Below are 72089 nucleotides of genomic sequence, written 5' to 3' on the forward strand. Positions count from 1 at the left end.
CCAATACTTGGAAGAGTTTATGGGGAGCGTGGTGTTGAGATGTGTACATGTCTGGCGCCAGGCACGGCGTTTCTTTGCAACAAGCAGGTTGCGGATGTGTCGTTGTAATTGCCGGTGGCGGGTAAGTGTATCCCGGTCACGAGTGCGAAGAAAAGAGCGGTAGAGGCGGTGGGACTCTCGAAGGAGAAGGACGGCCTGTGGAGGCAGGGCGGGGCAGTGAGGGTCGATGGCTTTGGTGGGGATATGGGTGGCGACGGCGTCAGACAAGGTCTGGTGCAGGAAGGCAGCAGTACGAGAGATGTCATCAGGAGAATAGAGGGTAAGGTCATGGCCGGCAACCTGGGTGTGAATGGAGTCCTGGTAAGCATCCCAGTTGGCACGGGAGTAATCATGGACAAGTTTAGGAGGGACGTCAGGGCGAGGAGCATTGCAGGGATGACGACCATTAGAGATGGTGAGGAGAACAGGAGCATGGTCACTGCCAATGAGGTCAAGGACATCTGCGGTGATGCGCCCAAGGAAGTTGGGAGAGGCAAGGACCACATCAGGAGTGGTGTTGGATTCAGGTCGGGTGTGCTGAGGCAGGGGAACCAGGTCTCCCTGGAGAGTGGTGAGAAACTGATGCCACCGCTGGAGGTCGGCAGGATCACGGCTGTGGATATTGAGGTCAGCGGCAATCACGTAGGTGGAGAAGGTGCAGTCAATGTGGGCCAGGAAATCGTACGGGATGGGGGTGCGAGGGCGGACATAAATGGTGGCACAGGTGATGGTAAGGGTGGGGAAGAAGAGGCTGAGGGTGAGATGCTCGGCAGGATTGTTAAGGAGAGGTTGGGGCCGGACAGGGAGGTGCTTGAGGTGGCCTATAGCAACTCCGCCATGCGCCAGAGGGTACGGATTATTGGTGCGGTGTAGGGTGTAAGGAGCCGTGGAGATGGAGATATGGGGTTGAAGGAAGGTTTCATTTAGGACGAAGGCATCCACGTGGTGCTGACGGAGGGTGTGGAGGAAGAGGAGTTTGTGGGTGGGCAGGGAGCGAATGTTGTGGTACAGGATACGGTAGGGTTGTTGTACCATGGGAGGGGAGAGTTAGACGAGGGTGGTGAGGGGGGTGAAGGTGAAGTGGGCCTGGTTGTGGGAGTATGTGGCATAGGTGGTAAGATGGAAGATGGAACGGGCAGCGAAGGCGACTTGGGAAAGAGTGTGTGAGCACTGGAAGGGGTGGATGATTTGGAGCACAATGGTGGTGAAACGGATGATGTCCTCGGCAGTAGGGGGAGGGTGGAGCGAGTTGTTGGGGTGGATGGGGTCATCAACAGGACGGACGGGGATGGTGAGCTCAGGGGTGACTGGTGGAGGTTTCGCCTAACACTTCGAGGAGTTGGTAGGATGTTGTTCGTTGCAAGTGTTGCAGGAGGGGGGAGAGGTGAGGTTGGGGCAATTCCTGAGGAAGTGTGAGGCTTTGCAATGGGGACAAGTAGGGGGGTTCTTGCAGGCAGAGGTAACGTGGTCATTGTAGGTGAGACAGCGTTGGCAGTGGTAGGATTGGACTGGGGAACGAGAGGGGTCCACCTTATGGCGCTGATTGTAGATGAGGGCTCCCTCGGTGAGGAGGCAGTCAATGGAGGAGGAGGATTCGGTGAATATCTGCATGAGAAAAGTCGGCCCGGCATCATTGAAGATGCGACGGGCTGAGCGGATTTCAATGTCGGGCCGCGAGTTGAGTTCCGCCAACACCTCAGCCTCCGTGATCACGGGGCTAAGCTTCGTGATCACAGTGGTGAAGGTTGGCAGACATCGGGGAGGTTGAGGCTGATGGGGAGAGGACGGGGTGTGGTAGGGGGTGAGGGCTGCACGTTGGCCAAATTGGATACGGGGGATGCGGGAGAGGAGATCAGTGTGGAAGGAAGCACTGGGGGATTTTATGAGGACTGAGTCCTTGCGAGGAATCAGTTGGGAGATGGGGGCATTGGGGTAGTATTTCCGGATGGCGAGGGTGAGGGAGCGGGCATCAAGGAATTGAGGGTCAGGATTGGAGAGGACAAAGGTGTGGGTGGCAGGCGTGGCAGGGGCGGGGGTCGGGGCCGCGTCCATGGGGGTGGGTGGGTCACGGGGATTGGGGTTTTTTTTGGAGGAGACTTCGGGGGAAGGGTCAACATTCGGGCGCTTTGAAGGTTTCGTGGGCACGACCGGGTGGAGAGGGGGCAGGGGTATGGGTTGCAGGGGGAGATGGCGGGGGGCAGGACCACCCTGAGCAGCGGATGACGCAGACGAAGGGGGCGTGGGTGTCACAGAGACTGTGGAACGTCGAGCAGAGATCCGTGCTGGCTTGGAGCTCGTCGGAGGTGGTGCAGGGAGCGGCGGAAAGTCAGTAGCTGTCGATGGGGCGACAGTGATAGGGGAGGAGGAGTTGGGGGTGGCTACAGCCGAAAGTGGCGCAGGGGCGGGGTGGACAGGGAGAGAAGGAAGGACGGGAAGTGGGGTGGAGGATGAGCTTCATGTGATGGTGGTTGGAGCAGCGGAGGGAGAGGTGAAAATGATAGTGGTGGTGGGTTGGGACATGGCGGCGGCGCGCGTGAAGGGCGGCGGCGGCGACCAGATGGCGGCGGCGGCGAGGACCGGCAGGCGGCGGCGGCGGCGGCGGCGAGCACCGGCAGCCGGCGGCGACGACCGAAAGGCGTTGGCGGCGAGCACCAGCAGGCGGCGGCGACGATGACCAGGCGGCGGCGGCGGCGGCGGCGGCGGCGGCGGCGGCGACCAGGCGGCGGCGGCGGCGGCGAGCACCGGCAGGCGGCGGCGGCGGCGGCGGTGGCGGTGGCGGCGGTCGGCGACGAACAGACGGACGGACAGCAGGCAGCAGCGGTGGCGGCGGTGGTGACAGCGACGGCGACGGCGACGGACAGCAAGCAGGCAGGCGGACGGACGAACAGCTACAGCAGTAAGCGGCAGGCGGGCAGACAGACAGACAGACAGACAGACACAATCATCGAAGACGGAGATTCCAACCTGAGAGTAGCCCAGGCTTTGCAATCTGACGCTTTCGAATGAGGGGATCCAACCCTCTGATCGCCTTCCTTCTTCCCTATGGGTCGGTTAATATACATCATCTATGCTGAAATAGAGAAGAGAGTAACTTCTACACATTTCTAAAATCTGACATAATCTCTATTTTTAAAAAAAGAAATAAAGATTTAATACACGGGGTGGCTATACTCGTAATTAAACTTTCCCTATTTAACATGTTATAAAACGGAAACTAATTACCGTATGAGTACCAGACGTGGCACCATTAATGCCCAGAGTACGGGGTGCTTGATTTCCATGCGCCACAGCGCCACCGTCTAATTCCCACTACGGTCACCAGATACCGTGATTTAGTCATTGTGTCTGCCGGCCGCGGTGGTCTAGCGGTTCTAGGAGCTCAGTCCGGAGCCGCGCGACTGCTACGGTCGCAGGTTCGAATCCTGCCTCGGGCATGGATGTGTGTGATGTCTTTAGGTTAGTTAGGTTTAAGTAGTTCTAAGTTCTAGGGGAGTGATGACCATAGATGTTAAGTCCCATAGTGCTCAGAGCCATTTGAACCATTTTTTTTTAGTCATTGTGACTCCATAATCTCACACACCTGCCCAGTCGCAGTACACTTGTTGACGTGTCAACATGAGCTTCGACAAAAGGAGCACTGCATTATTGGTGAAGTTCTGTTATCAAAACAACAGTAATTCTGCGGCTGCACTTCGAAAATATCACCGGCTGAAAGGATTACGCAAGGTTCCTCTTTCTCCACCTGCTGTGCGGAGCGTGATGGAGAAGTTCGAATCAACTGGAGAACTGGGGGTCGCTCCGGGAAGAAGCCGACGACCGGTTGCACCACAGGTAGTTGATGAAATCGCTGTTGCTATGGCAGATAACGCTGCGCGCAATTCCTCATCGTCAAGCCGTGCGCGTGCTGTGTCACGACAGTCGAACATCCCGTGGTCCATTGTACGGAAGCTGCTTCGATTCATTCTCAAATGGTATCCGTACAATATATATATATATATATATATATATATATATATATATATATATATATATATAGAGCCGAGTATATGGATCTTCACCTCCAGTCACTGTGCATAAAGTTCACCGTATTGTGTGGCATCACAGCTTCGTTCATCATTGGCCCATTCTTTTTTGAACAAGTTGGCACTTAATGACGAAAGACGTACAGTGATACTGGCCAGCGTTACTGCGATTTGCTTCGCCAGCATCTCACACCCGCCCTACAGGACGGAGATGCACTGAACTCAACAGTTTTCGTGCAAGATGGGGCCCTGCCGCACATCGCTCGCGAAGTTCACCTGCTTCGAAATACATTTGGAAAATGTCGAATTATCAGCTGATCGTTCCCAGATACTTGGCCGGCACGATCACGTGATTTCTGGTTGTGGGCTGCCTGAAGGACAGGGTTTACCACGGTAAGATTCACAGATGTGCTGATCCGAAGCGTAGCATATCAAGAGAGGTAGCTAGCATACCCATGGACATGCTTCACTCTGCTGTGTAGAATGCAATCCTGCGCTTTCAGACCCTTCTAGACACTGATGGGCCCCATAGCCCCTTTTGAAGCAGTAATGGTACCGGTATCTAATAGTATGATGTACCATAGCAGAACATTAAAAGTGTTTCGATTGAATTGATTCTGCATTATCTCTCTTCCCCATGTACTTGAAATTAATGCTACCAAGGTTGGTACTCGTACGGTTATTAGTTTCCGTGTTATAACGTATTAAATAGGGAAAGATTAATTATAACCACGAGGTGTGTATAGAAGCCGTGAACCATCGCATTTCATGCTGTGTTAAGATACAAAAAAAACCATTAAAACAATTTATAATGCTCTTGAATGCTGTATCCAAACAGTTGGATTAGAAAGGCATTACATGAAAAGCAGTACATCCCAACACTGCTGACACCCAACTGCGAATATGTTCCAAAAACCCAAGCGCGAAAATACGACTTTTAGAGGATCTTATGTCCAGTTCTAGCGATTAAGAGATAGAGAGTAGAGTGTTTTGGATAGCCCTAGGCTCGGTGACGATTTGCATACCCACCGGAAGAATAGGCACACTGTAACCATCCTTCAGTACAGGATCAAAATTTAAATGGTTCAAATGGCTCTGAACACTATGGGACTTAGATTATGAGGTCATCAGTCCCCTAGAACTTAGAACTACTTAAACCTAAGGACATCACACACACCCATGCCCGAGGCAGGATTCGAACCTGCGACCATAGCGGTTCCAGACTGAAGCGCCTACAACCGTTCGGCCACTCCGGCCAGCAAAATTTAAATATACACACTTCCTCCAGCCCATGTAAACTGAACAAATCGGTTCGATGTTTTGCATTAGGCATGGTCTAGGGTGGACCTTACGCGTCTTATAAAATCACCGCGTATTCATGGTCGGTTCCTGAGAAATCCCCGAAAAACCATGATTGTAGGGTGCGAAAAGTATTAGTTGTACTATGTTCGCGTGACGAAATTTTCACTGAGGAAGGCGGAATGAGGTTATGGGTAGCTGGTTCCCCACTTCTCTGTCAGAGTCTTTTAAACAGAAGTATATTCGCCTGTTTTGTTCTCCGACGGGAGCATTTTTTCACTGGTATGTTATGACACAATTCTGGATACATCATCGAAAATTCAGAAGGCTTACAATAAGCCTGGAAGCATGAAATACAAATATAGGGCCATGTGAATAAAACGCTAAGAAAGTTAGTAGCATAAAGAGCGAATTAAAATTGTACGGATCTGAATGTAGAAGTAGGTGAAGCAGTGCAAGTAACGTCAGCAGTCGGATGTTCTGAAGCCGGCAGTGGGCGACTGTAGCGGCAGACCGGACTGCGGCACGGGCAGTCCATGGGACAGCGTTGACATCGGGGAGCCGCGAGGATGTTATTGTGCGTGAAGCACAGTTCCTACAATGAACATGGAGGCAGCTGTGTTGAGCTCTCGTGTTCCTAGACGGTACTCTATCACAGCAGGTCTCTAATGATGTCATAATACCTTCTGTGAAGGAACTCGCATTGTCCATTTATGGACTTTCTTTGGATACTTTCTAGGTTGCCATAGATTTCAGTTTCTTCCAATAAACTGAGTATTTTGTTCTCGATGTAGAATTTTTAAATCGAATTGTATGTCACCCATAATGTACTCAGTGACGCTGACGTGTGCGCCATGTGCTCTTTTATTACTTTGGTTACATGTGTGTTCTTGATGTCGTGTGAAGATTTTTCCATCCGTTCGACCAATGTATTCTGTATCGCAACTTCCGCACTTCAGGTTCTACATTCCCGAGCTCAAATATTTGCTATTTTCATCACTTGCTATACTAAGCTATAAGCTGTCTCCCGCGCTGTTCGGAGATTATATTTATGCAACCATCATGTTGTTTTATTTGATATTCGTTCCTTGCATTGGTTTTTATAATCCAATCCGTACAAACCTCAACGGCCTCCTCCGCAGACCCGGACGACCTCATTTCGCGATGTTTTTATATGATTGAATATATAATTGACGAGGGGGCACTTCTGTCTTAGACAGAACATTCCTGTTCTTTGTCTAACTTCGTCAACATGTGAAAAGCAATAAAGCACAATTTACGCCCTAGTTAATTTCATTGTTTTGTTTCTGCTAATATTTTTAACAGTACCTTGTTTGCTCTCTTTTAGTAGAAACCCATACTGTTGTGCTCCGTGCTGCGTCGTTGTTGTTTTGTGAAGTTTGTCCTCCGCCTTCAGAGCCAACTGGTGATTCCGCTTCCCCCTCGGCGCTTCAGCGGTGCGCGCATGCTGCGACCCGCCCGACTCTTCGTTTAAAAGTCTTCTCAGCGGGCGCGCCGAAATCAAAATGTATGACTTTAACCTGATGTTTGAGCGTTATTACGAGTCTGTATATGGCGGCGTCGGCGTCGGTAGCGGAGATCGGTAAATTGTAATTAGGCTCGCAATTACAGCGCGGCTTTGGCCGCGACGCGCTAGGCCGCCCCTAACGACTTCCTCGGAACGTGACGCTCATCTGTTTCGCATTACGCACTTGTTTGAGAATAATTGAATGGTTCCTCGGCGGCTCCCAGGCGGGGGTAGAGGCGGAGGCGGAGCCTGACCTTGTTACCGGCGTAATGTCGCCATGTATTACGTCAGATAACGCGGCGCGTAATGTCCGGTCCGGCGGGTTGAGGGGGTGGCGGCGGCGGCGGCGGCGTGGGGTGGCGGTGTCGCTCTCTCGGGCATGAACTGGCGGCCGGCGTCGATCCCGAGCTGACTACCCACACAGGTTAATACGACTTGTATACTACAGAGCAGCAGGCTATACTAGAAGGCGAATGTTCTACAGAAAAGAAAATGATATCGGGTGTGCTCCTCGGGTGTGCACCTCTAATGTGCTCAAATACATATCGGGTTTCTCGGATAAGATCAGCAGCACTATAAAATGTTTCACTGACGATACTGCTGTGTACAATGAAGTGTCGCCGTAGGATGCTCGTAAGAGAATGCAGGAAGGTATGAACTAGATTTCTACTTAGCGTGATGATTGTAGATAATATTATGTAATCTGAAGGGGTGGTGGAGAAAGGGAGGGGAAGGAGCTAATGATATCAGCTGGATCGCGACTTTATGCGGAATCAGCGGCGACGAATGAAAATGTGTGACCGACAAAGACTCACACGTGAGCTCTCTTGCTTACTAGGCAGCTACGATAACAATTGCGCCACCTGGACACACTGTTTATCGCAAATCCACGGCCTATGTAGATACGCTCGCCAGCCGACTCACATTCCCACCTAGCGCCAACTATCGGCAGTTCCTGTCATGTCCTCCATGCTCGCTAATTTTAGATTCCCACTGGAGGTCGAACGTAAATGTTCATCTGTACTGAAGGTTGTGGATTCATTACCCATCGAGGCGAGTGTATTATAGGAATGCGGGCTGTTTGTTCTTTCGGATATGTTCGAAAGAATAGACACCACACATTCACTTATAAATGCCTATAACAAAAAGATGGAACACGAGAGTACCAGATTATAAGATAAGTGTTGATCATCTTCATGTTCTACATCGTACGAGTATTTACAGGTGACACCGAGGAGTGATATAAAATATTGCGATCAGTATCAGGGAGATGAATAGATGTGGTGAATTGGTAAAGGAAATTGCGTACGACACGCTATTATAACCAATTGTAGAATATGGTTCTGGTATATACAATCCTTATCAGCCAGGCGTAATAACAAACGTGGAATGAATTTACATGTACGTTCATATTCCGCAGGCCACCATGTATTGCATGGTGGAAGATCTATGTTTTTTTTCTAGTCACTTGATACGTCAGTGTAATTTTTCCAACGTCTTTCCACTGGGTAGATTTCACCCCCAAAGTCTGATTTTGGAAGATCTGTAAGATACCAGTCTACAGTTATATACCCCCCTTTTGGGTCAGTGTGCTTCTCAGACGCAATGAATCACAGGTAGTAGTAAGTCATGGGTGTCTAATATACTGAAAAGAATATGTAATGGTTTTAGGAGTAGTGGTATTGGGGTCGAGATGTGTACGCAACAATTTGGTCATAACATTTCTTTATTTCCTTAAAGCAGTCTTAAACACTAGTTCTCTACCAGGAGGAACGGCCACCTGATTGACCTTGTATTTGTTATTAATCAAGGGACCAACAAGCCAGAACCATTAAAATGGTATCAAAGAAATCTTTTAAAGTTGGCCAACCATGACATAGGCATTTAAAGAACTTTCTGATAACAAAAAATAATAATTTTACCCTAATTCATTGTATTAAAATTAAATGACCTTTAGCACTGGGGCTGTAGAATATTAACTGAACACAGTCAAACAAGAAATGAACTGAGGAAACAGGGTGTTGTAGCAAGTGATGATACGCGAAAACACCAAGAGATCCATTAAAGAACAAATGAAGTTATGCAGAATGTATACGCCCTTGCTCAACATTCCTCTTCTCCGGTTCTGAATTGCCCGTTTGAGTTTTTTCAGAGTCTCACAGTACCTGTCAGCGTTAACTGTGGTCCCAGTGGGCATAAAGTAGACCAACAATACCCCTTCCCGATCCAAAAAAACGGTTGTCATGACTTTACCGGCAGGCTGTATTTGTTTGAATTTCCCCGGCGTTGGCGAAGAAGGATGCCGTCACTGGTGTGATTGTTGCTTGGTCTCAGGTGTAAAGTGGTACGCCCAGGTTTCGTCACCCGTGACAATTGATTCCAGGAACTTGTCCTGTTCGGCTGAAAGGCGATGAAGAAATGCGCAGGAAGCATCAACTCGTTGCCACATGTGGTCCTCAGTCAGCATGCGTGGCACCCATCTTGCGCACACCTTCCGGTAGCTCAGTGTTTCCGTTAAAATTCTGTGAGCGGTGCTTCGGGAAACCTCAGGAACCAACGTGCAGAGATCATCCAGGCTGATCCGCCGATCGTCACGCATCCTTTGCTCAAGCTTCAACACTGTCTCCTCAAAAATTGACGGTCTCCCGCTCCTTTGTTCGTTGTGAATCTCGGTTCGACCAGCTGCAAACTCTCTACACCACTTACGAACATTTTTGACATCCGTGCACTTCTCACTATACACTTCCGTCAATTGGCGATGGATTTCAATCGGCGCAGTGTCTTTGCGTTCCAAAACCGAGTAACTGCGCGCAATTCGCACTTGGCGGTAACATCCAACGGGAGCTCCATTCTCAACAGCTGCCAATCCAAGACTGAGCGCCTCAGCGCGGCGTGCGCATGTTTACACACAGCGCGTGAAGCACTCTTCATAACAGTGTGACCAACTGCCACACAAACAAAGTTCTGTACTTATAAAAAAATAGACCTTACTTTTTGGATTACCCTCGTAGTAGCTTCTCAATACCAAGAGTCCTGTGCACTCAGTACAGGGGTCCAATCGCCCATCGGAACCCGACGTAGAACAGGTCTGGCCGCTCGAGCGTTCCGGCGAAGTTGATCGTCCAGGAAAAATTCTTCTGCCGCTGGGTGTGCAGTGCCGGTCGTCCAGTCCGCGAAGCGCCCTCGCTACACTTGCGGTCGCACTGTGCGTGTACCACAGCAGCGCGCGCGTCGCGCTGTACTCTCTGAGCGGGGATTCAAATCCGCGAGCTGAGTCTGCACAGGAGACCGTAAGCGGTAGACGGGCATTCGGCAGGGCACGCGTGGGGAGAGCGGTAGTGGTGGGGGTTTCGCGCTGACGCTGTAGGGGAAATGACGAGCGCTGGAAGGGATGTGCCGTTCTAAGCTGAAGCCTATGCTCGCATTTTTAGTAACCATTAAATGGAGCCTCTCCACGCCCACACTTGCGTGGTGACCATTCAGAAAGATCTACTATCACCTCTGCTTGGTTAGTATCTAAAAGGAATTCCGCTGAAAATGCAAGCATATTTATTTCCACTTGGCTTGTTAACTATTTGTAACTTTCAGAAATGCGTCATGAGTGACGAATTTTGAGTGAAACCTTCACATTTTTCTTGTTCTCATTTGCTTCTTTTGCTAAAACACAGATGAGATTACACAGTGTCATCTTACTAACATGTTGTGCAGAAGCAATTGCGAGAGAGTCTGAAACAGTGGTGTGGAAGTGAGGAAACGTAAGGTCAGTAGCTTACGAAAAGCATATCCTCAGTACAAAGTAAAGGTGTAATATCTTCGTTCATCTTCTTTTAAAACCCACAGCCCCTAAAAATTAAAATCTTTCATCGATAAGATCTGTAGTTACTGCAATAGCACGGTAAATAACGAAGTTTTGAATAATAACCCATATGGCAAAATACTCTCCTCGTTTTGTGCTATCACTTACCAAAATCTCATTTCGATATCGCAAACCGTTTATGATATATGAAGAATGTTATCAATATTTCACGCTGGCTTTATCGCTGGCGCTGTGCGAAAGCAAATGAGTGTGCTTCAACAGATAATTTTTCTTGAGATTGGTGACAGATAGAGACCTCCACACAAGTATAAAGAAAAATTCAGTGTGTTAGTTAAATTTTATATGTAGCAACATATTTTGTAATATTCACCAAACGCAAAATCATAGCGATCCCTACCTATTACTGCAAACTTTTTCGAATTTCGCGCAGTGTGTTACTTCCACATAAATTTCATAATAACTATGACCACAAACGAAATGATGGTCGCATCATCATGAGCCTGACATATAAAGTTGTAAGTAACGCAAAAATTATTTTTTCCTACCAAATAGTTTCTGTAAAACTGTAAGAGAAAGAATTCGAGGGCGTAGGCTTCGATTTTGTTGTCGCCCATCGCCGACCAGCCGAAATGTGTCAAAACAGTAAGCCTCCTCTCCCGAACAGCCTAATGAACTTGCCCAGCGCTTTGGACAAAAATTGGTCACTTCACATCGGCCACCTTGTCCTGGGTGGACTCTACTGGTGACAGAAATGAACCGTTACAGAAGATATTTTTCAACAATTTATGCTTCATATCCCATCAAGTTTCCTTTTGCCAAAACACTCTCTAGGTAGGTGGATTGTTTTGTTGAAATACACTAAAGAGACAAAGAAACTGGTACAACTGCCTAATATCGTGTAGGGTCCCCGCGTGAGCGCCGAAGTGCCGCAACACGATGTAGCAGGGAATCAACTAATCTCTGAAGTAGTGCTGGAGGGAACTGACACCATGAATCCTGCACCGCTATCCATAAATCTATAAGAGTATGAGGCAGTGAGGATCTTTCTGAACAGCACGTTGCAAGACATCACAGATATGCTCAATAATGTTCATGTCTAGGGAGTTTGGTGACCAGAGGAAGTGTTGAAACTCATAATACTGTTCCTGGAGCCACTCTGTAACAATTCTGGACGTCTGACATGTCGCATCGTCCTGCTGGAATTGCCCAAGACCGTCGGAATGCACAATGGACATGAATGGGTGCAGGTGATAAGATGGGATGCTTATGTACGCGTCACCTGACAAAGTCGTATGTAAACGTATCAGGGATCCCATATCACTCACTCCAACTGACATGCCTCACACCATTACAAAACCTCCAAACGTTTGAACGGTCCCCTGCTGACATTCGGGATCCATGAATTCATGAGATTGTCTTCATACCCATACATGTCAGTAGTAGGGAGATGGGGCCACGACTCCACTTTTGATATCAAACTGATATGCAAATCAATTAAATTGATCAATTAATGACCCAGCTCCCGCCCACTCCCGACCACCCACGCCCACCCCGCCCCCAGCGACACCTAACCCCACCCCTGGATGATGTCACGTGTTTTTCTCAGCCTGCTAGTGTGCCCCAGCTCCCTTCCCCTCACACACCCCTTCCCCTCCACCAACCTACCCTATTGGCGGGAATTTCGAATTTTGGTGGGAATTTCGAATTTTGGCGGGAATTTCTTTGTCCCAGGGCTGTGCTGACATCCCACTCCACCCCCCACCAGGGAACTGATGGGAAATTAAAATTGGCAATACCCTCTCTGGGACTCGAACCCCGGTCCTCCTGAGCAGAAAACCCAAGTGTACCCCGCTAACGCAATTAAACCACCAGAGGCACTTGGAATTAATGGGAAATTAAAAGTGCATGTGCCCTTTCAGGGACTCGAACCCAGATTATACTGGATGGAAAGCCAAAGTCAGGAAACTGACACAAATATCAATCTTAATTAAGTACTTAATCACAAAGGCAAGGCCTAATTACACAACTATATGCATAAAATCGCAACACAAATCAAAAACTGACGATGCCATACAACTGGTGTTATCACGCTGGGAAAAAATTTCGCAATATCACTCGAAAACCAGTGACACACACTCAAACTCTACCCTTCACCTACAAGCTGGCGGGAAAAAGTGTGGGGTGTAGTTTAGTATTACCTGTAAGCACACAGTATCTATCACTGTTTGACATCAGAGATCACTACAGATGCCTGCTCAAAAATCACCCTGCAGCCCAGGTAACCGATGCCAATACACGCTACCACACCTGATGGAAAATATACTTTGAAATTGTCGTGAAAAAACCAGCACTCGTAATGAACAGGTCATAATGCAACACATGTACTGGGGAAAATCGTCGTCCTAATAGACTGCAGAGGGGGCAGTAGTTGAACATGCATTATCCTCGATTTGCAGTACCTGTCGAGGTGACCTGACACAGACTAGGCAGACCCATAATACCTCCCAAAGGCCTCTCATTCCGCAATGGAAAACACTTTTATTTAATGTCAACAACTCTTTCTTGCAATCTATTAAAAGTATTTCTCGAAAAGGCTGGAGCTCTCTGGATCAACAATGAAATTCCAGAGAGCGGCGCATATGGCTTGCATCACTTGGCAGATGACTCATATCACTAGGTTTTCCATCATCTGGTGCTGTCTTAAGGCGACACTCCTACGCCAACACAATAAAGTGCAACTTGTTCATCTAAAACATAGTGACAGAGCCCCCACTCACTGCCCCCTAGACAGAAAGCGGCTGTGTCCAGTGGAACATTCACAGCAGTCGCGCCCCTTCTGCCACTCCTTTTGCGCCACTAGCAATATGCGGCATGCTTTCAGGCGACAGTCCTAGACAACACAAAAGGGAAATTAAGTAGCATAACACTGTCCATCCTGAGAACGCTCCAGATAGCTATTTCAAAAGTCAACTGCTTGCGAAAGAGGAAGCTTATGCCACCTATAGCGTGCGCAGCCGTATGCCGACACCCTCAGAACCATGATAAATGACTGCTATCCTGAACGAGGATGAGCCACGGCCTTGCAGGGAACTCGCCCGCAGTTCTGCGCTGGACAATTTAACATCCACTAGACTCCTATAATAAAGAAAGTGTTAAAAAAAGAAAAGCACAGTCATTTTACATTAGACAACAACAAGCTATAATTCATGACAATATAGCTGTTTTAAACTCTATCACAAGTCCCCTTTTACCAGTGCGATGCAGTATCATTTACGAAACAATTCATGAGAGCCTGTCTCGACCTCTGTAGGTGGGAGAATGAAATTTCGTTAAAAGAAATTTCCGCAACGAAGAAAAAGAAACGCTTGTCAAGGATCATTCTGTGGCACCCTAGCCATCTCTTCCACACACCAGGTGGCACGTCATTGATATTAGTTTGATAGGCTAAGTAATTAAATTGATCATGAGAGACAGTAACATGGCAAGTTGTTTTTTAATTTAATTTAATTTTATTTTATTTATTTATTTTTTCTTTCACCTGGTAGGACCACTGGGAATCCGTGGAGGGAAGACAATGTTCCTTTCGAGCTACACTATTGAGAACTGACATTTGAAGATAACCACAGAGGCATTCTACAGCCCACAACATATATTTCGCATAAGAACTGCGCTATTAAAAACACGATCATAATGCCTATGTTACCGTCACCCTGCATAAAAAGCGGTATGGAGTCTACAGGCACACACACAAGTCGCTGATAGTGTTAGGCTTTCAGGTACAAATGCTGTCTGCGATTTGGAATCAAGTTTATCCATTCTACCTCGTACTTGCATTGTATCTTGTGGAGACGTCTTTTAATGGTTACAGCCATTGGTGAGTCATATTCATGCCACTCTCGTATCACGAAACGAGGCACCTTTTTTCAAACGTATTTGCTAAGGATCCCATACACCAAGAACTCCAGCGATGTTTTTTAGGTAGTTCCTCTGCATCTTGTAACTCCTAAGTCTCTGCTCTGCCCTCCCTGCATCTTCGTCTATGTGATAGTCCTAATTTATGTCTGAAAATGGTTCAAATGGCTCTGAGCACTATGGGAATCAACATCTGAGGTCATCAGTCCCCTAGAACTTAGAACTACTTAAACCTAACTAACCTAAGGACATCACACACATCCGTGCCCGAGGCAGGATTCGAACCTGCGGCCGTAGCGGTCGCGCGGCTCCAGACTGAAGCGCCTAGAACCACTCGGCCACTCCGGCCGGCTCTAAGTCTGACCTGTAGGGAAGTGAGAGAGCGCTTTATCTGAGACTTTCTGCATCCTGTAGGGAAACAGGACGAGTTGAGTTAATGCGACAGGAGCGCGTGTTAACCACTTGGTGGAAATGGGAACGTGGCTTCATAGCTCTGCCAACTGTGTACGTTGTGTAAGGCCAGCGCCAAACAAAGTTTTCTACTGCAACACGAGGTAGTAGAGGAGATAATACGAGCAGTTACGGTGGTGCTTCTTGTTGGGAAAATTAGGAAGACTACACATCAAAGTTGGCATGGGGGAAGAACGAAGATTTTGCTACTGCATTGCGACACATCTCCTGAAAACATATAGGCAGGGCAAAGGAGATCAGTGTCTCTCAGGGTGAATTCATGTCTATCACCCAAACATATGTGGCGATCCTATTAAATTTACAGGTATTGGTTCATTGTAGCAGGTGGTTTGTGATCGAAGTTGCTTCCACAGACCGGTGTAAAGTTTCATCACCTGTACTGTAGGGGGATCATATCCATAAGCAATTTAATACGTTTTTTTTTTTCGATTGTAACATACCCAATCACGGTACACCGCCATACACTTTGTTTTTTCTACCATGACTTAGAGATCAGTGTCAGCTGCTCCAAAACCGACATTAACACGTTTCTGTCCTCTGGCTCTCCCAGAAAGCTGAACATCGCATGGCATAAACTATGTAGCTACTGCAACACAGACTGGCAGAAATAAAACACAGAGGCGATGTTTCTCATTGACAAAAATATGGAAGACATCGCAGCAGTTCCAACAGCTATCCGAAAGTGATAACCGATACAGTTTAGCTCATCTTCGACAGTGGTGGGGTAGTAGTTGCCTGGTGTTACACCAACACCCCCTCGAACTACTGTTGTAAAACACAAGTGTCTGACACAACATGATATGGACACCGAAGACAACGCGCACCGTATTTCCAGTCAAATGCTGTAACTACCATCGCACAGAGAGTAGCTCTCAATCGGAACACTATAACTGGCATTCAGATCAGACGAATTCGATGGTTAAGGAGTGTTCATCAAACGAAAGTCAATCACGTGGTTAATGATCAGTGTGTGTGTGTTTATGGGTATCTAAAATGTACTGAAAAGCGCTAAAGCATTGTTCACTAACTTCGACTGGAACGAGCACGCTCATGTACTACTCCGGCCTGACTCAATTCATTACATCAATATGACACCACTCCTGGTGAAATAGGAGGGCCGGCCGAAGTGGCCGTGCGGTTAAAGGCGCTCCAGTCTGGAGCCGCAAGACCGCTACGGTCGCAGGTTCGAATCCTGCCTCGGGCATGGATGTTTGTGATGTCCTTAGGTTAGTTAGGTTTAACTAGTTCTAAGTTCTAGGGGACTAATGACCTCAGCAGTTGAGTCCCATAGTGCTCAGAGCCATTTGAACCATTTGAAATAGGAGGAGTGACATTTTTCAATGTAAGGATGGTGTCATCCTCTGAGCTGTATGGGAGCCAAAAGAAATCAAACTGAATGACAGATGAGTCTTCCGCAACGGAATCCGATGGGTGCTATACTTTCAGTTACTTTAGAGAGGGTAAATATGCAGTTAAATTCTCTCTCTGATCTCAACACCGATCAGCTGGTGAAGGCACTCTTATTACATCCCAAGTACATATTATTACAGAGAGGCGGATATTGCTGGTGTCATGGAGATCAGCTAGTGGCATCGAAATTATAGTATAAATTGAGGATATATAGTGAGGTACAGGGCTGAGCATAACTGAAATAGATTGAACGTAAATGTGCGGTAGACTGATATAAATAGCAAAGGCTGTTGGCAGTTTAAGTACAACGCATTCTATCTCTGCATCTGCGACTTTGGCCGCAACAGTGCTAGTGTTCAGTTATGCAGCGAAGTACGCAACGAATATTATGTGTATTAGCAGATCCTTTCATAGATGCCTGGATATTTCGAGTTCTCGTAACTGCAAGGAGCACTAAACAATACCACTTATAAGCTGTATATTTAGGATTCAAGTACAGTCGACATACATGTAAAACAAGGATGATGTATAATTTGACTGATATTTGCTGTCTGTAAGCTCCCCCCAGGACTTCCCATTTGAGTTCCCGAAGCATTTCCGTAACACTTACGTGTTGTAGAGGTAAACAATCTAGGAGGCCTCCTCTGAATTGCTTCGATGTCGCCTTTCAATCCGATCTTGTACGGATCCTAAACACTCGAGCAGTACTCAAGAATAGGTAGCACCTGCATCAGGTATGCGATGTCCTATACAGGTGAACTGCTCTTCCCTAAAATTCACCCAATAAACCGAAATCGACCATTTGCCTCTCCTACCCCAGTTTTCACAAGATCGTTCCACCTCATATCGTTTTGCAACGTTATACCTGGATATTTAAACGACTTGACTGTATCAACTGCCGGCCGCGGTGGTCTAGCGGTTCTAGGCGCGCAGTCCGGAACCGCACGACTGCTACGGTCGCAAGTTCGAATCCTGCCTCGGGCATGGATGTGTGTGATGTCCTTAGGTTAGTTAGGTTTAAGTAGTTCTAAGTTCTAGGGGACTGATGACCACAGATGTTAAGTCCCATAGTGCTCAGAGCCATTTGAACCATTTGAACTGTATCAACTGGACACTAGTAATATTGTATCCGAACATTACAGGTTTATTCTTCCTTCTCATCCGCATTAACCTACATATTTTCCACATTTAGGGCTAGATCCCATTCATCACATCAACTGGAAACTTTGTCTAAGTCGTCTTGTATCTTCCTACAGTTAGTCAACTTCGACCCCTGACCGTACACTACACCGTCATCAGCAAACAGCAGCAGCAGACTGCCGTCAGCCAAATCATTTATGTATAAAGAGAACAGAATCGGCACTATCGCACTACTGACAATACAATTGTCTCTGATTAACACTCGCCGTCGAGGACAACATATTGGATATAGCCATTCACGTATCTCTGAACTTATTCTACATGTTCGTGCCTTCGTTAACAGCATGCGATAGGACACCGTGTCAAATGCTTTCCGGAAATCTAGAAATATGGATACTACTTATTACCGTTCGTTCGTAGTTCTCAATTTATCATGTGATATAAGGGCGTGCCGAGTTTCGTACGAGTGATACTTTCTAAAACCATGCTGATTCGCGAACATGAACAGCAATAGCCTCAAGAAATTTTATTATATTCGAACTGGGAATGCCTACAAAGATTCTGCAGCAAACCGAAGTTAGGGATATTGATCTGTAATTTTGCGGGTCCGTTCCTTCACCTTTCTTGTATACTGCAGTCACACCCGCGCTTTTTTTTCAATCGTTTGGGTGTTTGTGTTGGACGAGAGAGAGAGAGAGAGAGAGAGAGAGAGAGATTCATGATAAATGCGGACTATATAACGGACCAATGTCCTAGAGTACTATTTGTAAAATCGAACAGGTATACAATCTGGATCAGATGATTTGTTTGTTTTTCAAATCTATAAGTTGATTCCCCATGTCAGGTACACTTATTTGCATGTCATCCATACGGGGGTATGTCAGAGACTGCATGTTTGTACTGTTTTTGAAACCTGATAGTCAAGAGGAGGCAGGATTCGGTTACGATTATGGACGGGGCCGTAATCAGTTACTATTGGTTGCCTTTTACAGTTACACACGTTTATTTTTAAAACAGTGACTCCAGACTCAACAATAAGTAAAAAATACCACAAGTTATTAATGAAGAAATAAGCAACTGTGTAAATAATAGTGTTTTCAATGTGTTACAATTTAGCAAATCACCATAAAATACAGATACAGATTATGTTTAAGAAACAAGCTACTGTGATCAGGGCTGAAGGCCTTACACGCCAAGAATGGCAATAAATTAAGAATGTTTAAGAACTCGCTGCAATTACATCTTACAGGTATTGAAAAATTAAAAAGTAAGTGGCCACAAACACAGCAGACGGTATCAGACGCCAGAAATGGCAGTAAATAAGGTTTTAAGGCTTCCTGCTAAAATACAAATATCGAAATTTTTTTCAAAGAAAATGACCACAATCACGCCTGAAGGCCTTACACGCCAGGAACTGCAATTATATAAAAAAAATTAGAAACCTGCTGTAAAACGGCAAATACAAGCAAAAGTTAATTTAAAAAAACAAGCAGCTGATCCAGACGATGCTCCAGGAATTGACCTCTCGAAAGGTCCGGCAACAAACACTTTTGCGACCGATGCGATAGGCAGCCAAGAGTTGCATTCACTTCACAAGATGGTAACTCAGACTAGTGGCAGTGTAACGAATGACTAATGATAATATTGCTGAAGCTACCTGATGTCCAATAAACCAACTGCAAGAATGAAACAAGACGCCAAAGCCGGAACCGGTGGACTGCACTACGCCTCCAGAATACTGTGCCTAGAGCACCTGGAACGAGAAAGGAATCACTACCACTAGAGTATAAGAATCACAAATGGCTTACAATCAAGAAAGCTGTCAAAACTACACGTCTTACCGAACAGCAGCGAGAAGGCGAGGAAAGGCAGGAAAAATACGGCTGGCTGAAGTTAACAAATTGTAAAAAGCTGAACACAGTAAATAGTAATAAGAAGTCGAGGAAAGCTAATCAGATCCGCTTTCCCCAAGCACTCCACTCGTGGCTCTTCGCCTCGGCGACACTACCAGCAGCAACATGAACCCAAGTCACTGGAGAATCGCGAGATGTCACAATAGTGGAGGTTTCTCTACTTGAACTGAAATGCACTCATCTTAAAGCCTGCAGGATCAGGTTTACGACGAGGTCGTGCACTCTCGTGACCACAGCCTTTCCATCCGGCAGTCCATGCGTGCCACCAGTGTTCCCGGCGTGTTCTCGCACTGGACGGACCTGGCTCCTGAGTCCCCAACCGAACTGGCCGACTCACACGACACGGAAAAACAACAGCGTCGCCCCAAAGATAGGGCAACAGTTACTACATATCGATAACAGCCGCTGCTGCCACTAGCGGACAGGCAACGCTTGCGAAACGAGTGGCGCCAGTCAAGACAAGAAGAAGACAAACAACCGCAACCATACCAACTAAACGATACGGCATGGCCTGCAACAGAGGGCGGAACCCTACAAATAGCACCAACGCGAGCCGCAGCACTGCTCAGTTTTCATGCGTGAATGAGGTCTTAAATGTGAAACTGAAAACAAAGGTTTTCGTCATGCTATCTTCAACTGCCGCAGAAGACTGGTCAACAAGGGACTGAATGGAATCCTTAGACTCGCTTACCTATTTTACATACAGCCTGAATTTTCTCGGCCCCAACCAAATCGTTTGCTAAGGTGTGAAGGTGGCAGTTAAGTGCTTCGCGAATTAACATTTTGCTAGCAGTCTAATGGCTTACGAGACCTCGAGTCAATCTGTTAAAAGTGCTTGATTCGATCATTCTTTTCCCTACAGCCTACAGACAGCAAACATCAGTCAAATAATACATCATCGTCGCCTCCCATTTATGTCGACGGTAACTGATTTCTAAATACATAGCTTACACGTGGTACTGTTTAGTGCTCCTTGCAGTTACGAGTACCAATAACTAAAAGCGAGGTTCATTACAAAAGCGATGTTGTCTGAGTCGAAATGGCCAGGTCTGGTAATACACAAAAAATTCTTGGTGGATTTTGGTGCATAATTGACGCGGTGTCTGTGTGATGTATAGAACTAATTTCATTTTATTTTCATGTTATTTGTTAACCGATTTTTGTTTGAGAAGCTATACCCGACTGCCCAGCGTCACCATCACCACCACCACCACCACCACAAACGCGGTACTTACTCCCAGAAGAATACGAAAAAGAATGTCATGATGATGATGATGATGATGATGATGTAACACTTGTGTATGAAGTAATAAATATCGAGTAAAAGGACTATATATATATATACCTCTCTCCTAATGTCCACCATCTTATACAAGAACACTCCGTTACAACAGAGTATAACACCACTGCACATGTGTGTTTAATGATTTAGAAATACGCAATGTGATGAATCTATAGCTGCTAATTTCATCGTAGCATGCACTGTGAGTAAATGATACACTAGCACTGCTGCGACCGAAGACGCAAATTCAGAGATAGAATGTGTTCTACTTAAACTGTCAACAGCCTTTGATGTTTACATCAGTCAACCGCACATCTACGTTCAATCTATTTCAGTTATGCCCAGCCCTGTACCTCACTATATGTCCTCAATTTACACTATAACTTTAATGCCACTAGATGGTCTCCATGACATCAGCAATATCCCCCTCTCTATCATACTATGTACTTGGGATGTAATAAGAGTATCTTCACCAGTTGATCGGTGTTGTAATCAGAGAGAGAATTTAACTGCATATTTACCGTCTCAAAAGTAACCGAAAGTATAGCACCCGTCGATTCCGTTTCAGAAGACTCATCCGTCATTCAGTTTGATTTCGGTTGGCTCCCATACAGCTCATGAGATGACACCATCCTTAGGTTGAATAAGTTCGCTCCTCCTATTTCACTAGGTGTGGTGTCATGTTGATGTAATGAATTGAGTCAGGCCGGTATAGTACATGAGCGTCCTGGTTCCAGTCGAAGTTAGTAAACAATGCTTTAGTGCTTTTCAATACATTTTAGATATCCATCAACCCACACAGTGAGCATTAACCATGCAATTGGCTTTCGTTTGATGAACACTCCTTAACCATCGAATTCGTCTGATCTGAATGCAAGTTATACTGTTCTGGCTGGGAGTTACTTTCTGTGTAATGGTAGTTACAGCATTTGACTGGCAATACGGTGCACGTTGTGTTCAGTCTCCAAATCATGTAGTGTCAAGACACTTGTGTTTTACAACAGTAGTTTGAGGGCTCTTGGTGTAACACCAGACAACTACTACACCATCGCTGTGGAAGATGAGAATAACTGTACAGATCATCACTTTCTAATAGTTGTTCGAACCGCTGCGATGTCTTCCACATTTTTGTCAATGAGAAATATCACCTCTACGTTTTATTTCTTCCAGTTGCGGTAGATGCATAGTTTATGCCATGCTATGTTCAGCTTTCTGGGAGAGCCAGAGGACAGAAATGTGTTAATGTCAGTTTAGCAGCAGCTGACACAGATCTCTAAGTCATGGTAGAAAAAATAATGTGTATGGCGGTGTAATGTGATTGGGTGTGTTACAAATGAAAAAATGAAAAAACAATGCATTAAATTGCTTATTAAGGAACAATACAAGTACCCTCTCGTGTGATTGATAGTCTGTTGGAAATGATCCTCCTACAGTACAGGTGACGAAACTTCACACTGGTCTGTGGAGGCAACGTCGGTCGCAAACCACCTGCTCCATTTAATCAATTCCTGTATTTTTAATAGTATCGCCACATGTGTTTGGGTGATAGACATGAATGCACCCTGAGAGACACAGATCTTCTTAGGACTAGCTGTATGTAGTTTGGAGGTGTGTCGCAATGCAGTAGCAAAATCTTTGTCTTTCCTCCATGCAATCTTTGATGTGTAGTCTTACTAATTTTCCCAACAAGAAACATCACCGTAACTGCTCATACTATCTCTTCTACTACCTCATGTTGCAGGTGGAAGCTTTGTTTGGCGCTGGCCTTATACTCTGTACACGGTTGTCAAAGCTATGATACCATGTTCCTATTTCCACCGAGTGGCCAACAAGCTTCCCGGTCACATTAACTTAGCTCGTCCTGTTTTCCCATAGGATGCAGAAAGTCTCAGATATAGCGCTCTCTGACTTCCATACAGGTCTGACTTAAATTGGATGCAGTGGGACAGTCTAAAAAACAGCGATTGAGTTCTTGGTGTGTGGAATCCTTAGCAGATAGGTTCGAAAAAAGGTGACTCGTTTCGAGATACGAGAGTGGCACGAATATAATTCACCAGACGCTGTAACCATTAAAAGACATCTCTACAAGATACAACGCGAGTACGTGGTGGAGTGGATAGACTTGATTCCAAATTGCAGACAGCATTTCTACCTGAAAGTGTAACACTGTCAGCGACTCGTATGTGTGTCTGTAGACTCAAGACCGCTTTTTATGCAGGGTGACGGTAATATAGGCATAATGGTTGTGTTTTAACAGCGCAGTTCTTATGGGAAATGTGTGTTCTATGCTGTAGAATTCCTCTGTGGTTCGCTTCAAATGTCAGTTCTCAATAGTGTTCCTCGAAAGGAACATCGTCTTCCCTTCAGAGATTCCCAGTCGTCCTACCTGGTGAGTGTAATCCGACTACTGCAAAAAAAAAAAAAAAAAAATACTTGCCATGCAAACTGACTCTCATTTTCAGTTTAATTACTTAGCCTACCAAGTTTATATCAATGACGTGCCGCCTGGTGTTTGGAAGAGATGCCTAGGGTGCCACAAAATGATTTTTGAGAAGCATTTCTTTTTTTCCGTTGCGAAAATAACTTTTAACCCAAATTTCAGTCACCCACCTACACAGGACGAGATGGGCTCATATGGTTTGTTTCGTAAGCGCTATATGATATAGCATTTCATTGGTAAAAGGGGACCTGTCCTAGTGTACAAAACGGGCACACGTGCAGACTGAGAAAAAAACGTGACATTATCCGGGGTTGTTGGTGGGCGTGGTCGGGATCGGTGGTGGGCGGGGGATGGGCGTTTGCGGGCGGGGGTGGGTAGGGGAGGAAGTGATTAACTGACAGTTTAATTAATTTGCATATCAAATTGATATCAAAAGTGAAGTTGTGACCGCATATCCGTACAACTCACGTCTATCCGCTCGATATAATTTCAAACGAGACACGTCCGACCAGGCAACATATTGTCAGTCATCAAGAGTCCAAACGAGACACGTCCGACCAGGCAACATATTGTCAGTCATCAAGAGTCCAATGTCGATGTTGACTGGCCCAGGCGAGGCGTAAAGCTTTATGTCGTGCTGTCAACAAGGTTACACGAGTGGGCCTTCGGCTCTGAAAGCCCAAAGGTTTTAAATTTCGCTACTCCCAAGTACAGGGTCATTGCCCTAATCTAGGTTTCCACTTGCAATTAAAGTGACGCCTGTAACGTTCCCTGGCAAACTCACACATTAACAAACTGAAATTTATTTGTACCATATACGCCACTCTGAGCAATTTGTATATAATGTAATTATTTAACAAAAAATATTATTGAATTTTGTGTAAAAGACATTTGTTATTATTGTAATATTTTTTTGTAGTAATATTCTCTCTGTATTTAGGATGGTAATATTTCTATATTAAATATGTAATTGCGAAATGTGTCAATATCTGAGATAACAGACATAAATTCAGCCAGAGGGAAATAATGTCGTGAAATTACAAAGAAATGTTAATAGTCAGCAATACTATAAAAGCACAATGCACTATGTATTCTTTGGTCTTCCTCGTTTAGAGCTGAAAGCGGTAGGAAGCTGTATCGATGCATTTGGTGAATGGGTAGACGTCATTTGTCTGTATCTAGATTTAGCCGCCATTGAAGGAGAAATTACGAACTAATGTGAGTTGAATTATTGCTTGATCTAAATATATCAGAATTTATAAAAAGTGTGTATTATTAATGTAAATTAGCTTGCCCATGTCATCTATAATATTTCTTTAAAGAGTTTTCAGCATTTTTTTAGCGGTGTTGCTGGGCTGTGCCGCGACCGATCGATTTGCAGCGGCGGCACATTTAAAAAATCCAACAAACTAGATTCAGCCGAGATACGCTCTCCATCGTCGGCTGAGGTTTGGAGTGAGAGCAGCCCGACACAGAACAAAACATCGGAAACCTGTATCCTTAGGTATAATGACGGGGTACAGATGGGACATGAATTAATAACTGAACCATCCACGTGCATAAAGGAGCACAAAGACAAAGTACAAGCGATGATAGAGATCAAAATTAACAATATTGATGTGCAAGCAATCGTAGATACAGGTGCTACTGTCAGTGTCATGAGTATGGACTTATTCAGAGTACTGGGGAAAGAAAAGCGTATGCTGACTTTTCCCGTGAATAATTGTAAAGTCACTGGAGCCATAAGTGCACAGCGACAAATAATTAAACTCCAAGCGCGGGTAGAGATGTATTTAGGGGAAGAAGCCATAGCGTGCTCATTCCTGGTAGTAAAGGGTTTAAAGGTAGCCTGCATTTTGGGGGTAGATTTTTTGAGAGAAAGGGACGCAATAATCGACCTTTCTCGGGGAAAATTAAGTTTGATGAACGCTGGTAGGAGGATAGAATTGTCCATGCTCAGATCTGAAGAGGTACCTGTGCCTAATTGTAATACTATTAACATAAAATGTAGGAATCAGTGGATCCTACATTTAGACAATCATTGTCTAGGACAAAATCCCTATTATCCAGACGTACAAAGTGATCAATTAAAAGCAAATGTGGACGCACTTGTGAACAAAGTATCACAGTCCGAAAATTTGAATTCAATGCAACAGCAGGATTTGGTACACTTATTATCTAATTATGCAGATGTATTTTCAGAACGACCAGGAATTGTTAAGGGATATCAGTACAATATCGAGGTGAAACCTCACAAAACCTACTGTCAAAATGGCTCTGAGCACTATGGGACTCAACTGCTGTGGTCATAAGTCCCCTAGAACTTAGAACTACTTAAACCTAACTAACCTAAGGACAGCACACAACACCCAGCCATCACGAGGCAGAGAAAATCCCTGACCCCGCCGGGAATCGAACCCGGGAACCCAGGCGTGGGAAGCGAGAACACTACCGCACGACCACGAGATGCGGGCACAAAACCTACTGTCGAGCCTCATACTCCATTCCTTGGTCCAAGAAGGAAGTAGTAGCTAAAGATCCTTGAAACAGAATAGCAAGTGGCAATTGGTGTACAATGGACCTTTTAGAGTAGTAAGTGTGCCACATGAGTGTAGCTATCTCTTAACAGACCCCCACTCAGGGAGAGTACGGGGACTGTATCCGCGTAAGGATGTAAAAATATTCATACAATAAAAGACTAATAGTCCTATGAGGACACCATTCTTTTGTAAATAATGAACATTAATGATGTGTGATCTGTAGACATAATGTACTAGTGTAGAAGTATTTAGTTATAAGAATATGATTGACTTTCTCATGTGTGTATGAATATTTGCGTTATGTCTTCTTTTAATTTGTGTTATCTAAAACATGCTCTAAATGTCTGCACAGATAATCTGATTAGTGCAATTATTTGTAGTGTTAAGCTGTGACAGAGTTCAGTCAAGAGGAACATTTTAGTAATGATTAGTTAGTGTACTGCATAATTTTCTATATGTGTGTCAAAATTGAAATATTTCTTGGCACAATCTTTTCTATTATATATGTATGTATATATATATGTGTAGCTGTCAGATTGACAGATTCGAACCCAGAATAATATCGATAATATGAGGCCCTGAGAACTTTATTATCTAACCAATGTTATCAGAGAGAATAATGCACCCAGTAGTGACCCGAGGGCACCATGGGAGGCAAACTTATTGCAAATTTAAGTAACGCAAAGTTACGCACAGAGAAGCTTCAATTGAAGCATGTGCAGATTCAATCAGTAAAAAAAAAAAAAAAAAAAAAAAAAAAAAGGGAACTAGCCACATACAGTCCAAGTCAATTTTAACCTACAGAGACTACACTGTAGTTACGTAGGACCTTGATAGTAAAGTGTGGCATGATTTCAAAGGAGTTATTGAACAACATGCCTGAATCCGGCTGGAATGCACAAATAAAATCTACTCGAACACCAATATAGATGATTTTTGGGCAAACTAATACGAAATTTTAATATTTGTTACCATGTACGCAAATATCACACACCTTGGTAAAGAGTTACGAATGTGCTGTTACAAAAATTGCACAGCGGACATTGTAAATAAAAATAAAGGAACTTAAACAAAAGTGCAGTATTGTGTGGCAGAGACAGACAGTGACTGTTAAACCTGCAGCAATACGTCACGAAGTTGTTGTGTATAAGTAATAAAAAACTGTATTATCGCCGTGTGTGCAAGTGGACAAGGAACTAGCACGACACGAACAGTGAGCCGATAACGGACGGTGGACCAAGTTAGTGTCAAACTTTAATTCTTTGTGTGTCAAGGGACGCCAGAAAAGCGCATTGACTACAGAGATACATTTTGTCCTAAGGTGAAACTTGCGTGTGACTAATGACAAGTCATGACATGGTGGAAAAATATTGTGTGCCCATAAAACGTGTTACTGTGACAACGAAACATTGTGCAAACCAGACTAGTGAAGGCCTACTGAATAATAACTGCCAATAACTGTGTGCGTTCTTTCCCACAGCAGGAAAAATGCCCATAAGGATAGTACACTGTTTGTGAACTTGTTGCATGTTTGCTGGAGCACGGCAAGAAGACGTCACACGGGCGAGCTGATATCCAACGCGCATCCGGCTAAATCAGCCATGCAGCGGCCGCAGCAGCCCGTAGCAGACCAGACAGCCACGCCCCTCCGCGCCGTAGCTGTCAACACCGGGGGCGGTGACCTACACGGAGCCGACGCGCCGTGCCGAGCGCAGCTCAACAATCATTCCGCACCGCTCACCGACTACAGCATTGTTGTCATTTTCCAAAATATTTACACAAACTGCATAACATATCAATGACTCCATTTTTGATAAACATTGAACATTTATTATGTATACCTGTGAACTGATAAGAGAAAATGAACACTAACAAGTGTAGGAGATGGATTTGTGACACGTAGGTAGTGGGAACATTATAAAAAGTGATGCTGTGCTAAATGATTTAAAAAAACTAAGTGATATATTCTAGGACAAGTGACCTTGCGGTGTATCGTTGAACTGTATGTGACAGTGATATTATGTAACCGTTGGTGACAAACTGCTAAATTAATTCAAATGAATGACTGTTAAAGAAACAATATTAATCATGAACCAACTGGGATGGCTGGGCTCCGGCACAGTTTTGCCCAGGTTTCCTGTCTGCCTTCGCCCAAATGGGGGAGCCATGAACATGTTTAACCCTGGGACTGATTAAAAGAGCCATTCCATAAAAACACAGAATTGTAAAGAACGTTACTGGCACCATTGTGTCAAAGTATAGAAACTCTTTGCCAAATGCTGCCAGGGGGCAATGTAACGTTCCCTGGCAAACTCACACATTAACAAACTGAAATTTATTTGTACCATATACGCCAATCTGAGCAATTTGTATATAATGTAATTATTTAACAAAAAATATTATTGAATTTTGTGTAAAAGACATTTTTTATTATTGTAATATTTTTTTTGTAGTAATATTCTCTCTGTATTTAGGATGGTAATATTCCTATATTAAATATGTAATTGCGAAATGTGTCAATATCTGAGATAACAGACATAAATTCAGCCAGAGGGAAATAATGTCGTGAAATTACAAAGAAATGTTAATAGTCAGCAATACTATAAAAGCACAATGCACTATGTATTCTTTGGTCTTCCTCGTTTAGAGCTGAAAGCGGTAGGAAGCTGTATCGATGCATTTGGTGAATGGGTAGACGTCATTTGTCTGTATCTAGATTTAGCCGCCATTGAAGGAGAAATTACGAACTAATGTGAGTTGAATTATTGCTTGATCTAAATATATCAGAATTTATAAAAAGTGTGTATTATTAATGTAAATTAGCTTGCCCATGTCATCTATAATATTTCTTTAAAGAGTTTTCAGCATTTTTTTAGCGGTGTTGCTGGGCTGTGCCGCGACCGATCGATTTGCAGCGGCGGCACATTTAAAAAATCCAACAAACTAGATTCAGCCGAGATACGCTCTCCATCGTCGGCTGAGGTTTGGAGTGAGAGCAGCCCGACACAGAACAAAACATCGGAAACCTGTATCCTTAGGTATAATGACGGGGTACAGATGGGACATGAATTAATAACTGAACCATCCACGTGCATAAAGGAGCACAAAGACAAAGTACAAGCGATGATAGAGATCAAAATTAACAATATTGATGTGCAAGCAATCGTAGATACAGGTGCTACTGTCAGTGTCATGAGTATGGACTTATTCAGAGTACTGGGGAAAGAAAAGCGTATGCTGACTTTTCCCGTGAATAATTGTAAAGTCACTGGAGCCATAAGTGCACAGCGACAAATAATTAAACTCCAAGCGCGGGTAGAGATGTATTTAGGGGAAGAAGCCATAGCGTGCTCATTCCTGGTAGTAAAGGGTTTAAAGGTAGCCTGCATTTTGGGGGTAGATTTTTTGAGAGAAAGGGACGCAATAATCGACCTTTCTCGGGGAAAATTAAGTTTGATGAACGCTGGTAGGAGGATAGAATTGTCCATGCTCAGATCTGAAGAGGTACCTGTGCCTAATTGTAATACTATTAACATAAAATGTAGGAATCAGTGGATCCTACATTTAGACAATCATTGTCTAGGACAAAATCTCTATTATCCAGACGTACAAAGTGATCAATTAAAAGCAAATGTGGACGCACTTGTGAACAAAGTATCACAGTCCGAAAATTTGAATTCAATGCAACAGCAGGATTTGGTACACTTATTATCTAATTATGCAGATGTATTTTCAGAACGACCAGGAATTGTTAAGGGATATCAGTACAATATCGAGGTGAAACCTCACAAAACCTACTGTCAAAATGGCTCTGAGCACTATGGGACTCAACTGCTGTGGTCATAAGTCCCCTAGAACTTAGAACTACTTAAACCTAACTAACCTAAGGACAGCACACAACACCCAGCCATCACGAGGCAGAGAAAATCCCTGACCCCGCCGGGAATCGAACCCGGGAACCCAGGCGTGGGAAGCGAGAACACTACCGCACGACCACGAGATGCGGGCACAAAACCTACTGTCGAGCCTCATACTCCATTCCTTGGTCCAAGAAGGAAGTAGTAGCTAAAGATCCTTGAAACAGAATGGCAAGTGGCAATTGGTGTACAATGGACCTTTTAGAGTAGTAAGTGTGCCACATGAGTGTAGCTATCTCTTAACAGACCCCCACTCAGGGAGAGTACGGGGACTGTATCCGCGTAAGGATGTAAAAATATTCATACAATAAAAGACTAATAGTCCTATGAGGACACCATTCTTTTGTAAATAATGAACATTAATGATGTGTGATCTGTAGACATAATGTACTAGTGTAGAAGTATTTAGTTATAAGAATATGATTGACTTTCTCATGTGTGTATGAATATTTGCGTTATGTCTTCTTTTAATTTGTGTTATCTAAAACATGCTCTAAATGTCTGCACAGATAATCTGATTAGTGCAATTATTTGTAGTGTTAAGCTGTGACAGAGTTCAGTCAAGAGGAACATTTTAGTAATGATTAGTTAGTGTACTGCATAATTTTCTATATGTGTGTCAAAATTGAAATATTTCTTGGCACAATCTTTTCTATTATATATGTATGTATATATATATGTGTAGCTGTCAGATTGACAGATTCGAACCCAGAATAATATCGATAATATGAGGCCCTGAGAACTTTATTATCTAACCAATGTTATCAGAGAGAATAATGCACCCAGTAGTGACCCGAGGGCACCATGGGAGGCAAACTTATTGCAAATTTAAGTAACGCAAAGTTACGCACAGAGAAGCTTCAATTGAAGCATGTGCAGATTCAATCAGTAAAAAAAAAAAAAAAAAAAAAAAAAAGGGAACTAGCCACATACAGTCCAAGTCAATTTTAACCTACAGAGACTACACTGTAGTTACGTAGGACCTTGATAGTAAAGTGTGGCATGATTTCAAAGGAGTTATTGAACAACATGCCTGAATCCGGCTGGAATGCACAAATAAAATCTACTCGAACACCAATATAGATGATTTTTGGGCAAACTAATACGAAATTTTAATATTTGTTACCATGTACGCAAATATCACACACCTTGGTAAAGAGTTACGAATGTGCTGTTACAAAAATTGCACAGCGGACATTGTAAATAAAAATAAAGGAACTTAAACAAAAGTGCAGTATTGTGTGGCAGAGACAGACAGTGACTGTTAAACCTGCAGCAATACGTCACGAAGTTGTTGTGTATAAGTAATAAAAAACTGTATTATCGCCGTGTGTGCAAGTGGACAAGGAACTAGCACGACACGAACAGTGAGCCGATAACGGACGGTGGACCAAGTTAGTGTCAAACTTTAATTCTTTGTGTGTCAAGGGACGCCAGAAAAGCGCATTGACTACAGAGATACATTTTGTCCTAAGGTGAAACTTGCGTGTGACTAATGACAAGTCATGACATGGTGGAAAAATATTGTGTGCCCATAAAACGTGTTACTGTGACAACGAAACATTGTGCAAACCAGACTAGTGAAGGCCTACTGAATAATAACTGCCAATAACTGTGTGCGTTCTTTCCCACAGCAGGAAAAATGCCCATAAGGATAGTACACTGTTTGTGAACTTGTTGCATGTTTGCTGGAGCACTGCAAGAAGACGTCACACGGGCGAGCTGATATCCAACGCGCATCCGGCTAAATCAGCCATGCAGCGGCCGCAGCAGCCCGTAGCAGACCAGACAGCCACGCCCCTCCGCGCCGTAGCTGTCAACACCGGGGGCGGTGACCTACACGGAGCCGACGCGCCGTGCCGAGCGCAGCTCAACAATCATTCCGCACCGCTCACCGACTACAGCATTGTTGTCATTTTCCAAAATATTTACACAAACTGCATAACATATCAATGACTCCATTTTTGATAAACATTGAACATTTATTGTGTATACCTGTGAACTGATAAGAGAAAATGAACACTAACAAGTGTAGGAGATGGATTTGTGACACGTAGGTAGTGGGAACATTATAAAAAGTGATGCTGTGCTAAATGATTTAAAAAAACTAAGTGATATATTCTAGGACAAGTGACCTTGCGGTGTATCGTTGAACTGTATGTGACAGTGATATTATGTAACCGTTGGTGACAAACTGCTAAATTAATTCAAATGAATGACTGTTAAAGAAACAATATTAATCATGAACCAACTGGGATGGCTGGGCTCCGGCACAGTTTTGCCCAGGTTTCCTGTCTGCCTTCGCCCAAATGGGGGAGCCATGAACATGTTTAACCCTGGGACTGATTAAAAGAGCCATTCCATAAAAACACAGAATTGTAAAGAACGTTACTGGCACCATTGTGTCAAAGTATAGAAACTCTTTGCCAAATGCTGCCAGGGGGCAATGTAACGTTCCCTGGCAAACTCACACATTAACAAACTGAAATTTATTTGTACCATATACGCCAATCTGAGCAATTTGTATATAATGTAATTATTTAACAAAAAATATTATTGAATTTTGTGTAAAAGACATTTTTTATTATTGTAATATTTTTTTTGTAGTAATATTCTCTCTGTATTTAGGATGGTAATATTCCTATATTAAATATGTAATTGCGAAATGTGTCAATATCTGAGATAACAGACATAAATTCAGCCAGAGGGAAATAATGTCGTGAAATTACAAAGAAATGTTAATAGTCAGCAATACTATAAAAGCACAATGCACTATGTATTCTTTGGTCTTCCTCGTTTAGAGCTGAAAGCGGTAGGAAGCTGTATCGATGCATTTGGTGAATGGGTAGACGTCATTTGTCTGTATCTAGATTTAGCCGCCATTGAAGGAGAAATTACGAACTAATGTGAGTTGAATTATTGCTTGATCTAAATATATCAGAATTTATAAAAAGTGTGTATTATTAATGTAAATTAGCTTGCCCATGTCATCTATAATATTTCTTTAAAGAGTTTTCAGCATTTTTTTAGCGGTGTTGCTGGGCTGGGCTGTGCCGCGACCGATCGATTTGCAGCGGCGGCACATTTAAAAAATTGTTCCGCTAAAGGAAAAATCAACCAAACCCGTAAATCGGGAACAGATAGATAAACATTAACAGTGAACCAAGAGAATGTTCTTCTTTTACAGCGATCCAGAGACTGACTGAGATTTAAAAAAAAAATAGTTACACATTTGTGCATTCTTAGACGGATAGTTAACATTGAAATTTAACAATTTTGGTTCTTTCAAATAACTTTAATGTATAGCGAAGTAGGTTTGATCAGTGATAATTAAATGTCGGCTTGGTAATAATTAACCATTTTCTGCTAATAATGATAATCTTGTGTTCAAAAGCTAACGCCGGGAAAGAATTCAGTAAAAACATTTAACAAAAAATCCACTGCATTTAGAAAATGTGTGCCAAGGCCGAATGATGTGAAAAATTTAATTTTCAACCAAATATTCTTAATCAGTTAATATGAGTTCACGTAATTTTTAAATGTACGTAATTCTTTTGAAAGTGAAAATTTTTATTACCACACGTAAATAAGAGAGAGGTTCAACAACAAAGTTCGCACGCAAAGAAAGTAAGGTAAAGAAAATTAACTTAAAAGCAAATAAAATTCTTTAACGAAATTTACACAGCTATTACAGCGATTTCGTTAAACGCCATAGCTCGTCACGAATTGATTATACTGCAGTGGCGTTGTGAGCTCTTTTGCACACACAGTAGACTAAAATCTAATGGTACAGGTTTCGTTATGTCTTTTACTGGATAATATGACTTGTAATGACTCAATGTTTCGATGAATGATTGCCACGCTGACACTTGTTGATGGCCCAGCATTGAAATCTGCAGCAGTTTGCGGAAGGGTTGCACTTCTGTCATGTTGAATGATTCTCTTAAGTTGTCGTTGGTCCCGTTCTTGCAGGATCTTTCTCTGGCCGCAGCCGTGTCGGAGATTTGATGTTTTACCGGATTTCTTATATTGACGGTACACTCGTGAAATGGTAGTACGAGAAAATCCTCGCTTCTTCGCTACCTCGGAGATGCTGTGTCCCATCGCTCATTTAAATCTTATTACCCTGCCATTGTAGCAGCAGTAACCGATCTAACAACTGCGCCAGACACTTGTTGTCTCATGTAGGCGTTGCCAACAGCAGCGCTATTATTTCGCCTGCTTACGCGTATGTACTCGTATCTCTGTATTTGAATACGTATTCCTATACCAGTTTCTTTGGCGCTTCAGTGTATATTCCTTTAGCATAAATTATGTTGGTACCTTTGCTAATTCTGACTGTTGTTATTATAAAATCTTCAGGGAAGTGGATGAATCCTACTATATCAGTAGTCTAAAAATAAAAATCGGCTATATGAGACCGTCATAGCAGCAAATATAGCATCTACAACTATTTTCCGCAAACTGCCTTACGGTTGGTGGGGGGCATTACCTCTGAAGAACCAGTATCCATTCTCCACTTTCCTCTTTCATTTGCGAATTGTGCATGGATAGAATGATTGTTAGTAAGTCTCCGGGTAAGCAACAATATCCGTGATGTTCCCGTCGTGTTCGTTTCACGAGACGTAGTCTGTGTTGGAGGACTCGGTATCTAGGAATCAATGTGTTGTTCGACGTTCCCTGGACTGTAAACTCAAGGAATTTCAATAGCAAACCTCGCCTTGAAGCTCAACAAACTCGCGTGGAAGACGTTACAAGAGAGGCGTTGTACATCTCCATAATGTTCTCACTCATACTAAACCATCCCGTGATGAAGCGTGCTGGCCTTCATTGAATCTTCTCTATTTCGTCTACTTTTTAAGGATCCCAAACTGATGAACGCTACTCAATAATCGTTCGAAAGGGTGCTCTAAGCCACTTGTTTCATGAATGAATAACATTTCCTAAAGATTCACCCTGTGAATCTCGGCCTGGCATCTGATTTTTTTTCTACAATGAATTTTGCCACCATTTCACGCTGACGCTACGGATGGTTACTCCTAGATACTTTAAGGTTTCTCCCAAATCCAGTAATTTAAAAATGGGGCATCAGACCTTAATATTAAAATAAATAAATCCTAACATCCAAAAACATATTATTTGAAAACAGTAAACTATTCATGAAAAGGTAATTTGGAGTCCAACTTTACTTGCGTACGAAATAAGGACATTGGAGAAGAAAAGTGAAACTATTAGAAGGCTTTGAAATGTTACAGGGCACTGTTGAAGATCAGATAGGGTGATATAGTAAGGAATGAAGGGGTCCTGGAAAGAGTCAACCAAAAGAAATGCCTAACAAAAGATGAATAGAAAAACGAAGATGGTTGGGCACATATGACGACAGGAGTTGTTGCTCAAAAACTGTAGTTAAGGAATGGTCTCAGCATCACCATCAGGTGCTCGTTTAATAATAATAAATTGTTTCGTATGATTAAAGATGCCGATAGTGCGTATGAAAGTGTAGTGACACAAAATGATGTGTAATTAGTAGAAGGGCAAGAGATAATGACAACATTCCGTCCAAATGCTGTGTGTGAATATAAGAACTTGAAAGACGGCATTTTGGAACGGGTGCTTTTCATGCATCGTAGAATTCATCTACGCTCGGCGTAAGTCACCTGTATGATCATATTTAGTCACCTGTCGCCTCTTTCTGCTAGAGGCCAAATCGAGAAATTACGAGCGTATGTTGACACGAATGGAGAGTTCTGAGTGGCTTCAGCCAGTGGGAATGTTAGGTGGCAGAAATCTGTTCTGTTCCATTACGTTATGGCGGAGAAACAACCAGCACGCTATAGCAAACATTTTTGCAGATCTTCACCGAGCGGGATTAGCCGAGCGGTCTAACGCTGCAGTCATAGACTGTGCGGCTGGTCCCGGCTGAGGTTCGAGTCCTCCCTCGGGCATGGGTGTGGTGTTTGTCCTTAGGATAATTTAGGTTAAGTAGTGTGTAAGCTTAGGGACTGATGACCTTAGCAGTTAAGTCCCAAAGATTTCACACACATTTGAACATTTTTTTGCAGATCTTCGTCTAGACCGAATTAAACGCATTCGACCAGCAAACATCGATAGTGAGAATGTAGCAAGCTGCAAGCATTTCGGTAGCTTCCATATGATTGGGAGCCATGAGAGAAGCCAGGGTAGGTAAAATCGTGCCCTTTTCGTGCGTCAGTTTCGGTGCAGATTTCATATGCAGGATATCGTGCGTTTGTTCACATTTCTATTGATTCAGAACATGTGGTCATCTGACTCCGCCCCGTGTTAGGCATCTGTAAATTGAAGTGACTTAATAGTATCTTCTACTATCCACTACGAAGTTTTCAGGCGATGTACGATTCTAAGACGCTGCTCAGAAGGAATGTACGATACTCCTATTCGGAATTTATTCATCGTCACCGCTGCAAAGTTATATAATTAATCTACTGTGAAATTATACTGTATATCACGATTTCACTGATTCACGCCTTTTTCTGGTATTACCAATTTCAGCCATGTGCATTTTCATCCCTGTTAGAACTCTTTTACTTTCAGGGGATGGTGTGATTCTTGTAATTGTGTTGTTCTCATTTCAGGGTTAGATTGCGCATGTGTTACCTATTAATCTTAATTCGTTTTATATCAGTTTTTCAGCAAACAACCTAAGTTGGCGCTGATGCACTTAGTCCGAGATTTCCTGCTGCTGAGACTAGGTAACAGAAAATCATTACTTTCACCACTGATGCGAAATGTTCGGGGGTTATTAGGAAAGGAATTCGAAAGTAGGGCAGAGATCGTGTGGGTGCCGAAAGCGATACTAGGGGAAGGAACGGAAAAAAGTATTAAGAGAGAATATGGGCTAGGTAGTAGGAATGAGAGATGAATAAGTAAGTTTTGCAATCAATTTCAGCTAGTAATAGCGAAAACACTGTTCAAAAATCACGAGAGGAGGAGTTACACTTGGAAACAGGCTGGGTACACGGAAAGATACCAGCTGGATTAAATGGTGGCAACACAGAAATTCTGAAATCAGATATTGGATTGTTAGGCTTTTCCAGAAGCAGGTATAGTCTCGGATCACAATTTAATAATGATGAAGAGTAGAATGAAGTTTGAGGTTGGTCAGGAAGAATCAATACGTATGGAAGTGGAAACTAAAGTAATGAGGAATGCTGAGGTTCGTTTGAACTTTTTGAAGCTAGTGATACTTCAGTAATAAGCACCATAGTATGAAGTTTAGTTGAAGATGAATAAACACCTCTAAAAAGGGCAATCAAAGAAACTGTAATGTCAGCCATAGGTACAAGAACGTAACACCGAAGAAACACTTCAGTTTGTCGAGGAAAGAAGGAAGTAAAAAAATGCTCATGGAAAGACAGGAATACACCAGTGTATGTCACTTAGGAACGAAATAAATATGAAACGCAGAAACCAACTGTAGGAAAAATGTGAAGGAATCGAAAAAGACATGATAACCGGAAGGACTAATTTATCACATACAGAAATCAGAACAACATTCTATAAAGTTAAAAGCAAGGGTGGTAACATGAAGAGTGCAAAGGGAATTCCTCTGTTAAGCGCAGAAGAAAGAACGAATAATTATGTGTAGAGAGTACAATGAAGGGCTCTACGAGGGGAAGGACTTGTCTGATGACGTGGCTGTGGGATAAATGGCAGTCGATACGGATATTAGAGTCAGTGTTTTATAGAGCTCTGGAAGACCTGCGATCAAATAAGGCAAATGGGATAGACAACATTCCATCGGAATTTCTGAAATCACTGAAGAATGTGGCAAGCTAGCTACTATTCAAGTTGGTGTGTAGAATCTATGAGTCAGGAGCCGTATCATGAGACTTTCAGAAAAATATTATCCACACTGTCCTAAAGGTGGCAAGAGTAGAATAGTGCGACAACTAGCGTACAATCAGCCTAACGGCTCATGCATCAAAATTGCTGACAAGAACAATGCACAGAAGAATAGAAAGAAAGTCGAGTAATGGCGAGATGACGATCACTTCGGCTTTCTGAAAGGTAAGGGCACCAGAGATGCAGTTCTGAAGTTACGATATTAATGGAAGCAACACTGAAGAAAAGTCGAGAAAATTGATAGGATCTGTTAACCAATTTAAGATTGTGCAAGGTGTTCGAAATTCTGCAAAAGGTAAGGCTGTAAGGAAAGAAGGACAATATACATTATGCACATGAACCAAGCGAGAACAGTAAAAATGGAAGACCAAGGAAGAAGTGCTCGGATTAAAAAGGGTGTAAGACAGGGATATAGTCTTTCGTTCCTACTGTTCAACCTATGCATCGAAGAAGCAATGATGGAGATAAGAGAACAGTTCAAGAATAGGATTAAAATTCGAGGTGAAAAGGTATCATTGGTACTCTCAGAGAAAGTGAAAAAGAATTGCAGGATCTGTTGAATAGACTGAAAGTGCAAGATATAGACTGAGAGTAAACCTAAGAAATACGAAAGTAGTGAGAAGCAGCAGAATTGAGATAAGCGATAAACTTGGTGAATAGCACGAAACGAACAGAGCAAGGAAAACATAAAAAGCAGACTAGCACAGAAAAGAAACGGCATTCTTGGCCAAGAGTAGTCTACTAGCATCAAATATCAGCCTTAACCTGAAGAAGAAATTTCAGGGAACATATGTCTGGAGCATGGTACTGCATGACAGTGAACCATGGACTGTGGGACAACCGGAAAAGAAGAGAATCGATGCGTTGAGGATGAGGTGATATACAAGGATGTAGAAAATAAGATGGACTGATAAAGAAAGAAGAGGCTTTCCGATGAGTCGCCGAAGAAAGGAACGTGTGGAAAACATTGACAAGAAGAACAGACAGCAAAATAAGACATGTGTTAAGACGCCAATGAATAATTTCCATGGTGGTAGAGATAGCGGTAGTTGGAAAAACTATAGAAGAAGACAGAGGTTGAAATACAGCAAACAAACAATTGAAGACGTAGGGAGAAAGTATCACTCTGAGAGGAAAAGCTTGGCACAAGACAGGAATTCATAGTGGGCCACATCAAACCACTCAGAAAGCTGATGACGCAAAAAAAAGAACAAAATGGCGATTGGGCACTGTACTAGACTCAAGCAGTTCAGTGAAAACACTAGTTAACACTCGTGAATGCATTCCTCTCCGATTAGAAAATCGTTTGCCGTATTTTCTACAACAGAAGCAGTAGCGTTTCCAAATGCCATACCGGGGTTCTCTCTATTTGTAATCACGTGTGTCAAGCTTACACAGTAACATTGGTCGACAGATCACACTCACTGATGAAAAATTCAGTTGTGTAAACTTAAGCACAACTTCAAAACTTGAACATCGGAACAAAATCATAATCAGTAAATAAATACACATAGACTACAATCCCAACATGCGAAATGAAAACTTAATCCTGCAACCTGCTGTATCACTGAAACCGATAGAAATTGGAGACACGTAGAATGGAATATTTTATTCAAATTAGTCTGTACTTCTACTTCCTAAAATATTAACTTTTCGTCCTGACATTCCCTTTTATGTCATTTCAACATTTATTGAATTATTTGGTCATCTGGATATGCCTGACAAAGCTATAACATTTCTGCAGCTGCCAGAAACGAATTATTGCACATTAAAACCTTGAATACACAGTATTTACGTTCCACGTTATTTATTTAATTGCTTGTTATGATCCTCCTACTGGCTTCCTAGGCCATCATCAGATGTCTTAATGCTACACATTGCTTCAGCGGGACTTCGTAGCTGTATAAAGAGAGTTTTTCAAAGATATTTGACTTTTAGAACTATATATCGATACAAAAACACAGCCATACAGGTCTACCCAAAAAAGCTCAGAACAAATAAATCTAGCATTAAATTGTACTCAAAGACTGGAAACATAGGAATGTATAAGTCAAAAACGTTGTAGCAGTGATTAATGACGCAGATTACTATGCCATGAGAGTCGTGTGAAGTTAGCACCCCTTATTCGAGAAATTTACATTTTTTTCACAGTTCTTGTTAGATGAGCCATAGTTCTAGAGTTCTTTGCACAAAATTTCAATAGTTCTGCAAAATGTAACGAAGAAAACAACAATACTCGAAAAAATTTTCGTATCGAAAACAATCTTTGGCAATTCCGCAAAATGTAAATAAGTACAAGGGTTCTGAGCACAGTTCTGAACAGAACTCCAAGAGTTCTTTAGAAAATCCAAGTAACATTTTTTTGTGGAGCTAATAGTTTACGAGATAATTGCAATTTAAGGAGAAAATCTTTCCACTTACTGTGAAGTTGGCACCCTTTTTTTCAGAAATGTATACTTTTTTCAGAGTTCTTGATAGATATGCCATAGTTCTAGAGTTCTTTGTACAAAATTTCAATAGTTCTGCAGAATTTGGCGAGGAAAACAATATTCGAAAAAATTTTCGTATCGAAAACTTTCTTCGTCAATTTTCGCAAATTGTAAATAAGTACAACAGTTCTGAGCACAGTTCTGAACAGAACTCCAAGAGTTCTATAGAAAACCCAAGTAACATTTCTTTGTGCAGCTAATAGCTTACGAGATAATTGCAATTTAAGGAGAAAATCTTTTCACTTACTGTGAAGTTGGCACCCTTTTTTTTAGAAATATTTACTTTTTTCAGAGTTCTTGATAGATATGCCATAGTTCTAGAGTTCTTTGTACAAAATTTCAATAGTTCTGCAGAATTTGACGAGGAAAACATTATTCGAAAAAATTTTCGTATCGAAAACATTCTTCGTCAATTTTCGCAAATTGTAAATAAGTACAACAGTTCTGTGCACAGTTCTGAACAGAACCCCAAGAGCTCTATCGAAAATCCTAATAACATTTTTCTATGGCGATAATAGTTTGTGATAAATTGATTTAATGTGGGACACACTTTCGCTACGGAAAAATTAAATATATTCGTACAACAGTTCTGAAGACAGTTCTGGACACCACGTGAAGAGTTCTATCGAAATTCCTAGTAGAATTTTTTTGTGCAGATAATAGTTTAAGAGGTAATTGCAACTTAATTAAGAACCCCATAAGAGCTCCTACTATGAAGCTGGCGCCCTTTTTTTTCAGAAATATATATTTTTTCAGAGTTCTTGATAGATAAGTCATAGTTCTGGAGTTCTCTGTACAAAATTTCAATAGTTCTGCAGAATTTAGCGAAAAAAACAACATTGTATAACATAGCTGATTCAGGAACCCTTTCCTTCTGATACAATTCTTACTGTTGCCACAATAAATCACTTGTGCATAGATTCCAACTGTACTGATCATTACAAAAATATATCCATTGACCAGCGGCGCACATTTCTTGCAGCGTTGTACAAAGCATTCGGCTTATCCGCTGTGAAAATACCGCACTTAACGCTATTGTAAAATTTACGGTGGATGGCTTCCGCTTATCTAAAATGTCAGCATCTATCGAATTATCTTCATGCAAACGTGATGCCTGAATCACTCACTTCCTCTTTTTAGGTTTGGAGGAAACTAGAGTTCAGTCTTGTGGAAGCCAAAAAAGGAAATGCGGGCAGCCCTTCTTTTACTGATAGCAAACTCTAGAGAAATCTCCACGCTTGTCTTTCTTCATCATGCCAACAAAAGAAAAATTCTCCCTTCATAGCTCTTTTATCATTCCAGTATTAGTAAACCAGTTGTCCGCTTTCACATTTCGACCTGACTGATATATAGGTTTACACAGTCACAGAACAACATCAAAATGTTTATTGCTCAGTTGGTAAATCCTTCTGGTTGCAACACAGCGTACATTTCCAAATTGTACAGGTAAAATACTTAAGAATCCACACTTATGAATCCATACTCGTTTGTTTTGATTGATACATATTGGCGAAAACTGTACCTTCCACAGAATCCTTCCAGCTTCTTGTGTACTATAACATTTTCTCCAAGGGTGTATAAGATTTGTGGTAGTTGCGTACAAACACAGTAAATATTTCGCGAATAGCTGTTAGCTTGTCTAATTGTCTCCTTTCATCACGAATAGCGCGACTGTAAAATCTAAGGCTCTCCAGAATAAATTTGAAACGTTTTATGTTCATTTGCGAGGTGTAATTTTTCAATGCCATCACCATCAGTTCCACACAGATCTTCCAGGCTTTATCTGTTACTTTTGTTAACAACAATTAAAAACAAGAGACTGATGAAGGCTTTCAATTCAATATCATCTATTGATTTTACCCCTCTCTCACGCTGAAATGAGGCTTTGATGCTCTCAAAATTCTGATTGGAATACAAAACTACAATAGACAAATATTGTTATCTATGAGGTAATTACAGCATCACAAATGCTGCTTTGGCTGCACCTATTGGTACAGGTAAATTTCGAATAATATTATGCTCTTCGAACAATATGCTTTGGATTTCTTCAACATTGTCTAGTACTTCCCACTTAAAATAATAAAATTCCTATAAAATAACGCAACCAGGCGCAGTGTATTAAATGATATTTGACGTTCAGACAGCGGACACTGACGATTAAACAGTTCAAACAGAATTTAAGTGCAGTTACATTCTGGATTAGCTTTGTACTACTTACTACGTTGATAAACAAATTAATTAATCGCTGAAATGAAATACGAAAGGGCACAGTGGATAAAAACGAGCAATCGGCTCATATCTCATCAAGAGAGCATTAGCGTCGATACTGAATCATACAACAATGAAAGGCATACATGAAGTGTATATTTTTAGAATCAGAAAGAACTAGATGAATTTTATTACGTAAAACAGTAATTGTTTTGAGCTCTCATGACATCCAGGACCCAATAACAGCTAAAAATATGCCCAGGACCCTCATGTATGAAAGTTATGTGGCAACATCACCAGACGCTAGAATACATAAAAACATGTGCTGTGTGTAACGAATAAATTTGAAATTGCTGTCGTTAATATTGTTGCAAACATTTGTTCTAGTTAGAAAGGAAGTGTGGAAGTTTGATGAGTTACACTACAGCGAGAATTAAAAGTCTTTACAATGTATAGAAATGTAAGTATATTTACTGAATATATTGTACAAACGAACTAAGTAGTATGTTTAAATCCTAATTCAATACATGACTGATAGAGGTGTTATTATGTTGAGGGGATACGGTATTAAAGTTAAAAAGATGTTCGAAATTTGTTAATAAGAACCTCGTTTATTTGGTCCTCAGTAATCCGGATTTCCGGTTTATCCGGATTCATATTTTGTGTCCCTTGGTATTTTTCTCTTTTTTTGTTATAACACGAAGATGTGTAGTCGGTGAGGTACATAGGCTGCTTATCACTAGGCCGGTAATTTAGTTTAGTACTGAGTGATAAGGAACTCGGAGTGTGTGAATGACATTGTTTCTCAAGTATTGTACATTAATATAACGGTGTATTGATGCCCATCAAGTAAGTTGCATAGTAACCACGCCAACAGCACTCTACCATAGCTCATTGTACCTCTGGTGCGATTCTCGACAGGTGTGACACCATCTGGTTAATGGCGCGTGTGAATGTATCTGCTCTCTCAGCCATCTGTTTGTTTTGCACTGACGAGCCTTCTCTCCTTGAATCATCTAAGTGTGCACATCCCACGCATCGACCTGCAGTTACTACAGTCAGTCTTAAGAAGGTGTACTGGCATTTGTATAGTGCTGAACATTTAGACTTTTTGTAATTAGTAGAATATACATCCGGGTTTTCGATTTTCGGTTTTCCAAAATAAAAGTGAGAATTTACGATCGTCCTCATAGCTGTACTTCCAGCAGTACTTCATCTCCTGCGTTCCCAATTTCGTAGAAGTTGTCCTACGAAAATTGCAGAAGAAGTACTCCTGGACGAAAGGATATTGTGACGATATTCCTTCGTCATAGCCTGGGGTTAGAGACCCGGTCCGGCACACAGTTTTTATCTGCCAGTAAGTTTCACATCGGCGCACACCCACTGCAGATCTACACTCCTGGAAATGGAAAAAAGAACACATTGACACCGGTGTGTCAGACCCACCATACTTGCTCCGGACACTGCGAGAGGGCTGTACAAGTAATGATCACACGCACGGCACAGCGGACACACCAGGAACCGCGGTGTTGGCCGTCGAATGGCGCTAGCTGCGCAGCATTTGTGCACCGCCGCCGTCAGTGTCAGCCAGCTTGCCGTGGCATACGGAGCTCCATCGCAGTCTTTAACACTGGTAGCATGCCGCGACAGCGTGGACGTGAACCGTATGTGCAGTTGACGGACTTTAAGCGAGGGCGTATAGTGGGCATGCGGGAGGCCGGGTGGACGTACCGCCGAATTGCTCAACACGTGGGGCGTGAGGTCTCCACAGTACATCGATGTTGTCGCCAGTGGTCGGCGGAAGGTGCACGTGCCCGTCGACCTGGGACCGGACCGCAGCGACGCACGGATGCACGCCAAGACCGTAGGATCCTACGCAGTGCCGTAGGGGACCGCACCGCCACTTCCCAGCAAATTAGGGACACTGTTGCTCCTGGGGTATCGGCGAGGACCATTCGCAACCGTCTCCATGAAGCTGGGCTACGGTCCCGCACACCGTTAGGCCGTCTTCCGCTCACGCCCCAACATCGTGCAGCCCGCCTCCAGTGGTGTCGCGACAGGCGTGAATGGAGGGACGAATGGAGACGTGTCGTCTTCAGCGATGAGAGTCGCTTCTGCCTTGGTGCCAATGATGGTCGTATGCGTGTTTGGCGCCGTGCAGGTGAGCGCCACAATCAGGACTGCATACGACCGAGGCACACAGGGCCAACACCCGGCATCATGGTGTGGGGAGCGACCTCCTACACTGGCCGTACACCACTGGTGATCGTCGAGGGGACACTGAATAGTGCACGGTACATCCAAACCGTCATCGAACCCACCGTTCTACCATTCCTAGACCGGTAAGGGAACTTGCTGTTCCAACAGGACAATGCACGTCTGCATGTATCCCGTGCCACCCAACGTGCTCTAGAAGGTGTAAGTCAACTACCCTGGCCAGCAAGATCTCCGGATCTGTCCCCCATTGAGCATGTTTGGGACTGGATGAAGCGTCGTCTCACGCGGTCTGCACGTCCAGCACGAACGCTGGTCCAACTGAGGCTCCAGGTGGAAATGGCATGGCAAGCCGTTCCACAGGACTACATCCAGCATCTCTACGATCGTCTCCATGGGAGAATAGCAGCCTGCATTGCTGCGAAAGGTGGATATACACTGTACTAGTGCCGACATTGTGCATGCTCTGTTGCCTGTGTCTATGTGCCTGTGGTTCTGTCAGTGTGATCATGTGATGTATCTGACCCCAGGAATGTGTCAATAAAGTTTCCCCTTCCTGGGACAATGAATTCACGATGTTCTTATTTCAGTTTCCAGGAGTGTATTTCATAATCTACTGGCACCATAAAAATGTTATGAGGGCTTTTAAAAAAACTCTTTCGGAGCTATCCAGAACTGTCAGCAAAAGGGTTGTACCAATTTATTATAATGTAGACCAAGTGGGTCTCTCGAAAATGCTATTATCTCATTAACTGTTATCCCCACAAAAAATGTTATTACAGTTGTCGGTAGAACTCTTAGGGTCGTATTAAGAAATGCCATCAGACCTTTTGTACGAATTTATTACTTTTACATGACAAAAGTGAGTCCCACATTAATTATCTCATATGTCATCGTCACAAATAATGTTATTATAATGTTTCATATCAGCGCACACTCCGCTGCAGAGTGAAAATCGCATTCTGGAATTTTATTATAGTTTTTGGTAGAACTCTGTGGGTGATATTCAGAACTGTCATCAGAACTATTCTACGAATTTTCCTATAGTAGAGAAAGTGAGTATCAGATTAAAACAATTATTGTATAAACTATTATCGCCACAAAAATTTTCTTATCATTTTCAATGTAACTCTTCCGGTGCTATCCAGAACTGCCAACAGAACTGTTATACAAATTTATTTTTTCCAAACTGACAAATAATTTTTTACCATACCAAAATTTTGGCGAGTTATTGTTTTCTTCCCGAAATTCTGCAGAACTATTCGTGTTTTGAGCAGGGAAATCTAGAACTATTGCATATATATCAAAAACTATGAAAAAATGTATATTTATCGTAAAAGGGGTTCAAACTTCACGGGAAATGCTCATAAGCATTCCTTAATAAAGGCAGTTACTACGGAAACAATTACCTGCACAGAATATGTTACTAGTATTTTCGATAGAACTCTTACAATGCTATCCAGAGCTGGCATCAGAACATGCGAACAGACATAACTTTTTTTTTGAGTAAGTGTGCCCCACAATTAATCAATTACCATACAAACTATTATAACCAAAAAAAATGTTATTATGATTATCGATAGAAGTCTTGAGGTGTTAACCAGAACTGTTCATCAAAACTGTTGAACGAATTTACTTTTTCTGTGGAGAAAGTGTGTCTAACATCAAAGCAGTTACCGTATAAACTATCATCGCCACAAAAAGATATTATTAGGATTTTCGATAGAGCTCTTGGTGTTCTGTTCAGAACTGTTGTACGAATTTACTTTTTGCAAAAATTGACAAAGAATGTATTCGATACGAAAATTTTTTCGAGTATTGTTGTTTTTTTCGCTAAATTCTGCAGGACTATTCAAATTTTTTAAAAATAACTGTAGAACTGTGACATTTCTATCAAGAACTCCGACAAAATATATATTTCTGTAGAAAAGGATTCCAACCTCACAGTAAGTGAAGAGGTTCTCTCCTTAAATTGCAATTATCTCGTAACGTGTTAGCTGCACAAAAAATTGTATTTAGGATATTCGATAGAACTATTGGGGTTCTGTTCAGAACTGCCCTCAGAACTGTTGTCCGAAATTACTTTTTGCAAAAATTAATAACGAATGTTTGCAATACGAAATTTTTTTCGAGTATTGTTGTTTCCTTCGTTAAATTCTGCAGAAATATTCAAATTTTGTACAAAGAACTCTAGAACTATGCCATATCTATCAAGAACTCTGAATATACATATATATATATATATATATATATATATATATATATATATATATATATATATGTATTCCGAAAAAAATGGTGCCAACTTCACAGTAAGTGAAAAGATTTTCTCATTAATACGCAATTATCTCGTAAAATATTAGCTGCAGTAAAAAATGTTACTTGGATTTTCGAAAGAATTTTTGGAGCTCTGTTCAGAACTGTGCTCAGAACTCTTGTACTTATTTACATTTTGCGGAAATTGTCAAAGAATGTTTTCGATACGAAAATTTTTCGAGTATTGTTGTTTTCTTCGCTAAATTCCGCAGAACTATTGAAATTTTGTACAGAGAACTCTAGAACTATGACTTATCTATCAAGAACTCAGAAAAAAATATACATTTCTGAAAAAAAGGGTGCCAGCTTCACAGTAGGGGCTCTTATGGGGTTCTTAATTAAGTTGCAATTACCTCTTAAACTATTACCTGCACAAAAAAATTCCACTAGGATTTTCGATAGAACTCTTCACGTGGTGTCCAGAACTGTCATCACAACTGTTGTACGAATATATTTATATTTTCCGTAGAGAAAGTGTGTCCCATATTAAATCAATTTATCTCAAACCATTATCGCCATAGAAAAATGTTGTTGGTATTTTCGATAGAGCTCTTGGGGTTCTGTTCAGAACTGTTGTACAAGTTTAATTTTTGCGAAAATTGACAAAAAATGTTTTCGATACGGAGATTTTTTCGAATATTGTTGTTTTCTTCGCTAAATTCTGGAGAACTATTGAAATTTTGTTCAAAGAACTCTAGAACTATGCCATATCTATCAAGAACTCTGAAAAAAATATATATTTCTGAAAAAAAGGGTGCCAACTTCACAGTAAGTGAAAAGAGTTTCTCATTAAAATGCAATTATCTCGTAAACTATTAGCTGCACAAAAAAATGTTATTTGGATTTTCGAAAGAACTCTTGGAGCTCTGTTCGGAACTGTGCTCAGAACTCTTGTACTTATTTACATTTTGCGGAAATTGCCAAAGAATGTTTTCGATACGAAAATTTTTTCGAGTATTGTTGTTTTCTTCCTTTAATTCTGCAGAACTATTGAAATTTTGTACAAAGAACTCTAGAACTATGCTACATCTATCAAGAACTGTGAAAAAAATGTATATTTCTTGAAGAAGGGGTGCTAACTTCACACGACTTGCCATGAGCATATGGACAAACTACTGAAAGCGATGAGCAGGCCGAAATAAAAGTGGGTAACAAGCATAATATCTGCTGGTAAAACAAAAAAAAATTATCTGGCTGCTGTTACTTTAGCAACTGTGAATAATGAGACTGTTTGTTCATTAATGACTAAATCAGGATTCTTTGATTGGTGTTTGTGATTTCCATAATTTCGAATAATGTTAGTTCTCTGCCTTTAATTTCTCTAGGGAGAACATCACATTTAATATCATAAGAATTACACTGATTCAGAGCATGTTTAGCAAAGGTGGGAACTTTCTTTTTGAGTCTACAATTACTTTCATGCTCAGTCTAGCTGTTACAGACCTGCCTGAATGAATTCTGCTGTTGCTTTCCAATGACAATGGTAAGGTCTCAAAATTCTATAGTCTTCTCCCAGCTCCACTGTAAACATTATTTTACTGTGGTGTGCATTCACGTGTTAAAGGAATCCATTTAATTGTTTTGTGGCATCTGTTCACAAGCACGATACATCTGCCATATACCTAAACCACTACCACATTTTAGAACTTAGCGGCTCTTTATTTAAAAATGTTTGTTGAAAATTAAACATAAATATTTGAGCTAATAAGGGACTGAAAGAGTATAATACAATTCTACAATCAGTCATCTAAATTTATAAAAAATATCGCCTTTACATTTTATCGTAACATAACTGTGATATGCGAAGACTATTTGTAAAGTGTGATATATGTGATGCTAGTGTCCCTTGCCAATGTATGTTAGTAACTTATGTAAAGAAATATCTGAATTGTATTATTTATTAAACAACAGTTTCTCATGGATTAATGAACTGAAATACCCGTTTAAACAGTTTTATATATTTGTGGAAGTTGACATTTGTATAAAATGGAACACGCAGAGGGAAATGTGTAGGATATGTGTTATGTAAGAGATGGAGTGCTTTTGTACTGTAGGAAAGTTACTTTGGAAAGTGTAAAGGGTGGCTTGCCTTTTTGGCGCGCTAGCTGTAGAGCGAGCGGGAACGAGAGGACACAGTCTGCATGCAGCAGTGAAAGATGCAACACTCAGACTGAGCAGGCGATACCTTGCCTGGAAATTGTTGCACAGCAGCCTCGGATAACGACTGCTAAATTATTACGGCTTTGGTAGAAGTTGTTGAGCTATGCTATGGACGTGAAAACGACGCCAAGAAGAATTCATTATTCCACACTTCCAAAAATTTGTACGCCATATCATGGGTAGTGTCGCCGCCATTACTACCCGCCACTCCTAATGCCTGCAGCCAAAAGGTTACGTACTTTATAACTACAATTGTAGAAGTCTGAGCCATTAATTCAATAATTTAGGTTTTTTAATATAATTATTGTATTAAACAGAAAATTTGTTTCACCCTGTTCTTTTGTTTCTAATCATTCACATACATAGCATCCTTTGCTGGTGTTTGATTATTCTGTGTAAACATTTGAAGTGATATATTCAGTATCTACAAGCACTAATTTTCACCTTTGAATATATGCTTGAAAATAATTATGGTGCACTAAATTTTAAAGTGAAGGTAAAAGTACTGTATGATTTACATAATAGAAGTGCTTAAGTGAAATCTTGCTTAAGTACTGAAGTAGATGTTTTCAGACAAATTTAACAATTTTAATATTGTTACCCTCTTTGTGGCAATAAGTAAAGTGAAAGTGAGTAAGTTTTAAGAAAAGGAAAGATAAAATTCTTTCAGTTACAAATGTAATTTAGTAAAGTACAAAGAGTTATAAAAAGAAAATTGCTTATGTGTCTCATTTACACTGAAGCAGGATTGCATAAAAATACTGAGTGACAATCTAGTGTGACCACACCCCTACCTTTGGCTTTTGACAAATTATTTTTAGGAAAAATAGAAACAAAGTGTCTTAATAAATATAAATGTGTATATTATGCAAGGTTGGCAGTCCTGGCAGATACCGCACACGCTTGAATATTGAGCTCGTCAAGATAAGTAGCTAATTGTACAATACATGTCAATTTTACGAACAAAAAACCATAACCTAGGGGCCGGTTTCAGCGTACTTTAGACATAAGTTTACATACAAATTTAAGACGTTTCCGTAAGTATTAAGTGAAGAATGTATATTGCTTTCATTACACATACATTTAGCAGTGCCGTATCTACTGGGGGAATTAAAAGTTTTAAGTTCTATCTTTTATCTCATTTCAAAACGAGTAAAGTTCATATCTCGCTCACGTCATCTTAAGCCTAATTTTTCAAATATACATGTTTTGAGTTTCAACGTTAGTTTATGTGCATTACATTGCTCTATTAAGACCACTGAAAAAAGGCCAGTGAAAAATAATGTTAGTATATTGCATCAGAATATCAGGGGATTAAAAAACAAAGTAGATGAGCTTCTTGCTTCTTTAGAAAATTTAGAAACTGATGATGAAACAGATGTACTATTCTAGTCTGAACATCATATAGTCACAGATGTGGAAAAGGTAAATATAGGTGGATATAGGCTTTCAGTGCATGTAAGTAGAGACACAATGGAGAGAGGAGGGTTTGCCGTATATGTTAAAATCATTCATGGTGTGAAAAACTTATAAACTGAAAAAATTTGTGTAGAGCAGCCTATAGAAGCATGTGCGTGCGAGCTTAAACTAAATAATCGCACTTTTATCATTGTAGCCACTTATACGTCGCTATTGGGAAATGTTCTGCTATTTTTGAAAATCTTCTGTTCTTTGTTGTGCTGTATGTCAGACAGAGGGAAGCAAATTATTGTTTGTGGGGTTTCAGTGTATATTCTCTGAAATAGTCTGATCGAAAGTTTGACCTTGAAGTATTACTTGGTTCTTTCAATTTGACTTCAGTTATTGATTTTCCTACTTCAGTGGCACAGGAAAGCAGCACACTGATAGATAATGTTTTTATAGACCAAGACAAATTTAATCAAATAAAAACTTTTCCTGTTAAGAATGGTCTGTCTGATGATGATGCATAGCTAGTTACGGTATATGACACAGCTACATACACTAATGCAAAACAATCCTCCAAAACATTACATTCAATTAACAATTTAACAATTGAATATTTTAGGGGAAACTTGCAACAGTTAGACTGGGATGAGGTGTACATGGAACCTGACCCTAATTAAAAATTTAACCTATATTATGACACCTTTGTGAGTGTTTTGGAAACAGTTTCCGCAAGAAAAGAGTGAAATATAATTATAAGAAACCACCTAAATAGCCATGCCTTACTAAAGGAATAAAAATATCTTGTGAACAAGAAAGGGAAATGTATCTTATAGCTAGAAGGAGCAATGATCCAGAAACAGTGAAACATTATAAAAACTACTGCACTGTATTCAAAAAAGTTGTTGAAAAGTCCAGAAGTATGTGTATTATGTCTGAGATTAGCACATCTGATAATAGAATTAAAACAATATGGAATATTGTTAAAAGGGAAGCAGGGTGACCAAGAGCACAGGAAGACTGTATTTATGTCAAACTCAGTAAAAAGTTTGTTAACAAAAGGTCAGAAGTAGAAAACATTCTTAATAATCATGATTAAGTGTTGTAGAGAAAATAGGATCCAGCTATTCATTGAAAAATGCAAGACAGTATATGGAAGATCCAATACTTATGCAATTTGACAAAATTGAAATTCAACCCACCTCTTCAACCGAAATTAGGAAAATACTAAATTCACTAAAAAGTAGAAACTCACATAGAATTGAGGGAATTTTCAAGAGAGTACTAAAAGCTTGTTCACAATGGATAAGTAGGATTCTCAGCCACATGTTATAGTTCACTAAAACAGCGCTTTTTGCTAGATATACTGAAATACGATATTGTTAAACTATCGCAAAAAGAAGGGGATAGGTCTGTTACTAACAACTACTGCCCAATCTCACTTCTGACAGCTACATCCAAAATTCTTGAAAAATAATGTATTCAGGAGCAGCATCACATATTTGTAGAAAATGAAGTACTAACAAAATGTCTGTTTGGTTTTCAGAAAGGTTTTTCAACACAAAATGTTATATGAGCTTTCACTGTTCAAATATTAAATGCTTTGAATAGCTGAACATCACCCATTGGGATATTTTGTGATCTCTCAAACGCTTTTCACTGTGTAAATCATGAATTGTTCTAGATAAGCCTAAGTAAGGTGGTATGAATGGGACAGTGCACAAATGGTTAAATTCATATTTAACTGGAAGAATACAGAAGGTTGAAATTAACGCTACCATTAGTTAATATGCTTATTACAACTTTTCTACACCCACATTCCACAGATTCCATTGGACCCACTGCCTCCGCCCTCTTTTCTTCGTCTTGTTCGTCACATACACCAATTTGTCCATCTAACAGACTAATACGTATCATTACTCACTTCCACAACATTTTTGGCTTATACGTACCTGTACTTTTAATCTTTGAGTACACGGTAATATTAGATTTATTTTTTCAGGGCTTCTTTGGCTATTACATTGTACGTGTGTTTTTGTAACGGTTTATATCGTAAAACTTCACATAGCTTGGAAAAACAATCTTTGCACAGCTACGAAGTCTCCTAAAGCAGTGGGCACTATCTGTTTAAATAAAAGTTATCTGATGATAGACTAGGAAGCCGAATTCCCGTTCGTAACGAGCTATTAAATAAATATTATTGTGGAACGCAAATGCTGTGTATTCAAGTTTTTAATGTGTCTCTGTTACTCCAAGATCCGATGGAATATTCCATAAAAGAGTTACTGCACTTTGCGCCACTTAGTGAATGGGCTGCGGTATTTAGTTTTGGTTCCCGTAGCGACGTGGTACAGTACTGAAAGCAGGGCATCAATGTGTCCGAAGACTGGAGAAATTTATCTACAAATAAATAAAATACGATTAATTTAACTTTATTCTTCAAGGTGGTGAAAAAAACTTTGACTACTTTCCACTCAACACATAGGTCGGCACTTTGGCTGAATAACAAACAGTTTTTCGATTATTTTCATATTCGAAGTGCAGTCCGAGAAGTGAAAGCTAGTGAATAAAATATAACAATTTCCAATGGTAAGTTTAAGGCACGCAAAAACATCGAATAAGGTATTTTCCGTTTTGTGAGCTGATACATTTTGTCTTTCATTGTGTTCCGATATAACTGTTATTGTTGCTGAGACATTTATAACAAGCAGCAACATGCACGCCGCAAAAACAATTAATCAGCCTTGATAAATTTTGCTATTACCGTGAAACACCGTCTATGGACTTCATAAGAGCGTCAATTTGCCGAAGAAGGAGGTCCACAAGTATGCCATATCCAGCTAAAGTCACTCATTCACGATTACATCACGTAGACCTAACAAACTGCTAAGTTTCGACCGCTGTACCAAATAGTTGCAAACATTTTCTGTGACATTAAGATCGGTTGATTTACCGGGGCGTCAAGATACGATAGTTTACTCAGTGTTCGTCAAACGCATACAGCCGTGTGAACAACAGTGTTGTCATCCTGGCAGGCGAAAGTGTAAAGGCATACCATGAAGACGGAAAAGAAAGCACAACACTGAGACACCGAGGAAGTTGAATGAATGGACCCACGTCATGGTACGATAAAAAACAAAAAAAGCCGTGGCAGAGCCACCTCAATTCTGAACAACACCCTCCTTACATTGCGGGTTAAACGCCTCATTAGACCGACGGTGCACTGGGACCCTTGCATCATTTGAGAGGAAGCAAGCTAATTAGCAACCCACACACTACACACCTCCAGTCGGGTAGAGCTACTACCCAAATTCTGTGTTGTTTGGACCACTGGACGTGCCGCCGCGAGGAATGGTGTTTGTGATGTACCCTGGCTTTCTATGTTGCCATATCAATCGTACCGCTTTTCTTACCTCTGTTCTTGCGCCACGGCTGCGAGTAGTATGCTGTTCCTTGTAGGCACTTTCAACAGTCAGTGTCGATACACTAACAAATAGGGCAGTTTCATTCAAAGTGTAGTCACGGGCCCGTCCAAACACGGAAGCTCCTTTCTACCATTCTCTACCTTAAATAACGAAAAGTGTGAGGCCATCCACATGAGTGCTAAAAAGGAACGCGTTAAACTTCGGTTACACGATAAATCAGTCTAATCTAAAAGCCGTAAATTCAACTAAATACCTAGGTATTACAATTACGAACAATTTAAATTGGAAGGAACACACAGAAAATGTTGTGGGGAAGGCTGACCAAAGACTGCGTTTTATTGGCAGGACACTTAGAAAATGTAACAGACATACTAAGGAGACTGCCTACACTACGCTTTTCCGTCCACTTCTAGAATTCTGTTGCGCGGTGTGGGATCCTTACCAGATAGGACTGACTGAGTACATCGAAAAAGTTCAAAGAAAGGCAGCACTTTTTGTATTATTTCGAAATATGGGAGAGAGTGTCACAGAAATGATACAGGATTTGAGATGGACATCATTAAAAGAAAGGCGTTTTTCGTTGCTACGGAATCTTCTCACGAAATTCCAATCACCAACTTTCTCCTCCGAATGCGAAAATATTTTGTTAACACCGACTTACATAGGGAGGAACGATCACCAAGATAAAATAAGGGAAATCAGAGCTCGTACGGAAAGATATAGGTGTTCATTCTTCCCGAGCGCTATACGAGACTGGAATAATAGAGAATTGTGAAGGTGGTTCGATGAACCCTCTGCCAGGCACTTAAAGGTGGTTTGCAGAGTATCCATGTAGATGTAGATGTAGATGTAGAGTCTACCACGACAGCACGTTGATCCATCTTACTGCCTTGAATCCATATAGCCGCATGCAATACTGGGGTAGCTGGTTGTTTGACAGTAAAATGGTATGAGAATCTGGAGCCACAAACGAAATCTTTTAAGTAGAAAAAAATGGTTCGGCGTGTAGGAGCGAAAACTGAGGATGGTATGGGATGGTTGCTTGGATAGCCTAACGGTAAGGAAATTTCTCTGGAAACGCTGGAAAGAAGGCATATAATTTTAAAATGACCGATATTAGTTTTGAATATAGTCTTCGATATCATGAAGATAATCACATTCGTGATATCGTCTCAGAATGGTATTTTCGTTTCGTCGAATACAGCTGACAGAGCTCTATAAACCCTTCTACAAAATTTTCCATTTACCATCCTGAATAGAACCCCAGCAAGTCAATGGAAACGTCGGCGATTTAGTTGCTTCATTTTTTTTATAATGACGCTGCCTTATACCCACAATTACTTTATTTAAAACGGCCAAGGCCGTGGAATCCAGATACTTAGATCAAATACTAGAAGTCTTGCTTGAAGAGTTCAGAGTATTAGCATTTAAGTTACATTATCGAGAGAGTCAAAGAAACATGTAACTGTTCCTTGCCGTCCCTTACATGTGATCTGTGACCCATGTTAGTTTCATGTGATACTGATGGCAGCTTAACAATACTAACTGGAAAAAAAATAGAGAGAGAGAGAATACAATAAGCACCTGTAAGGAATGGTTGGATGAAGATGCAATTACGCAAGCATGCGATCATATAAACCCGTAAGCGAGCGACATACGCACACGCACACGCACACACACGCACATGAACGCACGCTCACAGTACGTAAACGTTGAGAGTTGAGAAGATACGTAGCAGCCGGATGGACACCTGAGTGCACTGTGTTGTGGCGTGACCGTGTTACAGTCTGCTCGCTCTTCAATTTAGACAGCCTCTTTCAGGTGTGTCTGGATGCTTAATGGGTGTGCAGGTCCTCAGTTAATGATCATTGCCTAAGACCACAGAAAATACCGCACCCTCATAAGAGGACGTTTCCAGTACTCGAAAGTCCTGGAAGGGTATCGTTGTCGGTCTGCATACGGTTGACTGGACGAGGTATGCTGTATCTAGGCATGTGAGGCATTCATATGTGGCCTTACCCGATGTTAGGCTGAATGGGAACCTGTGGGAATCCATTCTGGTTGATCAAATTTGACCACATCAAGGGCGGATCGCCGCATTGTGCGCCAGCTGTGACATCTTAACATATACGCTTACTATTCTGTCAGAAACGATGAACCCAAATATTATGTCGTTCCAGCCCATTGCCTGGAGACTCAGAAGCCGAGCTTCTGAATCGCTGTCCTACGAGACGTGTAGGCCCCCGTTAACATCAGACGGCTGCCTTTGGAGTGGTGCCATATTAGATAGGCGTGGATTGTGGCAGTATGGCGTCGCATCATTCTCAGCGATGAATCTCGCTCCACCTCTGCCTCTGATGACCATAGTCTTAGAGTATGTTGGCGCCAAGGAGAGAGAAAAAGAATGTACCAATATTTTGGAGACACGACGATGACAACCCAAACTTGAGTTTGTCAGCGAGTATATGTAGCAATGTAAGTTATATGTGGTTTACATAAGCAATTTTTCTTCTACAAGTGCTTTAGTTTCCCATAGGTAAGAAACAGGACTTGCTTTTTGGGATGATGGGGGATCAAATCGACAATTGGTCTTCAAGATTAAAACTTTTCTCAACATAAACAGACTAAGGGAATGAAGGGACGGTTATCTTGGGAAAGGTAACTTCCTCTTCATCGTATAGAAGCTCCTCGTGGGTACACATTCAGTTACGTGTGCTGGTTATAGCCTCTTAAAAAGTCCATATTGACTTATTAGCTTTGAATTTCTTAATGCGTGAATAGTGGTAATATTAGTGGTAAATTGCTTTTCTATTTACTCTCACACCAGTTTCTCGTCGAGATACCAACAACGCGAAAACAATATGCCTTCAAATCACCTTCTGTTGAGTCCCACGAACAAGTTGGGGGAGTGGACAGCTATCGTAGCAGCGGAAGTCGCCAAGACGAAATTCCAAATATCTGTCGTGCATAGCGTCGTTTGCGATCAGGTCCATGTAGTCCATTTGTTGGACGTCTTGCTGCGGTGGTAACCAGAGGAAATCCATCGAATTTGCAGCGCTCCACTTTGTAGCGTTCCTACCCTTACGTTTTTTGTCTGTGACTCATTCCAATAGTTCAGTTTGCGGAGACAGACTTCGTTTCTAAATCTGACCGTATTGTCTCAAACGGAAAACGTGTCTCTTTATGAATGCTAGAGATCCTCACACTTTATGGTCTAAAAATGTTACTTTTTAAAGCATGCTCGTATTATATTAAATTTATTCCACTTTCACACTGAAGTTTGCCATTGATGTGTTGCTTTTCCAAATCAATCCGTCACAGTGTGATGGGGACCGTCGTGGGCGGAACACTAACGGCTCCTTCCTCGTGTTGTGGTACATGACCGGTAGCGCTATCGGCACTGTTGAACGTAACAGCAAGACAATGTCCCTGCCGGAAAAAATGCGTTTTCAGCTACGAAAGTTCCATAGAATTAGCGATATATACATACTGATGAAACGAATATCGCACTAGACTCATTCGGAACCACTCTATCAAGTTTGCAAATAAAATTCCTCTTTAAAAATTATTTGGTTCGTAACGGGCAACAAACAGACGCTTTGCGTTGTAACTGGGTGTCGGATGAAACATGTGATGAGTAGGACTTACGTGCTTGGGGCGACTCCAACTGCACATTGTAAATACGAAATTGTGAATACCTGGTGAAGCACCAGACAAAATGCGCGTGACGACTCTCAGGAGAATCGGTGTAAGCTTGCACCCTATGTTCTCAATTACTTGGAAGTATTCCTATCTCTGCCCTCCTTTATGGATTTGACCTTCTATAGCTCCCTCTAGTACCAAGGAGGTTATGTCTTACCACACGTCCTATCATCTTGTTCCTTCTTCTTGTCAGTGTTTTCCATGTGTTCCTTAGCTGTTTTCCTATCTTTCGCTCAACACTTTTGTAATTCCTTCCTTCGTCGATCAGTTAAAGTATTTCTTCTGTTACCCAAAGTTTCTTCCAGTTACCTTCCTTCTGCCTATGTTTGACTGTCCAACATCTGGGATCGCTGTTTTTAGAGATGTCCATTCCTCTCCAACGCCTGCTCTGGTATTTCTTATCGCAGTAACCACATCCTTAGCAAACTGCAAACACGTTGCATGGGGGCTTAATTAAATATAAAATGATTGAAAATGTTTTTTTTTTTGTTTTAGTATGTCCGTCCGATTACGCAAGACTCGTAAACGGTTGGCCCTGACTAGAATTGTTACGCTATCTGACTGCAAAGAACAATGTAAGAAAATTTCCGTAAACACAGTTAATTAATTAAGTCCCCAGCAACTAAAAAACCAACAAAACCAATAAGCACAAGAGTCACTGTTCTGTATGTGGGAGTGTGACTCAACGTCCACATCTGGCACGGTTCTTCTCAAACAAGACAAGAATTCTTAAATACCAATTATACCGACGTGACAAAAGAAATTTAGAAAAACTATAATTACGCAAGAAAACCAGAATTCACTCTAATACAAGAACACAAGCCAGATGCTTTGTTGACTGAACCTGTAGTGACGCATTATTTCAGACACATAATTAATAAAAGAACATTGTAAATTTTACCTTCATATATATTGACGAAATGCACTCATTACAATAACATCTGCTATCTCTCCCATCAAATAACTGCATAAAACATGGAACAACACTCTTTACTACAACATCTTACTCCAACTTCACGACAAGCACGAGCTCTGCCCACGCACACACTGCTACGAGCTCTCGATAAACACTGACTCTATGAGTTCTCAACACACACTGCCCTCCACGAGCTCTCGACAGGCACTGACTGCCATGAACTCTAAACAATCACTGACTGCCACGAACTCTAAACAGGCACTGTGGAGGCGGCTTAATAGTACTCTTTGGCGCAATCTCTGGCGCAGTGGCACAGTGTAGCCACCTTTCATATGCCCCTCCTCCACAGGCCAGAATTTGATGGTATTTTTGCCAGCATTGGTGGTGAAAATACCACCAAATTCGTCCAGAAAAATACAGACAAAAATAAAAGATAATATTAATACCTAAATATCACATAATTAGTTAAAAATTTTGGCTTTGCACTGACCTTTCACTAACCTAATATATGAAATACAGTAAGCAATACAACTTCTTTTCATGCATTTGGCTTTACATAATAGTTTACACAATATACAAAAAAATCAGTTTATACAAATGTTCACATAAAATGCTTTGCATGATTAATTTATACAAAAAAAAGATACTAACAGGTGACATCTTTTCAGTAGAAGCAGTCCATCAGTTGCACCCAGTAAAGTTTAGCAGGTACACCCAGCAACAAGTCACATTAATTCAGTAGAAGCAATCCATCAGATGCACCCAGCAATGTTAAGCAGGTGCAGACACCAACAAGTGACATTAGTTCAGTAGAAACAGTTCCATCTGTTGCACCTAGCAATGTTGAGCAGGTGTAGACAGCAACAGGTGACTTCATTTCAGTAAAAACAGTTCATCAGTTGCACCCAGCAATGTTGAGTAGGTGCAGACACCAACAAGTGACATCATTTCAGTAAAAACAGTTCATCAGTTGCACCCAGCAATGTTGAGTGCAGGTGCAGACACCAACAAGTGATATCATTTCAGTAGAAACAGTCAATTAGTTGCACCCAGCAATGTTGAGCAGGTGCACACCAACAAGTGACATTATTTCAGTAGAAGCAGTCCATCAGAGGCACCCAGTAAAGTTGAGCAGGTGCAGACACCAACAAGTGACACCATTTCAGTAGAAGCAGTCCATTAGTGGCATCAGCAATGTTGATCAGGTGCACACAGCAACAGGGGACATCTTTTCAGTAGAAGCAGTCCATCAGTTGCACCCAGTAAAGTTGAGCAGGTGCAGACACCAACAAGTGACATCATTTCAGTAGAAGCAGACCATCAGTTGCACCCAGTAAAGTTTAGCAGGTACACCCAGCAACAAGTCACATTAATTCAGTAGAAGCAATCCATCAGATGCACCCAGCAATGTTAAGCAGGTGCAGACACCAACAAGTGACACCATTTCAGTAGAAGCAGTCCATTAGTGGCATCAGCAATGTTGATCAGGTGCAGACAGCAGCAGGGGACATCTTTTCAGTAGAAGCAGTCCATTAGTGGCAACAGCAATGTTGATCAGGTGCACACAGCAACAGGGGACATCTTTTCAGTAGAAGCAATCCATCAGAGGCACCCAGCAATGTTGAGTAGGTGCAGACAGCAAAAGGTCACATCTCTCAGCAGAAGCAGTTCGATAAAATTCACTAGCACTGATCACACAGTTCATCAGCAGAAATTAAACATGACTAAATGTCACACATCATGTTGAAAAGTGCAGGTAACAGTTCAGAATATTTATCTTCACTAATCAGACAGTTCAGGCATGAACAATAGTTTGAATGCACATACAAATGCTTTTACAGTAACATACAAATCATAACAAACACATAAATGATATCAGATAATTGTCCTATTAACTATTACAAATACTCAAATACCAGTAAACCTATAATATTTATGGGTGTCAGTGCAAGCCTCTACAAACAAATAAAATAATATTTACGAGATAGGTGGGTAGGATTAGGAAAGGAAAACACACAGAACACACTCACTCATCTCTCATCCACATTAAGTACTACTGTGTAATTGAATAGTGTTAATTGTGTAAATGAAATTCTGTCTAAATCTGATGTTCATCATGTGTATCAAGTAGTACTGGCAGCAATGTATAGTAGTCAATAATAGTTAGTCAACGTCATAGTCATCATGTCAAGACCAATGTTTGCCAAGCCAGATCAAAATGTACTGTTGTTGAACAACTGTCAGTGAGCCAAGATATGCAATTACTTCCTCTCTTCAAAAAAAAGTATATACTGCTTAGTTATTTAACAAAGTGTGTGTATAGACTATCTTCCTTCTATTTTAGTGTTCTAGTCTGCTATCTTCATCCTCCTTGTTCCATAAGACCAACAAAAAAAAAAATATGCATCTCACTTACTTTACCTCTTATACACCAAAACTCCAATAATCATCAACTTAATCTCAATACGTCACTAATACTTCTTCAATACGTCGATACATATAACTCTTATCATCAACATCATTTACCTTACCTCTCGTCCACAAAAACTCCAATAATCATCAACTTCATATACTCTCAATACCTATAATAATACGTCGATAAATATAAACCTCAGCACCAATATCATTTCACTTCCATAACAACTCTTTCCTCTAGTCAGTCTCCTCGAACAAGTACAGATAAAATCTTAATGCAACTTCAATTCAGCATCCCATACAATCCGAAGACACAGTGTCCACACACAACCTCTGTGTAATCCATCTGACCCAAATTTTCTACTCATTATAAATTATAAGATACATCTTGGTTCCTTGTCCATCATTAAATAAAAGAAATGCATACCTGACCTCTAACAGACTTAGTTCGAATAACTCTCAGTAATTAAGTACGATTACGGAGTGTGAATAATCATAATGTTTCACAGTGTGTACACCACTTCAAGAATCATAGCAGAAGCAAACATGTGGAGTATTTTTTGTGTTAAAGTGTCACTTCCTATTTCAATTGCTCACGAAAAATGCAGTGTAATAATTGTCAATGGTCTAAACCTAGTTTTGGTATGTCATGTCGTTAGCTTCCTTCCTATTAGCATAAATTTATACAGCTTCCATAAAACCTCAGCTCATGTGACTTCTATGACTTTCTTATACTAATGTCGTTCGTCGAATTATAGCAGTTAATTTTCTTATCTTAAAATATAAGGCACTGAGCGTAAGCAAAACTTGCAATAGCGAGTAAATATACCAGTAGAGAACAGAATGTCAACAAGTGGATGCAGCACAATTCCTACAACGAGGCTCTGCCAAGCGAATAATCTATAATTAATACAGTAGTGTGACCTAAACTCTATATTTATACACAGTATATCAGCATTTCTATACACCAAATTAAAGAGTAGTTATGGCAACAAAACAGAAATGTGTAAATATGTAATCCATACAAAAAGCAGCAAACATATATCTTACGTAATAAACAAGTCATTAGCATCATATCAGCCTGAGCAAATAAATGTTCATATGTCATCTTAGCAAGTAAACATGGATGCGCAAGCAGATAAATCCAAAAAGTATAACTTACATACATAATCACAGTCAGCACAATTAATCAGGTTACAATTATAATCCATACGTAAAGCAGTAAACATGTCATTAGCATCATATCAGCAAAAGCAAATAAATGTTCATATGTCATCTTAATAAGTAAACGTGGAGGCGCAAGCAGATAAATCACAAAGTATAACCTACATACATAATCACAGTCAGCACAATTAATCAGATGACAATTATAATTTAAATAAATAAGCACAGCAGGCACATAATAGAAAAATATGACATCAGTGAAAAAGCATAGCAGCCAAGCGATGCATAATATACACAAGTTACAACCCAGTTCATTAATAATCATTGTCAAATTCAGTTAACGTACGCAAGCGCGTCGCTTCACACGTAAATTCATAGAACATGAAATTAGCACAAGGCATGAACCACGTAATCGCGAGCAGCAAATTACGTCTAAAGTACGTACCTAAGTGAATTTATGTTATCTGAAAAATAAACTCAATTAATAGTTACCCTTTTTTAGTTAATCACTTTCTTCTTCGAAATTACATTCTTCCTGAAATTTTCTCGATAGCAAGTCGTCTTAACGTCGGACACGCACAGAATTTACCTGAAGTTCTTAAATACTTTATACAACCGTATCCTGCAAAATACTGAATGTTAATAACACAATTCAACAAGTCCTTATAGCTTTATACAGAATTTAGTCGGAGAAATTAGACTGTGTATTTGTTTACGGCTGTCAGTGCATTCGCACTGAGCGCTCGATCAGCTGTGGGCCCGTGACGTAGGAAGCTATTGTTCGCGGTCAACGACTGCCTTGTGCGGCGCGCAGACTTGACTGTTGCTTTGAGTATGTGCCGCCGCCAAAACACAGCGCGGTATCCTTGTACTCTCCGCATGTTTACATGAAGCTGTTGATTCCTCAAAAGTATGTTATTCCACAAAAATTTTAACGTTTGATATATGATGTATTCCTTTAGAGCGTCGAGATTTAAGAGTTTCTACTTCAACAGTGTTATCATGTATAATTTTACGAATTCTATATGGACCGTTATAAAGCAGAAAAAATTTGCGACACAAGCCTGTTCCTTTATGAGACAAACGATGGGACTTAATTAATACCTTTTGACCAACAGACAAATTTTTTAAACGACCAGGACGCTTCGCCGATTTCTTTCTTCTAGCAGCCGCAGATGCAATATTTTGCAGAGCCAGGTTGACAACTTCAGAAAGCCGCAGTTTCCGTGAAGGCGGAAAAGGAACGATTTCAGAAATGCGATTTGTCGGTGCTTTGTTTTTTAGTATCATTATAGGCGGTAAAGAAGTTGAGTCATTAGGAAGTTCATTCAGAATGTTTTGAAAAATATGAAGATACTGATCCCAAGTTCTGTGATTCTGATGACAATAAAGACGGCACAATTTATTGATTTCCTTCATCCATCTCTCTGAAGCGTTAGATTGAGGGTGAAAAAGTGAAATGAAAATTGGTTTCATTTTACGACGCTGTAGAGTACGAAGCCAAATTTTAGAACGAAACTGTGATCCATTATCTGATATAACCTTGTCAACATGACCAACTTCTTTAAGAAAATGTTTGAGGAAAGCATTAGATACTGAATGAGCTGTTGCTTTGCGTAACGGTGTAAAACACACATATTTTGACGTCAACTCCACTGCTACGAAAATGTACGCAAAACCATTAGTAGAACGAACCACTGGACCAAACAAATCGACTGCAGCCATCTCCTTTAATTTCGCTGGAATGACAGGAAACAACGGTGCTCTGTGAGAAATCGTTGGAGGCTTAGCCATTTGACATAATTTGCATTTGGCAAGAACAGATCGAATACGTTTTTCCATATTACTGAAGTAGCAATTTTCTCGTAATTTGTGAAAGCATTTTCGGGGACCAAAGTGTGCATAACTGAGATGCGTATACCAAATCAATTTATTGACCCACTCATCAGGAATACAAACTAACCAAACGGAGTTGTCGACCGATTTTCGTTTAAAAAGAACTTTCCAGATAGATCGCAAAAACGAGGTGTGGCCAAATCGTCCAATTTAATAAAGCGTCGCAGAAAATTACAGACACCAAGGAAACTACGAACATCACGTTTTGTGGTAGGAACAGCATAATTACGAATAGCGTCTAATTTCTCTGGATCAGGAAGAATACCTTCTGTAGAAATAATGTGACCGAGAAATTTCATCTGAGAACGACCAAATTCAGATTTTTCTAAGTTCACTGTAATGCCAACTCGTGCAAAAATACGTAATAATGAGTCCAAAATTTTGTTGTGCTCACTCCAAGAACATTTAGCAATAATAATATCGTCAACATAAGAAGTAATGTTGTCACGAAGATAAACAGGTAACATTTCGTTTAAACTACGAATGAATGCTGCATTAGGTACATTAAGTCCAATCGGTAATTTCCAAAGTCACTTTTGGGTACAATTAGTCATATTCGGTTATTGTTTACTTACTAGATAGATTGATAGTCGAAGAGTTGTTTTGACAGATGCAAAGAATAGTAAAAGAGTAGGCAGCGGTACAGAAAACTAAAAGAGAAATAGCACCACTACAGCTCGGGGCCCTATGCTCGCTACGGCACATATTCACTTAGAGTAGTGAATCCCCTGAGGACTTTAATAGGTTCAAACAGTAATTTTCGAAATCTCATTTAGGTAAGTAGTCAAATCCGGTTATTGTTTACTTACTCACTAGATAGATTGATAGTCGAAGAGTTCGTTTGACAGATGCAAAGAATAGTGAAAGAGTAGGCAGCGGTACAGAAAACTAAAAGAGAAACAGCACCACTACAGCTCGGGGCCCTATGCTCGCTACGGCACATATTCACTTAGAGTAGTGAATCCCCTGAGGACTTTAATAGCCGCACATAATTTCTAGTTTGTGACTTAGTGGCACATCTGGCGGAAGTGCGTACGTAAATTGATCTAGCCATGAACATGGATGTATGTCGTTCTTAGAATTGCGGAAGATATTAAATTTCCGGACAGTCAAAAAGAGTTTATAGTCAAAGTTTTCGCCTCGTGGCGACAAAGACCTACCGCGTCTGTCCCAGTCCGAACGTCGATTATTGTCAAGTTCGCGCGCCTGGCGCTCTCTTGTTGCTTCTCGTAAATGAAATAAATTATTTTCTTCAAACCCTACTGCTAAACTAACACTTGTCAATTTATCTGCGATCATCTCAACTCTTTCCGATGAGTCACTTAATTGTTCTTTCACTTTATTTACGTCTTCTGTAAATGTCGCGACTCGGGTTTCAGTATTGTCACTTTTAGTAGTTAAGTGTTCATACTGTTGCGTTAAGTCATTTGGTACGGATTCCTCGATTCTCTCAAATATTTCTTCCTTATCTTTTACACGTTGTAAATTTAACTCTGAAAATTCCTGTCCTATCACGCAATCTTTTTCTTCCTGTTCTCTGTCCTGTTCCTCTTGTTTGATTTCTGTTGAAATTAAATTATTATTGTGAGCATTCAAAATCGGTTGTACTTCTCTAATTTCCTTCTTTGATTCATCTTTTATGTTTTTGAAACATGTCCCTGTTCGTGAGCCTAACTGTGTTTCCATTGTTTCCATCTCGGTTTTACTTGTTCCTATTTGTGAGCCTAACCGTATTGTCAAAGTTTCCATCTTCGAGTTAATTCTTTCTAAACCTGTTTTAATTGTTCCCATCTGTGTTACCATTGTTCCCATTTGTGATCCCAGATTTAATATTGCACCCATCAACTGCTCCATAGTAGCCGGTTCGCAATTCTTTTCGCGCCTAACATTTCCCGTAAAACCAGTTTCCTTCGTAATAGCTGTAAAGCTATCTGTGTTCGATACTATTTCAGAATCTTCTATCGTTAATCTCATATTCTGTAAATTTTCTGATTGAGAAAAATTTTGAAATGGTTCCGGACTATTTTCCCGACTTATTACATTGTTTTCCCCTTCATTATCCATCATACTGTTTTCCTCTGTCGGCGAGTTCGCCATGATAACAATTTCGTCATTTTCACTATTCATCATTTTTGCCTTTTTCATTGATCGCGTAATCATTTACAAAACATAAAAAAAATTCGTCACTGTACTAAAATTACACACAATGACTCCTTATCTCCAACAATACCATTCACATGAAATGTTTCCCTCAAACACGATTAACAAACAATTGACATAATTGCACTAGATTGTCAAACGCGTAAACAAGACAACAAATCAAATTCTGAGAAAAAAAATACCATTAGAAGAATGACAATCACCAAATCTACACATGCAAAATAGACTACAATTACTAACTACAAATTACTACAACAATACTACAGTCTACAATTTTCACAATCAGAAGAATCCAAGGGACGATCCTGGCAGGGTCGCCACGTGCATGGGGGCTTAATTAAATATAAAATGATTGAAAATGTTTTTTTTTTGTTTTAGTATGTCCGTCCGATTACGCAAGACTCGTAAACGGTTGGCCCTGACTAGAATTGTTACGCTATCTGACTGCAAAGAACAATGTAAGAAAATTTCCGTAAACACAGTTAATTAATTAAGTCCCCAGCAACTAAAAAACCAACAAAACCAATAAGCACAAGAGTCACTGTTCTGTATGTGGGAGTGTGACTCAACGTCCACATCTGGCACGGTTCTTCTCAAACAAGACAAGAATTCTTAAATACCAATTATACCGACGTGACAAAAGAAATTTAGAAAAACTATAATTACGCAAGAAAACCAGAATTCACTCTAATACAAGAACACAAGCCAGATGCTTTGTTGACTGAACCTGTAGTGACGCATTATTTCAGACACATAATTAATAAAAGAACATTGTAAATTTTACCTTCATATATATTGACGAAATGCACTCATTACAGTAACATCTGCTATCTCTCCCATCAAATAACTGCATAAAACATGGAACAACACTCTTTACTACAACATCTTACTCCAACTTCACGACAAGCACGAGCTCTGCCCACGCACACACTGCTACGAGCTCTCGATAAACACTGACTCTATGAGTTCTCAACACACACTGCCCTCCACGAGCTCTCGACAGGCACTGACTGCCATGAACTCTAAACAATCACTGACTGCCACGAACTCTAAACAGGCACTGTGGAGGCGGCTTAATAGTACTCTTTGGCGCAATCTCTGGCGCAGTGGCACAGTGTAGCCACCTTTCAACGTCTCATAGTTCCTCAGTAATTCAGTATCCCACTTCCATCCACAATGATTCGTCCGATGGTTCGGCAGAGATCTTCATCATTCCTAGTTTCCAATATTCTTCTGTAGCAGCCCACCTCAAATGCTTCTATTTCCTTCTGTTCCGATTTTCCCACCGCCCACTTTTACTACCATACAATGCAGACTCTAAACGGACATTCTTAGAAATTTCTTCCTCAAATTAAGGCCTATGTTTGATACCAGTAAACTTAATTAGTCCAGGAGTGCCCTTTTTGCACGTGCTAGTCTCTTTTTACGTTTCCCTAGCTTCGTCCATCGTGGATTATTTTGCTTTCAAGGCAGCGGAATTGCTTAACTACGTATATTTCGTAGTCACAGATTTTGATATTAAGCACCTCGCTATTCTCATTTATGCTGCTTCTCATTACTTTTATCTTTCTCCGGTTTATTCGTAGTCCATATTCTGTATTCGTTAGACTATTTATTCCAGTCAACAGATCCTGTAAACCTTCTCTTTCTGCCTTCAGTGAATTTTATCATTGATACCTGAAATTTAATCCCACTCTTGAACTTTTCTTTCATTTCCGTCACTGCTTCTTCGATGTATGGGTTGAACAGTACCGACGAAAGACTACATCCCTGTCTTACACCCTTTTTAATCCGAGCACTTCGTTCTTGCTCTACCAGTCATCTTCTTCCTTCTTAGTTCTTGTACATACTGTATATTACCTGTTTTTCCCTGTAGCTTTGTCCTATTTTTCTCACAGTTTCGAACATTTCGTATCATTCTACATTGTCGAACGGTTTTCAGCAATTTCGAATCATGTGTTGCAAAGGTGATTGTACAGTAGTTCCCGCACTGATCAGCGCTTGCTATCTTCGGAATTATACGCATGATATTTTTCCGAAAGTTTGATCTGCACACTAACTTGAACTTTGGTTGCCACTTTCTCAATTATTTTGGAAATTCCAATGAAACGTTGTCAATCCCCTCTGCCTTATTTAATCTCAAGCCTTTCAAATCTCTTTTAAATTCTGTGTGTAATACTGGTCCCTCTATGTCTTCCATATCGAATCCTGCCTCTTCTTCTATCACGTCATCAGACAAATCCTTCCCGTCATAGAGGCCTTCGATGCACTCTATCGATCTATCGGCCTTTTCCTTTGTTTCCTTTTGTTTTTAACAATGGCATTGCCATTGCGCTCTTAATGTTACCACTCTTACTTTAAATTTCACAGAAGGTTGTTTTGCCTTTTCTATACGCTGAGTTGTTTTGCCTTTTCTATACGCTGAATCATACCCCCCTCCCCCGATCACCCCTTTTTCGATTTCTTCACATTTTTCCTGCAACCATTTGGCCTTGTCTACCCTGCAGATCCTATTTATTTCATTCCTAAGGGATGTGTATTGCTGTATTCCCGCCTCTCCTGAACATTTTGCAGTGCTTTCTTTCGTCGATAAATTCAAGTGTTTCTTCTGTTACCCAAGGTTTCTTCTCAGTAGCCTCCTTGTACCTATATGGTTAAACATATGAAGTCAAGTCCAACATTTGTGATTGCCGTTGAAGTGAGCTGTCTGCACTGGTATTATTTATCGCAGTTTTCACACCTTTATGCAACTTTAAACGTGTCTCATCATTCTTCAGTACATCAGTATGCCAGAGTCTTCAACGCTTATTCTTCAGAAGGTTCTCTTAAATACATACACATACAAATAAAATAATATACGCGCAGTTATACCTAAAATAATGGATTAGTCAGGTGAGTTTCCATCCTTTTGTGGACAGAGTATTATAAAAAGACCGTATGCAAAGTTGATATAAGTAATGATTTTATTTACCTGGCGTAGCTCCTAATTTGTGGGATCACTGTATTACGCAAGTAGTTTTACTGTGTCCCCACGGAACGTTGAAAATTACAGCTGTTAAATTTTGGACAAACCGGTTTATCGCCACATTGTGATCAAAACGCGCTCGGCCGTTTATGCAATTATGCAGCTCGGCGACCGTAAATCAGGCGCTGCAGCAGAAATGATTGGAGTAATTTTAAACTTATCTTTAGATAACATATCGCTGCAATGGCATCATAGTCACTGCAATTGGGCGGCGAACGAGTGTCGCATTATCTGCTGCCCGCCGTAATTAACTGTGGCATGGCAGCGTCGCATTGCCAGCCGGTCTAATTTACAAAACACTGCACATGCACATGCACACAGCCGGGCTGTCAGCGCTCGCGCCGGGCACCGGTAACGCGTGCATGGCGGCGCTGCTTCCATCCTGCGGCTATGTCTCTCTCTCTCTCTCTGTCTCTCTCTCTCTCTCTCTCTCTCTCTCTCTCCACATACACACACACACACACACACACACACACACACACACACACACTAAAAGCGGCCAGTACCTTATAACTTGAACCTATGAATACATAATATAATCGGTGTCCGGTTTTAACGCCCTGAAACACATTCCTCTTGTTTGAAATTTGACCGTGAATGGATAGTACTACATTTAGTGAATATACGGTAGTGAACAAACTTTCAGAGCCAACGAAGTAAAAAGGCGACATTAATTTCTTCATGTATGGGTCCACAGCCTCATCGTAACTTCTTAATGACGAAACCGGACGTGGGGATTCGGAGAATGGTAATTGAGTGAGCCCACACAATTAAAATTATTTAACACAAACAATCTGCATAATGCACACACTGGTAGAATTATTCAGTTAAACAAAAGCGAATTGTTATCAGACTGTCTACGCATACATCAAATGCCATAAAAATGAAAAAAAATGCTCCAATAAAAGACCAGACAGGGTGACATCAAACCGATATTTAAAGCACCACTGATTAATGCATCAACTTAATTTCAAACGTATTTAAATACATAATTTAAGATTAAAAAGTTTTAAAATGTCACCGATATTTGGATCTGACGTCACTATTAACAAATACATTACAGACGACAAGAAAAGGATGATTTGTCCTCAGAAACCTTTAAAACACACCAAAGACCAGATTAAACAATGTAACCCCAAAACGAACAGTTACGTGACCTGACAATGTGACATGAAGAGCAACGCGATATGACTACTTTTAGTGAATATGTGTAGTACACGAACTTCCAACGCGAACGGATTAAAAAGCGGCATTAATTTCTTCATGTATGGGTCCCAGCCTCAAAAGGCGCCAATAAAGTACTGTGGATACTGTGGTGCACGCAGGGGCCCCATGATATTGCAGTCTTTCTTCTCTTCCATTCTGCATTTCCTTTCCCATATCCACTCTTTCCCATCCTAGCTCCTTCCCCTCCTGCCCCTTTTTTCTCCCTCGGTGTTTCCCTTTGTGACGACCCTCTAATTCCCTTGGTTACACTATTCTCTTTCAGTCTTGTCTCTCGTGTTCCATTCACCCATATAGTTTAGCTTTTTCTGGTCCCACTTCGATTTTGACCTCCCTTTCTAAATTCTGTCTCTGTAGTGTGAGCCACTTGGAGAAGAACTCCCTCCTTAGCATACCCTTCCCCACCGAATCGACCCCCCCACCCCAAGTAAGTCACCATCGTGTGTAGCCAGTTCATGTGGTGGGACTGTCAAGTACCTAATTGGCTGGACCCCTCTGATAACATAAGGAACACACTTCTAGTTCCTGAACTGTCATTGCTTCATGAATACCTAGGAGTGGTGTCTCGTCTTTTTGGCGCACCAGAACACCTGGCAGCCCCTTGCTGTGGAAGGGGGGTGCCCATGGTTGAGCCCCTGATAAGAATGGATGGTACCAGAACGACGCTCTTCTATGGTCATCTCTTCAGACAGTAATGGTTCTGTCTCTGCTCCTACTTTTGCTTCCTCGGGCTTTCCCTTCCCGGGCACCCATGGGTGGGGGTAAGGCCCGCCAGCTTAGGGCGAAACTATTTCCTCACTACTTGGTTTGTTCCAGGACAGATGGGGAGACTTTCGTCGCTACCAAACCACTCTTTTCTGTAGAACATATCGAAGGTGTTTGGTGAAGTTGACTCAGTAAGATGGGATTGTTCCCTACTGAGCAGTGCTCCGGCACGTGTTTGTGCCGTTGACAGATTGGCGTCGTATATTCGGATTGTGACCTCTCCTTTTCTTAGTCCGTTCACTGGCGCCACTACGTTTGCTCGCTTTGTCTGTCCGTGAGTGGTAGCAGCGACGTTTATCGATAGCGAGTACCGTGGTACTATCTTTGGAGCGACCTCTAGTATTTCCGGGTCGTCGTGTGTCAGTAGTTCAGTAGGGACGGAGCAACGGTGAGGTCGTTATATTCGAGTAGTGCAACGATGTGTATCTGGTCTTTCGACCGTTTCTGTGTTCTTAGCGTTCATGTCTACGTGCAGTTCGTCTTGTTGCTGTGTAGTGATTGTTTTAGCATTGTTTGAGTTGTTTGTGGAATTGTCTTTTGCGGTTCCGCGTGCATCTAGTTGGATTTTGAACAGGCAGTTTTGGTCTTAACCCTGTCTGCGTACGAGGATTTGGTGGAGCCAACTTGTGTAATTAAATGCTTGTCATTTGACGATGTTAACTGTTGTTCTATCGTGGTATTGGCTATCACATCTTAGGTGGATTTTGCGAGTGTGTCGGTCGGTATTTAAGCTGTCCCTAGTTTGGGTTGCCATCCTCTTAAGTGAGCAAAGCTCTTGGCTGCCTGTCTCACCGCTTACGCAGCTGTAGGGACATTTCTCAGGTCGATTCTTGGATCACTGTCTGTGGATCACCCCCTTCTTTATTTGGTCTGATTGAGTCAATTGTTTAAAAATAATATTTTGTTTAAATTATTCCTATTGCTTGTGGCTTGCAGCCGACAAATAATTTGGAATTCTTTCGTAATAAGGCCTTCAGCCGTCAGTGTAGCTTGTG

The sequence above is a fragment of the Schistocerca piceifrons genome, chromosome 4 (genome assembly GCF_021461385.2).
Source record: "Schistocerca piceifrons isolate TAMUIC-IGC-003096 chromosome 4, iqSchPice1.1, whole genome shotgun sequence".
Classification (NCBI taxonomy): domain Eukaryota; kingdom Metazoa; phylum Arthropoda; class Insecta; order Orthoptera; family Acrididae; genus Schistocerca; species Schistocerca piceifrons.